The sequence below is a fragment of the Hyperolius riggenbachi genome, chromosome 9 (assembly GCF_040937935.1).
Source record: "Hyperolius riggenbachi isolate aHypRig1 chromosome 9, aHypRig1.pri, whole genome shotgun sequence".
NCBI classification, from domain to species: Eukaryota; Metazoa; Chordata; class Amphibia; order Anura; family Hyperoliidae; genus Hyperolius; species Hyperolius riggenbachi.
In genome coordinates this window covers 92415763-92487851 of record NC_090654.1, presented here as the reverse complement: position 1 = coordinate 92487851, position 72089 = coordinate 92415763, and the positions used below count along the sequence as shown (strand labels likewise).

Sequence of the window (72089 nt, the reverse complement as noted above, 5' to 3'; positions counted from 1 at the left end):
GTTTGATCGTGTTCCTTTAATTGTGATTCATTAATAGTTGTTGTGATAGTATGCTCAATGGGATCAATAACAGTTAGGGTGCTGTGTTGTGTAGTGTGGTGTGTTAGGAAGTTGTGTAATCATTGTGTGCCGAGTGTTCCAAATAAGCACCCCATCTGTTGGGACTGGCCATGCCTGCTACTGAATGCTTTTTCTCTGTATTGATACCCCAGAATTGTCAAAAATCTGTGTAAAATGTGGGATGAGAAAACAATGGTTAGTAGACAACTTAGCTATTGTAATACCAGAACTGGACTGTTTCCAGTATACAAGACATGGCTGTGTGGAGCTTGGTCTAATCTACAGAGAATCCACTTCCCTGGGGACTTCTAAAGCCTTTAGACTTTTCTGTCAAAGGTTGTTTTAAGGATAGCCATCATGATCCCTGTCTGACTTTCTAATAACACCTTGATTGATCTCCTTCAGTCTGGCTTCTACCCCCGCCACTTTACTGAAACCGTTCTTACTAAAATCACTAATGCCCTCTAGGTGGCAAAATACTAAGGCCATTCCGCATACCCATATTTCCTCTGCCTTTGACAGTGTAAAACATGCTCTGCTTCTCTAGGTGTTCTCTTTAGGAATCTAAGGCCAAGCACACTCTTGGATGCCCTCTTATCTGTCTTGACTTTCTTTCACTATTTTCTACAGCAATAACTACTAATAATAACGTCTCTCCATGCCAGCTGTCTGCTGGTGTGCAAAAAGTTCTCTTCTATTTTCCATTCATGACCCAAGAAAATTACTATGGTCTTCTGGTTTTCATTAGCACCTCTATGCTGATGACACCAAAGTCAAATTTTCTCAGGACAACCTGTTTCCTCCAACTTAATATGAGTTGACAGGAAATTACTGATGGAGTACACAAGCTGCTTTTACAACTGCTATGGCGTTATTAGGAATCAATTGTAATGATTCTATGATTGACCATTGTTCATAGGAAACTCTGGACACTGAGGAAGTAGTAAAGAAAGTAGAGATGGGGCAGAATGTGTCTAGCAGTCTTTTGAGAATTTCCTTAAACTTTGGATGGTTCTGCAAATGTTTGACAAGACTGTTCTTGCAAAATTGCATTAAAGTTAATGGGCCAACTTAAATGGACAACTTATTTATTTTATTTATTTATTGTATTTATAAAGTGCCAACATATTACACAGGACATTAGTTTAGGTTACAGACAATATTTAGGGGTGGCATGCTGCAATACGACAACACAGGAAAACAAGAAAAAACAGATAACACAGCACAGTATGAGTACACAGTAATGTTTAGTCAGTCACTGGATGGGAGCATGGAGATTAGGCAAGTGGAGTTCACTCAAATGCATAGCATGGGTGCACAGTAATGCAGGTGCATGATCAGGTAGGACACAAAAGGAGGAGGACCCTGCCCGAAGGCTTACAATCTAGAGGGAGAGGTAGGGACACGACAGGTAGGGACCAGAGTTCAGCTGCGGGTTTAGAGCACTTGTGAGGGGTGGTAGCAGTGATGAGCAGAAACTACACCAGTGCGAATTTATGCATCGTAGTTCGCATCTATGCATCGTAGTTCGTAGGTGAAGTTTCAAAACTACGCTTACGAACTTACGCATAGTGAAGTACCGCTACGCGTAGCTTACGCCCACTATGCGTAGTTAACATGTGTATCGCATAGTGAACTACGAATGCGTTATTCGCATATAATTTTCCGCGTGCAATTGTATGCTTATAAATTTACCCATTGGAAAAGGGAATGTACGCATACAAGAGTTCCCGGTATAAGCATTTAGAAAGAGGAATTACTGAGTAAAATTTTCTGCATGCGGGCATAAGCATCCGCATGCACTATGCTTCGCACTACGCGTAATTGCGTATTTTAACATAGTCTACGAAATGCATACAAAGCGAATATTTGATTTCGAAGCTGTAGTTTGGCGAAGCGTAATTGCGTAAAACTACATGTATTTCCAGCGTAGCGAAGTTGGCTGACTACGACCATCCCTGGGTGGTAGGCCAGAGTGGAAAGGTGAGTTTTGAGGGCCTTCCTGAAGATGTTGAAGGAGGGGACTGCCCTAATGGGGGGAAGTAGTAAATTCTATAGTGTTGGAGCAGCTCTTGAGAAGTGCTGGAGGCGTGCATGTGACTGGGTGATTCGGGGGGCAGTCAGGGGAAGTTCATTGGAGGAGTGGAGTGAGCGGCTAGGTGTGTACCTCTGAGTGAGATCGGAAATGTAGGTTGGACAGGTTTTGTGGACAGATTTTTAAGTCAGACACAGTATCTTGAATTCGATTCTGGACTGGATAGGAAGCCAATGAAGGGATACACAGAGGGGATCTGCCATGGTGGAGCGATGGGAGGAGTGGATAATTCTGGCTGCCACATTCATGATGGACTGCAGCGGGGCAATTCGGGTCGTAGGGAGACCAGACAGAAGGGCATTGCAGTAGTCAAGGCGGGAAATTATGAGGACATGGATGAGGAGTTTGGTGGTGGCAGAGGTCAGGAAAGGGCGGATCTTGCAGATGTTATGGAGGTGAAAGTTGCAGGACTTTGTGAGGTTTTGGATGTGGGGAGTGAAGGAGAGTGCAGAGTCCAGGGTGACACCCAGACAGCGGGTTTGAGAGGTAGGGCGAATGGTAGTGTGGTTAACAGTGACATACACATCTGGGAGGTTTAGGCATGGCCAGGGTGGGAAGATCATAAATTCTGTTTTGTCTAGATTTAGTTTCAGGAACCTAGCGGACATCCAGGAGGAGATGGCTGATAGGCAGAAGAAGACCTTGTCCATGGTAGTGGTGGATATGTCAGGGGTGTGGAGGTAGATCTGGGTGTCATCTGCATACAGATGATAATTAAAACCCATAGAGGAGATAACCTTGGCAATGGAGGCTGTGTATAGGGAGAACAGTAGGGGGCCAAGGACCAAGCCTTGGGGGACTCCCACCAAGAGGTGGTTAGGGGTGGATGAGGACTCGTTGAAGGAGGTTGTGAAGGAGCGGTTGGAGAGGTAGGATGAAAGTCAGGTCAGGACGAGGTCGGGAATGCCCATGGACTGGAGGGACTGGAGGAGTAGGGAATGGTCTACTGTGTCAAAAGCTGCTGAGAAGTCAAGGAGGACTTAAACGGTTAATGCAAATCCTCCATACATGCTCTGTAATCACCAAATTTGCTTGGTGTGTTAAGGAAAATAGTGGAAACAAGAGAAAAAAAAATCAAAAAGACTATAATGTTTTTGACAAAATACTGCTGTATAAGGATCCATGGTAAACATATCTCTGATTTGCATTAAAATAAATACATTTAAAAGAATGAAGTGGGGTGCCCCCAACTAGTGTTGGGCGAACACCTAGATGTTCGGGTTTGCGAACGTTCGCCGAACATCGCCGCGATGTTCGGGTGTTTGCGCCGAACTCCGAACATAATGGAAGTCAATGGGGACCCGAACTTTCGTGCTTTGTAAAGCTTCCTTACATGCTACATACCCCAAATTTGCAGGGTATGTGCACCTTGGGAGTGGGTACAAGAGGAAAAAAAATATTTGAAAAAGAGCTTATAGTTTTTGAGAAAATTGATTGTAAAGTTTCAAAGGAAAAACTGTCTTTTAAATGCGGAAAATGTCATGTTTCTTTGCACAGGTAACATGCTTTTTGTCGCCATGAAGTCATAAATGTAATACAGATAAGAGGTTCCAGGAAAAGGGACCGGTAACCGTAACGCTAACCCAGCAGCAGCACACGTGATGGAACAGGAGGAGGGCGGCGCAGGAGGAGAAGGCCACGCTTTGAGACACAACCCAGGCCTTGCATGAGGACAAGAAGCGTGCGGATAGCAATGCATTTTGCCGCCATGCAGTCATAAATGTAATAAAGATGAGAGGTTCAATAAACAGGGACCGGAAACGCTAACCCAGCAGCAGCAGCACACGTGATGGAACAGGAGGAGGTGCAGGAGGAGAAGGCCATGCTTTTTGAGACACAGCATCCCAGGCCTTGCATGAGGACAAATAGCGTGCGGATATAGCAATGCTTTTTGCCGCCATGCAGTCATAAATGTAATAAAGATGAGAGGTTCAATAAACAGGGACCGGAAACGCTAACCCAGCAGCAGCAGCAGCAGCAGCACACGTGAGGGAACAGGAGGAGCCGCAGGAGGAGAAGGCCACGCTTTTTGAGACACAACATCCCAGGCCTTGCATGAGGACAAATAGCGTGCGGATATAGCAATGCTTTTTGCCGCCATGCAGTCATAAATGTAATAAAGATGAGAGGTTCAATAAACAGGGACCGGAAACGCTAACCCAGCAGCAGCAGCACACGTGATGGAACAGGAGGAGGCGCAGGAGGAGAATGCCACGCTTTTTGAGACACAGCATCCCAGGCCTTGCATGAGGACAAATAGCGTGCGGATATAGCAATGCTTTTTGCCGCCATGCAGTCATAAATGTAATAAAGATGAGAGGTTCAATAAACAGGGACCGGAAACGCTAACCCAGCAGCAGCAGCAGCAGCACACGTGAGGGAACAGGAGGAGCCGCAGGAGGAGAAGGCCACGCTTTTTGATACACAACATCCCAGGCCTTGAATGAGGACAAATAGCGTGCGGATATAGCAATGCTTTTTGCCGCCATGCAGTCATAAATGTAATAAAGATGAGAGGTTCAATAAACAGGGACCGGAAACGCTAACCCATCACAGATGGTCATTGTTCATGTTACTTGGTTGGGGTCCAGGAGTGTTGCGTAGTCGTTTCCAATCCAGGATTGATTCATTTTAATTTGAGTCAGACGGTCTGCATTTTCTGTGGAGAGGCGGATACGCCGATCTGTGACGATGCCTCCGGCAGCACTGAAACAGCGTTCCGACATAACGCTGGCTGCCGGGCAAGCCAGCACCTCTATTGCGTACATTGCCAGTTCGTGCCAGGTGTCTAGCTTCGATACCCAATAGTTGAAGGGTGCAGATGGATTGTTCAACACAGCTACGCCATCTGACATGTAGTCCTTGACCATCTTCTCCAGGCGATCGGTGTTGGAGGTGGATCTGCACGCTTGCTGTTCTGTGGGCTGCTGCTGCATGGGTGTCATAACATTTTCCCACTCCAAGGACACTGCCGATACCATTCCCTTTTGGGCACTAGCTGCGGCTTGTGTTGTTTGCTGCCCTCCTGGTCGTCCTGGGTTTGCGGAAGTCAGTCTGTCGGCGTACAACTGGCTAGAGGAGGGGGAGGATGTCAATCTCCTCTCTAAAGTCTCCACAAGGGCCTGCTGGTATTCTTCCATTTTGACCTGTCTGACTCTTTCTTCAAGCAGTTTTGGAACATTGTGTTTGTACCGTGGATCCAGAAGGGTATAAACCCAGTAATTGGTGCTGTCCAGAATGCGCACAATGCGTGGGTCGCGTTTAATGCAGTCTAGCATGAATTGAGCCATGTGTGCCAGAGTCCTGCCAGAATCCTCATCATCCTCTTGTGAGCGTTGTGATAGTTGTTGTGATGCATCATAGTCGTCACCTTCTTCCTGGTCTGCTTCTGCTGACCATTCGCGCTGAATTGTGGAAGTCCAACGTGCACCGCTCTGGCCCTCGTCAGTGGTGGCAGGAAATTCCTGCTCCAACTCCAGCTGTTCCTCCTCCTCTTCTTCGTCATAGCTGCTGGGGCCAGCGTTTCCTGATGCGGATGGCCTGATGTTGGTACCATCACGCTGATCGTTTTCTCCTTCAGATTCCCCCAGTTGCATCATGACAGCTGTTTCCTTGATTTTCAACATTGACCTCTTCAGTAAACACAGCAGTGGTATGGTAATGCTGACTGAAGAGTTGTCACTGCTCACAAGCAACGTGGATTGCTCAAAATTTTGGAGGACTTGGCAGAGGTCCAACATGTTGGCCCAATCGGATCCACAGAAGCTTGGCAGCTGTCCGGATGCGCCTCGGTACTGCGCCGTCATGTACTGGACCACTGCACTCTTCTGCTCGCAAAAGCGGGCTAGCATGTGCAGCGTAGAATTCCAGCGCGTAGGGACATCACACAGCAAGCGATGGTGGGGGAGATTGAAGCGCTCCTGCATCTTGGCGAGTGAACCCGAAGCAGTACTGGAATTTCTGCAATGTTTGGCCACTCGTCGCACCTTCAATAGAAGATCGGCCACGCCTGGGTATGTCCTCAGGAACCGCTGAACTACTAGGTTCATCACGTGCGCCAGGCAAGGGATGTGTGTCAGCTTAGCCAACCTTAAAGCGCGAATGAGATTACTCCCATTATCACACACAACCATGCCCGGTTTTAGGTCCAGCGGTGCCAGCCACAAATCCGTCTGTTCCTTTATTCCCCTCCAAATTTCCTCCCCTGTGTGCTGCTTATCCCCAAGGCAGATCAGCTTCAGCAACGCTTGCTGACGCATGCCAACAGCTGTGCTGCACTGCTTCCACGATCCTACTGCTGCTGGGTTAGCGTTTCCGGATGAGGTACAGCTTTGAGATGCGTTGGAGGAGAAGGAGTCAGAGAGGTAGGTGCTGCTGTTGTTATCCAGTGGGAGGGACGGCGGTGCAGCTGTTTGCGGCGTGGGCAACACCCGCGCCGTAGCAGGTGAGGATTCGCTGCCAGGCTCCACAAGGTTCACCCAGTGCGCGGTAAGGGAGATGTATCGACCCTGGCCGAACGCACTCGTCCAGGTGTCAGTGGTGAGGTGAACCTTGCAGGCAACGGCATTCTTCAAGCTTCAGGTTATTTTACTGACCACGTGCTCATGCAACTCAGGCACTGCAGAGCGCGCAAAGTGGTAGCGGCTGGGAACCACGTAACGTGGGATGGCCACTGACATCATGCCCTTGAAGCTGTTTGTCTCCACCACTCGATATGGCAGCATTTCACAGGCCAGAAGCTTGGCTATGCTGGCTGTTACTGCCACGGCCCGGGGGTCATTTGCTGGCAATTTCCTCTTGCGATCAAACATCTCCGAGACAGACAACTGAATCGTAGGGCTACACACTGAAGGGCTGTTGGTTGTTGTGTTTGATGAACACTGGGAGACCTCAAGAGCACTAGTCCGGAAAGTGACAGTGTCAGCGTCGTCTGATGTTTGTGAATGTTGTGAACCACGCAATGGCTGGGCTACTGCTGCTGCTGAGGCGGGTCTGGTGGTGAGTCTGGTGACCCCAAGGGAGGCAGTGTTGCTGGTACCCTGTCCTGCCGCGTTTGCCCACAGAGTGGGGTGTTTGGATAGCATGTGGCGGCTCATGCTGGTGGTGGAGAGGTTGTTAATACTTTTCCCCCTGCTCAGGCGGGTCTTGCACACCTTGCAAATCGCCATAGTACCATCCTCAGTGCAGTCTTCAAAGAAAGCCCAGACTTTGGAGCACCTGCCTTGCTGGCGATTTCTGTTTGCGCCTCTTTTGCCTCTCACTTGAACTTCCACGCTTGTGGTGCCTGAAATTGCGCGCCGCCTACCTTGTGGCACAAGGCGAACTCGTGCAGCAGTGGGTTCTTCAACAGACTCATCTGTGCTGCTGCTACGACGGCGATGTTCTCGTTCACAAACAAAATCTGGGTCTCTGTCCACATTGTCCATACCCTCCTCTTCCATCTCCTGAAACTCGTCATATGTCATTGTGGGGGGCCGCCGCCGTGGAGTAGAGCTCCCCAGAACAACTTCTGCGCAGCTCACTCCAACGTCGTCTTCCAGATCTTGTCGGCCGACCTCCTGCAATTGCAACCCCTCCTGCCCAACTTGCTCTGGGATTTGGGTTTCCGAGTCCTCCTCGTATTTCAGTGCGCGGTGCATTTCCCACAGTTAATGGTTGTGAATCCGGGCACAACATTTCTGGCTGTTCCTCCATTGACCTTTGAAAGGTGGAAGTTTGTTGGGCTGGGAATAGCTCCTGCGAATACCCCATTGTGTCCTGAGGTAATTCATCGGACTGGTTATCTGGCAGTTGTGTGCGTGGTGTCGCTGCCGGTTGTGTCAGCTTTGTGCCCACTGGCTCCTTGTAACTGGCTGAGGACTCGGACCTCGTGCGTGATGTGCTGGTGCTGCTTAACCCACTGCTGGACGCTTGAGAGGTCATCCAAGTAATTATCTGGTCCTGTTCTTTTGGATTTGTGAGGGTTGTTGTCCTGGACAACATGGGCGGTATTGAGTGGGTTTTCTTGGGTGCTCCCCTGTGGCCTGTACGTGAACCGTCAGGGGAAACACCTCTTCCCTTGCCCCTCCCTCTTTCACCGGATTTCTTCCTCATTTCACTTATCCTTAAAGTACAGGCTGACTGGCAGCAGTACAGTGGCAGTACAGAAATGCTATACAGTGGTGGGTGAGCGGTGTACCACTATTCCCAGCAGCGACACAGAGCACAATGCTATACAGTGGCGGGTGAGCGGTGTACCACTATTCCCAGCAGCGACACAGATCACAATGCTATACAGTGGCGGGTGAGCGGTGTACTACTGTTCCCAGCAGACACAGAGTGGCAGTAAACAAAATGCTATATAGTGTGGCTGAGCGAGGTACACAGAGTGGCAGTAAACAGAATGCTATATAGTGTGGCTGAGCAAGCGGTGTACTACTATTCCCAGCAGACACAGAACAGTAAACAGAATGCTATATAGTGTGGCTGAGCGGTGTACCACTATTCCCAGCAGCGACACAGAGCACAATGCTATACAGTGGCGGGTGAGCGGTGTACCACTATTCCCAGCAGCGACACAGAGCACAATGCTATACAGGGGCGGGTGAATGGTGTACTACTATTCCCAGCAGACACAGAGTGGCAGTAAACAGAATGCTATAGAGTGTGGCTGAGCAAGCGGTGTACTACTATTCCCAGCAGACACAGAACAGTAAACAGAATGCTATATAGTGTGGCTGAGCGGTGTACCACTATTCCCAGCAGCGACCCAGAGCACAATGCTATACAGTGGCGGGTGAGCGGTGTACCACTATTCCCAGCAGCGACACAGAGCACAATGCTATACAGGGGCGGGTGAGCGGTGTACTACTATTCCCAGCAGACACAGAGTGGCAGTAAACAGAATGCTATAGAGTGTGGCTGAGCGAGCGGTGTACTACTATTCCCAGCAGACACAGAACAGTAAACAGAATGCTATATAGTGTGGCTGAGCGGTGTACCACTATTCCCAGCAGCGACCCAGAGCACAATGCTATACAGTGGCGGGTGAGCGGTGTACCACTATTCCCAGCAGCGACACAGAGCACAATGCTATACAGGGGCGGGTGAGCGGTGTACTACTATTCCCAGCAGACACAGAGTGGCAGTAAACAGAATGCTATAGAGTGTGGCTGAGCGAGCGGTGTACTACTATTCCCAGCAGACACAGAACAGTAAACAGAATGCTATATAGTGTGGCTGAGCGGTGTACCACTATTCCCAGCAGCGACACAGAGCACAATGCTATACAGTGGCGGGTGAGCGGTGTACTACTATTCCCAGCAGACACAGAGTGGCAGTAAACAGAATGCTATATAGTGTGGCTGAGCGAGGTACACAGAGTGGCAGTAAACAGAATGCTATATAGTGTGGCTGAGCAAGCGGTGTACTACTATTCCCAGCAGACACAGAACAGTAAACAGAATGCTATATAGTGTGGCTGAGCGGTGTACCACTATTCCCAGCAGCGACACAGAGCACAATGCTATACAGTGGCGGGTGAGCGGTGTACCACTATTCCCAGCAGCGACACAGAGCACAATGCTATACAGGGGCGGGTGAGCGGTGTACTACTATTCCCAGCAGACACAGAGTGGCAGTAAACAGAATGCTATAGAGTGTGGCTGAGCGAGCGGTGTACTACTATTCCCAGCAGACACAGAACAGTAAACAGAATGCTATATAGTGTGGCTGAGCGGTGTACCACTATTCCCAGCAGCGACACAGAGCACAATGCTATACAGTGGTGGGTGAGCGGTGTACCACTATTCCCAGCAGCGACACAGAGCACAATGCTATACAGTGGCGGGTGAGCGGTGTACTACTATTCCCAGCAGACACAGAGTGGCAGTAAACAGAATGCTATATAGTGTGGCTGTGCGAGGTACACAGAGTGGCAGTAAACAGAATGCTATATAGTGTGGCTGAGCGAGCGGTGTACTACTATTCCCAGCAGACACAGAACAGTAAACAGAATGCTATAAAGTGTGGCTGAGCGGTGTACCACTATTCCCAGCAGCGACACAGAGCACAATGCTATACAGTGGCGGGTGAGCGGTGTACCACTATTCCCAGCAGCGACACAGAGCACAATGCTATACAGTGGCGGGTGAGCGGTGTACTACTATTCCCAGCAGACACAGAGTGGCAGTAAACAGAATGCTATATAGTGTGGCTGTGCGAGGTACACAGAGTGGCAGTAAACAGAATGCTATATAGTGTGGCTGAGCGAGCGGTGTACTACTATTCCCAGCAGACACAGAACAGTAAACAGAATGCTATATAGTGTGGCTGAGCGGTGTACCACTATTCCCAGCAGCGACACAGAGCACAATGCTATACAGTGGCGGGTGAGCGGTGTACCACTATTCCCAGCAGCGACACAGAGCACAATGCTATACAGTGGCGGGTGAGCGGTGTACCACTATTCCCAGCAGCGACACAGAGCACAATGCTATACAGTGGCTGGTGAGCGGTGTACTACTATTCCCAGCAGACACAGAGTGGCAGTAAACAGAATGCTATATAGTGTGGCTGAGCGAGGTACACAGAGTGGCAGTAAACAGAATGCTATATAGTGTGGCTGAGCGAGCGGTGTACTACTATTCCCAGCAGCGACACAATGACTGGGGGGACCCTGGCTAGCGTGGCTGGAGCGCGAACTACCCTGCCTGCCTACCCAAAGCTAAACCCACAGACAAATGGCGGAGATATGACGTGGTTCGGGTATTTATTTACCCGAACCACGTGACAGTTCGGCCAATCAGAGCGCGTTCGGGTCCGAACCACGTGACCCGTTCGGCCAATCACAGCGCTAGCCGAACGTTCGGGGAACGTTCGGCCATGCGCTCTTAGTTCGGCCATGTGGCCAAACGGTTTGGCCGAACACCATCAGGTGTTCGGCCGAACTCGAACATCACCCGAACAGGGTGATGTTCTGCAGAACCCGAACAGTGGCGAACACTGTTCGCCCAACACTACCCCCAACCCACTTAACACTTTTTCTCCTTTTAGTCTGGTATACCCAGAAATCAGAGCCTGGAGAGCATGAGCCTATGCACCCTGAGCTATACCAGCCTGCATGGTCCATGATATGGAGGGCTCTGGGAGACAGGGATTGCAAAGCCTCCCCCACTTCCCCCAAACCCCTTTTTCATATTATGGACAATGAGCACCAGTGCTCAGGGTTCATGGTGGCACCTGCTGGTTCATTTCAACAAGGGGACCACTAGATGTTTGCTCACCCCGTTGAAATTGGTATACGGTTACTTTTGTACCCCTTACTTATTACCACACAGAGTTAAACTAGAGACCAAACAAAAATATATTTTAATAATCTCAATTATCCACTTAACCCCACAGACTACTTTACCCTTCCTGCCAAGAGCTATTTTCACCTTTTGGCACTCCACACATTGATTAGGCCATAACTTTATCTCTGCTTTTCACACCTAAATGATCTATATCTTTTTTTTACTTCACCAAAAATTAGGCTTCTTGCGGATTATACATTTTCTCGGTAATTAATGTATTTTCTGTGCATATTAAATGAAAAAAAAATACTATTTTACCAATTTCTTCCCATATTGTTTTAAAATAAACAATGCTACTGTAGATAAAACCCACACATTTTATTTGGCCATTAGTCTTGGCTATCACAGCATTTAAATTATGTCCCTAGTACAATGTATGGTGACAATATACTATTTGAAAATAAAGGTGTATTTTTTTATGTTTTGTGTTTTTGTAGCCTATCAATGATTACAAGCCCTTGTTTGCTAAAATAACAGTAATATAACCCGATGACATACATATTAAAATAGTTGAGTCCCAAAAATAACCTGTTTATGTATTTTTTTAAATGCTGTCACATTGCTTTTCCCCCCAAGTGTTATATTTTGGTAATTATGGGGGGAGGGGGAGGGGAAGAAACAGGGGGAAAATGGGTTAATAAATATAGGGAGGATGTATTCTGTAATGTATCTTTATTTAATTTTTTATTTTCTTGTCCACTAGATAACCCCAATTTATTATCCTGTGCTACCAGAAAGTGTGTGAATGTTTTTTACATGTACTTTCTACTTTCATTTATATGATTGAACATTCTAATTGTTTATTCATTGAAAAGCACTTTGATTGGCTTTGGAAACACATGTTCCCATTCACCAATCTCTGCCAAGTTATTCCTGCCATGAACGAACTGCTGATTGACAGGATTAATTGCTATAGCATTGCTCAAATTGGATGCGTATATATACGTCCAGTTTAACCACTTGAGGACTGCAGTGCTAAACCCCCCTAGTGACCAGGCCATTTTTAGAAAAATAGCCCACTGCAGCTTTAAGGCTAAGCTGCAGGGCTGCACAACACATCACACAAGTGATCCCCCCCCTTTTCTCCCCACCAACAGAGCTCTCTGTTGGTGGGGTCTGATCGCTCCCCCCATGTTAATTTTTTTAATAATAAATATTGTTGTTGTCTGTGTTTTTTTTTTTTTAAAAACCCTGTTTCTTTAAATTTCTTCCCTCCCTCCCTCCCCACAGCCAGCCAATTATGGCGAATGCGATCGGCTGTCATAGGCTTCTGCCTATGAGAGCCGATCGCTCTCTTGTCCCCCAGGGGGACAGCCGTGTCACACGGCTGTCCCCAGTGCAGCTCTGCTGCCGATCGCAGCGCTGCACTAAGTAAATAGACGGCGATCACACCGTCTAACAGTCTCCCGAGCGGCAATAGCTGCTCGGAGACTGAAGGTGGGGCGGAGCTCCGCCCTCAAGCAGGAGATGCACACGCAGCGTGCGCGCGATCTCCTGCAAAACAGAGCCCCAGGACTTTACGCCAATCGGCGTTAGGCGGTCCTGGGGCTGCCGCCGCGGCCACGCCCATTGGCGTGACGCGGTCGGCAGAAGGTTAAGTTAACAGGTTAACAATCAAAACTTACCTTTAATGAATGATCACATGCCAATATACTCTTAGATGTTGATTGAAGAACCCCACCGCACATGTTGCTCCCCATGGCCGGCATTCACTGTACAAATGTATCGTAAGCCCTGGCAAAAAGCATCATTAAATATGACACTGAAACTCCCAATTGGTCATTTATCCAACCAATGAGAATCCTAACTGAGGAGAATTTCTATTGGTCTGTAAAGGAACCAATGTAGAGCCCTGTCGGTATATTTAAAGATGCTCTTAATGCCAGAGCTCACTATACATTAGTATTGCAAGCCCTAACACAATCATACTGCTTATGGTATCCAAAACACCACCAGTTAACAGCTGCTACTCACCACCCACACTCACCCCTCACCTAATGGAACACCCCCCTTATTTTAAGGGATTTCATTGTTCAGTTTAATTACTAGTAGCAAACTCCAGTGGCGAATACTCAACACCGATTGGCTCCGCCTTCAGTCTTCCAGTGCCGTCTAATAACTATGTACAGCGCTGTGATCTAAGGCAGGGCTTTACTGAGGACAACAGTGTGACAGGGCTGTCCCCCTGGGGGACACAGGAGTGATAGCTGTGATAGGCTGTCGGGGGGAGGGAGGGAAAGTACAAAAATAAGCAAATTTATATAAATATAAAAGAAAAATATTTATAAGAAAAAATAAACATTGGAGGAATGATCAGACCCCACCAACAGAGGGCTCTGTTGGTGGGGAGAAAAGGGTGGGGGGAGAAATCACTTGTGTGCTGAGTTGTGCGGCCCTTTAGAGAGGCCTTAAAGCTGCAGTGGCCCATTTAGTATAAATTGGCCTGGTCACTAGAGGGATTTAACACCGCAGTCCTCAAGTGGTTAAAGATGCTTTTGCTGTGGGTTTGGCTGCAGTAAGCGTGGTCAGGGCTTGCTATACTAATGTAACTCTGGCATTAAGCATATTTAAATATGTTGTTTGGGCTCCCCATTGGTCCCTTAATAGACTTTTGACTTTTAAAATCAATTTATTTTTTAAAAGTGTGGGCGAAGGTGCCAATAACACATACAAAATAAACGTTTGAAAACTGGACTTACTTGGAATCATGAGTACACCATTAATGGGCAACACATTTATTTTGCGTGCCTATAATGCTTTCTTCATCAGATGAAAAAAATGAGTCTAATGGTGCTAAAAGAGAAAGTCCATTTGTTTTTCCTCTACAGTTTTTTTTTATTGTTTTATGTTTGATTGTCATCTCTTCTTTTATTATCATCTGCCCACCTTAAGTAGCAATGTTGGGTTTATCCATGTGTGAGTGTGACATACTCTTGAAGGTCCTGCAGACCCTAGTATGATCAGGCTAATTCTCCCCACCTGTCTTGTGGTTGGTTGCCTTCTTTCAGGTTACCCATGTCTGTAAGAACCTGCCTTTACATCCTCCACAACAATTGCTTTCAAACAATAACAGACCAGATTGGCTCTCAATCTTTTGTACTTGATTTTTGAAATTTGCAATCAAGAATGTCTTCAGCATTGTCTTCCATGTAGTTAAACTGCTTTTCAGCCTAGAGAGAAAAAGCTTCAGCCTGGAGAGTGTACTTTTAGCTGCATTTTGATGTACCTGATGTTATGTCTCAGACATGCCCATGTGGAATCGAGTAAAGTGTGATGATGCCTCCTTATCTCCTCCCCCAGAGTTTTTGGAAAATACAGGTTTTTTTTCTTTTAAACCCGCAGACCTAAAGTTTTGACTTAAACTCTTTATTAAATAGGAACGCTAGCGACATATAGTTAAATGCAGTAATGTATTCAGGTTACCCCCTTTTATGTTCCTTATAATAGTTTCAGCCTTAGAAACACTTCCAATATCCATATTGTATATTGCTGTATATCGATATGTTATCCTACCATCCCAGTGATGTCACAGCCTAGGCTGTTTATAATGCTGCATTTGTCTCCCAGTGCACTCTGAGAAACCCTACTGACCATAAAGGGGCACTACACCGAAAAACTGTGAAATATAAAACATGTGCAAACATATACAAATAAGAAGTACATTTTTTTCCAGAGTAAAATGAGCCATAAATTACTTTTCTCCTATGTTGCTGTCACTTACAGTAGGTAGTAGAAATCTGACAGAAGTAACAGGTTTTGGACTAGTCCATCTCTTTATAGGGCAGTCTCAGGGATATATTTATTTTCAAAAGCACTTAGTGAATGGCAGTTGCTCTGTCCAACTGCCAAAAAACTGTGTAGCGAGCAGGGAAGCTGGCCAGCATCATTGTTTAAATCCTTTTTCGGGAATATCTTAATAAAGAATAAAAGCCTTGCTGAGAATCCCCTATGAACAGAAGGACTAGTCCAAAACCTGTCACTTCTGTCAGATTTCTACTGCCTACTGTAAGTGACAGCATTATAGGAGCAAAGTAATTTATGGCTGAATTTACACTGGAAAAAATGTACTTCTTATTTTTATACGTTTGCACATATTTTACATTTTACAGTTTTTCACTGTAGTGCCCCTTAATGAATGTACCTTCATGCCTAATGAAAACAATGTAAAACAATGTAAAGAGGTATTTTAACCCAGGATTGAACTTAATCCCAGTCAGTAGCTGATATCTTTTTCCCATGAGAAATCTTTAACTTTTCCAAAAAGATCATCAGGGACTAGAGATGGCCCGAACGGTTCCAGGCGAACTTTGGGTGGTTCACGATTGCATGCGAACTTTCCCGAAAGTTTGGTTAGCCCCCTTAGTGCACCATTAGGGTCAACTTTGACCCTCTACATCACAGTCAGCAGGCCCATTGTAGCCAATTAGGCTGCACTATCTCCTGGAGCCACCCCATCCCTTATATAAGGCAGGCAGCACCGGCCATTACAGTCGTCCGTGTCCCTACAGTAATTAGTGAAGGGCAAGCTGCTGGCAGACTCTCATAGGGAAAGATTAGTTAGGCTCTTGTAAGCTTGTTAGCTTGATCCTGGCTGATTCTTATTCCTAAAATAGCACCCCACAACAGCTCTTTTGAGAGCTAATCTTGTTCTTGTGCTTTTTTTTCTCCTCCCTTCTTCCTCCTCCTCCTCTCTTGTCTTCCAGGGATCTTGTCTTCCAGGGATATGCAGGATGTCAAAAGCCAGCTCACATACATTGGCCAGGAATCAAACCCAGGCCAGCTGCTTGGAAGGCAGCTATGCTCACCACTATACCACCAACACTACATGCTGAAACTTCTTGGAGCAGACTTACTTCCTCCCTCCAAAAGACACACATACAACCCCATAAAATAATTCAACAGCAACTGCATGCACAGTCGGTTAGTGCATTCATCTGTTAACCGAAAGGTTGGTGGTTCAAGCCCACCCAGGGACAGCCTTGCCTTTTGCATTCAACAGTTGTACAAAGAAAACCCCAGATAGCCATGTAGAATCATCTCTTTCTCTCTCTGGGCTTGAACCACCAACTTTTCGGTTAACAGCCAAACACACTAACTGATTGCACCACAGAGACTGTGCACACAGTTGTTGCTAAACGATTTTATGTGGATGCATGTGTGTCTTGTAGAGGGAGGAAAAAAGTCTGCTCCAAGAAGTTTAACACCACTTTAAACAAAACCTGTATATATAAAATTTCTACATATATTTCTATGATCCTTTCATGATGACAAAGGCCAGAAAGAAGTAGGCAAAGGAGTGCCCATTTTTCCGTAAGGCTAAGTGGTCTCACTCACTTTTTCCTACAACAAAGCATCTGCTGCACAACAGCAGAGTGGCGCAGCGGAAGCGTGCAGAGCCCATAACCCAGAGGTCAATGGATCGAAACCATCCTCTGCTAGGTGTACTTTGGTTTTTACACCTTGCTTTACCACATGGGCCAATTGGTGGCCATAGCCCCATAAGAGAAAGTGTCATTAGGGCCTTGCTCTAACATAGATAATAGTGTAACTATTTCAACTAATGTACCCTTCTTAAACTTGAAGGTTATATAGAAACGTAAGCAGAGTGGTGCTGCGGAAGCGTGCTGGACCCATAACCCAGAGGTTGATGGATCCTCTGCTAGGCATGATTTCACTTTTGTACCTCGCTTTATCACATGGGCAAAACGGTTTCCATAGCCCTGGAAGAGAAAGTGTAATAAGGGCCCTGCGGTAACATAGATATTACAGAAGCTAAGACTATTCCTGGGCCTTACATGTAGTTGAAGAGATGAGTGAACTGTGACACCACACTTAAAAAAACAAACAAAACAGAGAAGCTTCCCCATATTGGAGCATTGGATTTGGTAAAGTCTTAAAGGGACTCCGAGCAGTGCAGAAACTATGGAAAGATGCATATCATTTTAAAGCTCTCTTTCTCCTCTTTCCAATGATATATAAACCGCCACCCTACGCCTTTTAGTTTTCGCTATTTTCGCGATTGAAATTGCCGCGGCCGCGATTTCGATCGCGAAAATAGAGAAAACTGAAAGGCGTAGGGCGACGATTTAGGGGTCGTCAGAAAGAGGAGAAAGAGAGCTTTAAAATGATATCCATCTTTCCATAGTTACATTGTATTACACAGGGCGACTTTTTCTCAAAGTCAGCAGCTCCATTCAGCAGAAAAAGTCGCCCTGTGTAATACAATGTAACTATGGAAAGATGGGTATCATTTTAAAGTTCTCTTTCTCCTCTTTCTGACGACCCCTAAATCGTCACCCTACGCCTTTTAGTTTTCTCTATTTTCGCGATCGAATTTGCGGCCACGGCAATTTCAATCGTGAAAATAGCGAAAACTAAAAGGCGTAGGGCGGCGGTTTATATATCATTGGAAAGAGGAGAAAGAGAGCTTTAAAATGATATGCATCTTTCCATAGTTTCTGTACTGCTCGGAGTCCCTTTAAAGGGATACTGTAGGGGGGTCGGGGGAAAATGAGTTGAAGTTACCCGGGGCTTCTAATGGCCCCCCACAGACATCCTGTGCCCGCGCAGCCACTCACCGATGCTCCGGCCCCGCCTCCGGTTCACTTCTTGAATTTCTGACTTTAAAGTCAGAAAACCACTGCGCCTGCATTGCCGTGTCCTCGCTCCCGCTGATGGCACCAGGAGCATACTGCGCAGACCAAAGACCATACTGGGCTTGTGCAATACACTCCTGGTGACATCAGCAGGAGCGAGGATGCAGCTGCGCAGGCGCAGTGGTTTTCAGACTTTAAAGTCTGAAATTCCAGAAGTGAACCGGAGGCGGGGCCGGAGCATCGGTGAGTGGCTACGCGGACACAGGATGTCTGCGGGGGGACATTAGAAGCCCTAGGTAAGTTCAACTCATTTTCCCTCGACCCCCCTACAGTATCCCTTTAAGCCAATGTGTTGTAAGACACAAGTAAGCTTTAGGGTAGCAGGAATGGTTGCATGGCCACCTAGCTTTTCATCCTTCCCACCTTTGCCCTGGAATCTTCCAGACTTCAAATTGCTGTCCTTTGCTGTGTGTGTTACACCAGCATCATCCAGGGGGATATCACGATCTTTATGAAGTCTTGAATTGAAGCCTGTAAGCAGTATCACCATGTGTCCCACTGATTTGATCTAGCAAAATAGGCAAATAAGCAAGATCATTTTTCTCTTGGGTATATCACAATGGTGCATGCTAGGCTGGCTTCAGCATGTAGCGTTGGTGGTACAGTGGTGAGCATAGCTGCCTTCCAAGCAGTTGACCTGGGTTCGATTCCTGGCCAATGTACATGAGGTTGCTTTTGACATCCTACAAATTCCTAAGCAAGCTCATTCTTCTCTTGGGTATATCAGGATGGTATATGCTAGGCTGGCTTCAGCATGTAGTGTTGGTGGTATAGTGGTGAGCATAGCTGCTTTCCAAGCAGTTGATCTGGGTTTGATTCCCGGCCAATGTATGTAAGCTGGCTTTTGACATTCTACAAATCCCTGGAAGACAAGACAAGACAAGGGAGGAGGGAAGGGAGGGATAGGGATTACACTCCCTGATTGATGTATACATATGCAAGATGTTATAAAGCAGTTTAGGCCTGCAATTTAGCATTCAATGTGATTTCTGCCCTAAAAAAACTGCATTGTGTCAAATCCAGATTTTTTTCCCGGACTTTTGACATCTATCCCACTTAACCATGTCTCCCTCCAGGTGTTAGACCCCTTGAAACATCTTTTCGATCACTTTTGTGGCCAGCATAATTTTTTCTAGTTTTCCAAGTTCGCCTCCCCATTGAAGTCTATTGCGGTTCGCGAAAGTTCGCGCGAACCAAACCTTTTGCGGAAGTTCGCGAATCTAAAATCGGAGTTTCAGGCCATCTCTATCAGGGACATCTATATGGCTGATAACGTGGAAAGATCCCTCCCACAGTGTGATGTCAGAGCTGTTGCATTGTGGTAAATAACGGCTTTTTCCAACTGCTAAGCACTCTCACTCTCACTACCTGTAATAAATTTAAGAATGTAGAGCAGGGAGAGGAAAGATTTTATACTGGGCAAACACTGACTAAATAATTTACAAAGCCAGTGCTGGGCCGTAATTACGCATTAGCGTAATTACGCATCGTAATTCACTACAAATGCACCGTAAGCGTTACGTGTAAGGTTACGGTATTACGCGTAATTAATTACGCGTAGACCGTGGGTTACGTTTTACGCGTAACAAATTACGCGTAAGACAGTAAACTCCCATTGAAATTACACAGTCTGCCGTAATCGCGTAATATTACGCTCCCGTATAATATAAAAAAGCCGCCGACTTTAAGGGTTAATAGCAAAGCCCCCTTAAGTGCTAAGAGCCTCAAATTTGGAGAATATATTAAGGAGATCAGAAGGAATAAGAGGAAAAAAAAATTTTCAAAAAGACTTTATAGTTTTTGAGAAAATCGATGTTAAAGTTTCAAAGGAAAAATAGATACATTTAAAAACCCGCCGACTTTAACGGTTAATAGCAAAGCCTGCTTAAAATTTAGAAACACCAAATTTACAGGGTATATTAAGGGGATCAGTGGGAATAAGAGGAAAAAAATTTTTTTCAAAAAGACCTTATAGTTTTTGAGAAAATCCATTTTTAAGTTTCAAGGGCAAAAATGTCTTTTAAATGCGGAAAATGTCAGGTTTTTTTGCACAGGTAACAATAGTGTTTTATTTTCATAGATTCCCCCAAGTGGGAAGAGTTTTACTTACTTCGTTCTGAGTGTGGGAAATATTAAAAAAAAAACGACGTGGGGTCCCCCCTCCCAGACCTCTTTAACCCCTTGTCCCCCATGCAGACTGGGATAGCCAGAATGCGGAGCACCGGCCGCGTGGGGCTCCGCACCCTGACTATACCAGCCCGCATGGTCCATGGATTGGGGGGTCTCGGAAGGGGAGGGGCAGCCAAGCTTTCCCCTCCCCCTCCGAGCCCTTGTCCAATCCAAGGACAAGGGGCTCTTCTCCACCTCCGATGGGCGGTGGAGGTGGAGGCCGCGATTTCCTGGGGGGGAGGTTCATGGTGGCATCTGGGAGTCCCCTTTAAAAAGGGGTCCCCCAGATGCCCACCCCCCCTCCCAGGAGAAATGAGTATAGAGGTACTTGTACCCCTTACCCATTTCCTTTAAGAGTTAAAAGTAAATAAACACACAGACACTTTGAAAAAGTATTTTAATTGAACAAAAAACATAACCACGAAAAAAGTCCTTTAATATTCTTAATTAACCATTAATACTTACCTGTCCCTTTAAAAGCCAGTTCCCACGCAATATCCTCGGAAATATACTAATCAGTTACAATGTAACAAAGTTATTACAATGTAACAACTTTGTTACTTTGTAACACCACCGCACCCGACGTCACTCGCCGCCACCGCCGCGTCTGCGCTGACCCGACAGAGCTCTGAGCTATATAGCTCAGAGCTCCCTAAGCATCTTTGTATTTGGGCTCCAAGGAGCCCCATTGGTCCTTAGCAGACCAATGGGGTTCCTTTAAATCAGAAGGAACCCCATTGGTCTGCTAAGGACCAATGGGGCTCCTTGGAGCCCAAATACAAAGATGCTAAGAGAGCTCTGAGCTATATAGCTCAGAGCTCTGTCGGGTCAGTGCGGGACGCTAAGTCCCCGCCGCCTCCCGCTGTCAGCCCCGCCCACATCTGTCACCCACATGTCACCCACATGTGGGTGACATGTGGGTGACATGTGGAAGAGGCGGGGAGGACAGCGGGACGCCCACATCTGTCACCCACATGTCACCCACATGTGGGTGACATGTGGGTGACATGTGGAAGAGGCGGGGAGGACAGCGGGAGGCGGCGGGGACTTAGCGTCTCGCACGGACCCGACAGAGCTCTGAGCTATATAGCTCAGAGCTCTCTTAGCATCTTTGTATTTGGGCTCCAAGGAGCCCCATTGGTCCTTAGCAGACCAATGGGGTTCCTTCTGATTTAAAGGAACCCCATTGGTCTGCTAAGGACCAATGGGGCTCCTTGGAGCCCAAATACAAAGATGCTTAGGGAGCTCTGAGCTATATAGCTCAGAGCTCTGTCGGGTCAGCGCAGACGCGGCGGTGGCGGCGAGTGACGTCGGGTGCGGTGGTGTTACAAAGTAACAAAGTTGTTACATTGTAATAGCTTTGTTACATTGTAACTGATTAGTATATTTCCGAGGATATTGCGTGGGAACTGGCTTTTAAAGGGACAGGTAAGTATTAATGGTTAATTAAGAATATTAAAGGACTTTTTTCGTGGTTATGTTTTTTGTTCAATTAAAATACTTTTTCAAAGTGTCTGTGTGTTTATTTACTTTTAACTCTTAAAGGAAATGGGTAAGGGGTACAAGTACCTCTATACTCATTTCTCCTGGGAGGGGGGGTGGGCATCTGGGGGACCCCTTTTTAAAGGGGACTCCCAGATGCCACCATGAACCTCCCCCCCAGGAAATCGCGGCCTCCACCTCCACCGCCCATCGGAGGTGGAGAAGAGCCCCTTGTCCTTGGATTGGACAAGGGCTCGGAGGGGGAGGGGAAAGCTTGGCTGCCCCTCCCCTTCCGAGACCCCCCAATCCATGGACCATGCGGGCTGGTATAGTCAGGGTGCGGAGCCCCACGCGGCCGGTGCTCCGCATTCTGGCTATCCCAGTCTGCATGGGGGACAAGGGGTTAAAGAGGTCTGGGAGGGGGGACCCCACGTCGTTTTTTTTTTAAGATTTCCCACACTCAGAACGAAGTAAGTAAAACTCTTCCCACTTGGGGGAATCTATGAAAATAAAACACTATTGTTACCTGTGCAAAAAAACCTGACATTTTCCGCATTTAAAAGACATTTTTGCCCTTGAAACTTAAAAATCGATTTTCTCAAAAACTATAAGGTCTTTTTGAAAAAAAATTTTTTCCTCTTATTCCCACTGATCCCCTTAATATACCCTGTAAATTTGGTGTTTCTAAATTTTAAGCAGGCTTTGCTATTAACCGTTAAAGTCGGCGGGTTTTTAAATGTATCTATTTTTCCTTTGAAACTTTAACATCGATTTTCTCAAAAACTATAAGGTCTTTTTGAAAAAAAAAATTTCCCTCTTATTCCTTCTGATCTCCTTAATATATTCTCCAAATTTGAGGCTCTTAGCACTTAAGGGGGCTTTGCTATTAACCCTTAAAGTCGGCGGCTACCTAACATTGATCCATGCGTCAACTTTTCCGCTTGGCAGCATGACCTTACGCATTAATTGCTAGTAAGAATTTACGCGTAAGCCTATAACGTAACAACTTGAATTACGGTATTCTTACACGTAATTGCGTAAGGGCAATGCGTAATTACAGACATGTACCGAAATTGAATGTCTATGCCGTAAGCGTAATTTCGTAATGCGTAATAGCGTAAAATTACGCGTAATGATCCGTAAGCGTAGCTTTTTCCATTACGATCAGCACTGTACAAAGCAATATTGTAAAAAATAAGCAATTTTATTCAATACATTATATTCAGCAAGGTTCCTCTTTGAGCTCATATTGTCATAAATGTTGTGAATATTAGATACTCACAGTTGTAGTTAATAAACCAGCGATGCAGCAGCAGTTCAAAAAATTTCCACCATGTGCTGTGTATGATTTCAGCATTGCCCATCAGAGAGAGGGAGGCGTTTGACAAGAGGAGTGGTTTCTGGGAAATAGGATTGATTGTACACCGTAAGCTAGCTTGTAGTACACCACAAACTACATCACTGACAAATGGCCATGAAGCTCATCAGCTTACTCCTGCTCTATGAAGGTAAGAAACATATATTTCAAAGCGTTAATTATAATTACATGAGAAGATACTTATACCAACATTAAACAAACAAAAAAAACAAACAAACAAACAAAAAAACAGCCTCTGACACATGATATAAATGAAAAGTGTATGTAAGTGTGAGTGGCTGTGCTTGAGATTGGTAGGCACCAGGCATGATTTATTCGGTAGCAGTTTACTAAGGCATGTAATGGGACAAGAACATATCAATTGTATAAATTATGGAAGAAATTTTACAAGTAACATTGTAAATGTGAAAAAAACAAGATAAAAAACCTTTTTACATTTTTTGTTCTTTTGAGTTGATTTATAAATAAACAGCAAACTATGATGCAATTGTCTGCCCAACACTGGGAATGAGCTGATAAAGCCTATTAATTAGCCCAGCTATCAGCACCTAGTGCAGCTGATGTTTGTGAAAAAAAAAAGATATACCAAAAATACCAGGGCAAATTTATAAACTCTTTAAATTACAAAATAAATAACACTGCACAAATAAAAAAAAAACCAACAATTAAAATAATGATTAATAAAAATAATTACAAATTTGAAGAATGAAAAGTACTGCATATAGAACATTGCCTTACGCTAACAGAAAACAGTTTGTCTTCTGCTGAATACCCTCTGTTGATGTTTTATTGCAATAATGTTAGGAACAATAACATGAAGTACCATAGTATTGCAGATTATGAATGCCTATAAATTCTTTCTTGGATAGTCAACAAATGTTCAAAAACAAAAAACAAAAAACAAAAAACCAAGAGTTTTGTATGATAAGATCAAGCTTATAATATTTCCTTACACTGACAATTTTTAGCGAATACTTCATTCGCTTTATATTCTTTTATTTCCAAGCAGTAATATTAGCAATTATCCACTTTTATTTGTCTTTAAAATAAATACAAATTTAGAACGTTGGCTTAAACTATTTACTCTTCAATTAATCATCCATATTGCTGTTGTAAAGTTCTGTGCCATCCTTTTCAAGTTTTTTTTATCAATGGTCCTGTCTTCCATGTAACCTTAACCTGTAACTTTGATGATCTTGGGCAACAATTCATGTCTTTCCAATTGTCCAGTGTTGCTGCAGCATCTGCATGGGGACACATTGGAACTTTTTGGCCTATTGCTGTTCTCTACCACAAGTGCTCACATGAAGAGGCCTCCTGCTTCTCCACCTCATTCTCTTTCAACAGAAAATTATAGGTTGTATAACGTAAGGATGGCTAACAGGATCTTCAGCCGCCCTGCACTTTACTGTGCGGGACCGAAGTGAACAATAGATAAGCAGAAAGTGCTTTCCTATGGGCCCTTTCATACAAGTTGATTGCAGTGTTGTTTATTGCGTACTACTGCATAAAAATCCCACCTATATGCATTTTTCTGGACAGAGGATTGTGCTGCAATTCATTATTATTATTATTATCATTGTGTATTTTTATAACCCTGGCATCTCCTGCAGCGCTTTTCAGACTGCATAGTCATGTCACTAACTGTCCTTCAGAGGAGCTCACAATCTAATCTCCACCATAGTCAGAGTCTAATGTCTTTAACATTATTGTCAGTTTTTTAGGGAAGCAAGTTAACTTATTATTATGTTTCAAGGATGTGGAAGAAAACAAGAGTGCTCAGAGGAAACCCACACAGGTTGAACATACAAACTCCATGCTGATAGTGTCCTGGCCCAGATTTGATCCAAGAACCACAGTGCTGCAAGGTTAGAGAGCTGTTCACTATGCTACCATAATGCTCATTCAATGAAAGGTGTGCATCTTCTGTGGAGAGCAAGCAGACCCTTCAATAGACTCTGCTGACAGTACAGCACATCTATCTATTCAGACACTGCATGCCGTTGGTGTCGTGTAAACCCAACCTTAATTAGAACAATTACTGTCACAGGGATTGGGCAACAATTTGGGAACTAATTCTGTGCAGATCTGTCCCTATCCTAGGGGCACATGACACTGCCTGAGGGGTAAGGAGGAGAACAATGGGCTGGCCTGTGCATGGTGGAGATGATAAAACATTTCAGATTTCCCAGCATTGCATCAATAACACCAATTTCTTGTCAGCGGTGATCTCGACCATACCTTGGGCAAGAGCCATGTTGCATGTGTACGAGGCTTGAGTGTTAAGAAAGCAGATTATAGTCTTATCATGTACTGTATAACTATTATACTTGAAGGAACCCTGAACAGACACTAAAAACAGAATTTGAACTTACCTGGTGCTTGCTCCAATCCCCCATAGCTCACGAGTTCCCTCAGTGCCCTCTGGGTCTCCTATGTTCTCTGCTGGCATCTCCGGTAGAATGCCACTTAGCACAGAGTGGAATGCTACTGTACATGCACGGTACATCCGCGCATCCAGCTCAATCACGCGCCTGTTGCAGTAAGTGTTCTGCGCATGCGTGGTTATCAAAGAACCATGCTTGCACAGAACACTCATGGCGACAGGCACGTGATCGAGCCTGCCATGTAGACCGCCAAGCATGTGCACTTGCGCATGTCTCCCAGCCAAGTTGTGCGCTACCGGAGCTGCCAGCAGGAGAATGGAGAGAGCCAGAGTATGCTGAGGGACCTCTCAGGCTATTGGGGCTGGAGGACGCCCCGGGTAAGTTCAGATTCCATTTTTATTGTCGGTTCAGGTTCCCTTTAAGTATTATATTTATACAGTACATGATACGACTATAATCTGCTTTAACACTCAAGTCTCTACTTAGCTTAAGAAGTTAGAAAAAGTATTTGTAAATTGTTTCCCCTCCATACTTGTCCAAATATTTACAACTTTCCCAAAAGTTTATAAAGCCCAGGTAACAATTTCCTATCCTAAAGTATAACATTACATAAATATTAACAGATACAAACACATTTTAGGATTTGTAAACTTTGTACTTTGTCAAAGTATAAGGAAGACTTCTTTGCTTACTGGTCATATAAACAAAATGCTTGCAGATTATATATAGCCGAGACTAAGTATGGCACATTATTATGTATAATTGCAGATACTTGATACAAGGCACTGATCTGTCTCTCCTTTAGCAGTGATAGATGCACAGATGAGTCTGTATCAGCCTCAGGACAGTGTGACAGCGGATATTGGAGACACTGCAGTTATCACATGTGTATCCAGTGTGGATCTGGAAACTGGAAAAACTGTTTCCTGGTATAAAAAGAGTTTTAATGTCACAGAAATCCCAGAGACTGTGAAGAGCTGTTCCTCAGATAAAGATGGGCATAAATATGGATGTGAGAATAGAGACAACAAGGCAAACCTGAGGATTTATAATGTACAAAGTGATGATGCTGGAGTTTATTACTGCTCATTCCATTATGTTACTGTCCGGAAGTTTGGCAATGGGACAACACTAATTACAAGAGGTAAGAAATAATTTTCACAACAGCATAAAATGCCACAAAAGAAAGCTTGAAGACCAATAAACATCCACAAATAGTTTATAAACCAAGATAGTTTCCGTCAGCTTTTTAGCAACTAGCCATATCTGGAGTATTTTGCTTTTTCTTTTCATAACTATGCCTCTTGTATTGTTTACATGAATGAATATGATGTCTAGGCAGTAGATGAGGGACACATAAAGGGCCTAATCCAATTCACTTTTTCCTAAGTTTTTTTCCTAGGAGATCATTTTATCTTCTGTTTGAAATAATGTTTAGCACTCTGCTATTAAAAAAAAAAGTCTAAAAAGTTGGCAATTAATATCCAAATTATTCTGAGTATTTTCTTGCTTGCTGGTGGCTTCCAAGTCATTTTATTGATAAGGTGTGATAATATCACCTAGGAGAAAGCACAGGAGAAAAAGGGAATTGGATCAGGCCCACAGAGTAGTAAATACCTGAGATAAAGTCTAACCTCTGTTGTATTTTATTGTCATCTAAATCACAGTGTGCCCAGCCACTAGTACAGAAAGTGAGGGAAAATCTAACGGTGATACTGACTGACAGCAAAAATACCTATAATAATGTGAAGATCCATTCCTTCTTCCCTCACCTAAAAGGTGTTTTTTTTGTTATCTGGCTGGCGATGACTGCGATAGAGAAACTGGATTATGAAGTCCTTTAAAAGAGAGGGATTGATAGAGTTTAAACAGTGAACTCTGCAAAGCAGAATCTAAAATGTTAGCACCGAGAGAATTCTAGTAACCTGTTATTGGGACAGAGATTAACCTCCTTGCCGGTTATCCCGAGCTCAGCTCGGGGTAACCTGTGCAGGAGGATTTCTCAGGCCCCGCTGGGCCGATTTGCATAATTTTTTTCCCCTACACGCAGCTAGCACTTTGCTAGCTGCGTGTGGTAGTGTTGGGCGAACAGTGTTCGCCACTGTTCGGGTGATGTTCGAGTTCGGCCGAACACCTGATGGTGTTCGGCCAAACTGTTCGGCCACATGGCCGAACTAAGAGCGCATGGCCGAATGTTCCCCGAACGTTCGGCTAGCGCTGTGATTGGCCGAACGGGTCACGTGGTTCGGACCCGAACGCGCTCTGATTGGCCGAACTGTCACGTGGTTCGGGTAAATAAATACCCGAACCACGTCATATCTCCGCCATTTGTCTGTGGGTTTAGCTTTGGGTAGGCAGGCAGGGTAGTTCGCGCTCCAGCCACACTAGCCAGGGTCCCCCCAGTCATTGTGTCGCTGCTGGGAATAGTAGTACACCGCTCGCTCAGCCACACTATATAGCATTCTGTTTACTGCTACTCTGTGTACCTCGCTCAGCCACACTATATAGCATTCTGTTTACTGCCACTCTGTGTCTGCTGGGAATAGTAGTACACCGCTCGCTCAGCCACACTATATAGCATTCTGTTTACTGCCACTCTGTGTACCTCGCTCAGCCACACTATATAGCATTCTGTTTACTGCCACTCTGTGTCTGCTGGGAATAGTAGTACACCGCTCGCTCAGCCACACTATATAGCATTGTGTTTACTGCCACTCTGTGTACCTTGCTCAGCCACACTATATAGCATTCGGTTTACTGCCACTCTGTGTCTGCTGGGAATAGTAGTACACCGCTTGCTCAGCCACACTATATAGCATTCTGTTTACTGCCACTCTGTGTACCTCGCTCAGCCACACTATATAGCATTCTGTGGCCTTCTCCTCTTGCGCCTCCTCCTGTTCCATCGCGTCTGCTGCTGCTGGGTTAGCGTTGCCGGTCCCTGTTTATAGAACCTCTCATCTTTATTACATTTATGACTGCATGGCGGTAAAAAGCATGCTATCCGCACGCTTCTTGTCCTCATGCAAGGCCTGGGTTGTTGTGTCTCAAGGCGTGGCCTTCTCCTCCTGCGCCTCCTCCTGTTCCATCACGTGTGCTGCTGCTGCTGCTGGGTTAGCGTTGCCGGTCCCTGTTTATGGAACCTCTCATCTTTATTACATTTATGACTGCATGGCGGTAAAAAGCATGCTATCCGCACGCTTCTTGTCCTCCTGCAAGGCCTGGGTTGTTGTGTCTCAAAGCGTGGCCTTCTCCTCCTGCGCCTCCTCCTGTTCCATCACGTCTGCTGCTGCTGGGTTAGCGTTGCCGGTCCCTGTTTATGGAACCTCTCATCTTTATTACATTTATGACTGCATGGCGGTAAAAAGCATGCTATCCGCACGCTTCTTGTCCTCATGCAAGGCCTGGGTTGTTGTGTCTCAAAGCGTGGCCTTCTCCTCCTGCGCCTCCTCCTGTTCCATCATGTCTGCTGCTGCTGGGTTAGCGTTTCCGGTCCCTGTTTATGGAACCTCTTATCTTTATTACATTTATGACTGCATGGCGGTACAAAGCACGCTATCCGCACGCTTCTTGTCCTCATGCAAGGCCTGGGTTGTTGTGTCTCAAAAAGCGTGGCCTTCTCCTCCTGCGCCTCCTCCTGTTCCATCACGTGTGCTGCTGCTGGTGCTGGGTTAGCGTTACCGGTCCCTTTTCCTGGAACCTCTTCTCTGTATTACATTTATGACTGCATGGCGACAAAAAGCATGTTACCTGTGCAAAGAAACATGACATTTTCCACATTTAAAAGACAGTTTTTCCTTTGAAACTTTACAATCAATTTTCTCAAAAACTATAAGCTCTTTTTCAAATATTTTCTTTCCTCTTGTACCCACTCCCAAGGTGCACATACCCTGCAAATTTGGGGTATGTAACATGTAAGGAAGCTTTACAAAGCACGAAAGTTCGGGTCCCCATTGACTTCCATTATGTTCGGAGTTCGGCGCGAACACCCGAACATCGCGGCGATGTTCGGCGAACGTTCGCGAACCCGAACATCTAGGTGTTCGCCCAACACTAGCGTGTGGTACTCGATCGCCACTGCCACCCGCCGATTCACCGCTACCCGCCGCGCCGAGCCGTCCCCCCGCCCCAGACCCCTGCGCAGCCTGGTCAATCAGTGCCAGGCAGCGCTGAGGGGTGGATCGGGATTTCCTGTGATGTCCCGACGTCCATGACGTCGGTGACCTCATCCCGCCCCGTCGCCATGGCCACCAGGGAAGCCCTGCAAGAAATCTCGTTCTGAACGGGATTTCCTGCTTACTCTGATCGCCGGAGGCGATCGGAGTGGGTGAAGGGATGCCGCTGCTCAGCGGCTATCATGTAGCGATCCCTGGGCTCGCTACATGATTTAAAAAAAATTAAATTAAAAAAAAGTTCTGCGCTGCCTCCTTGCCGGCGGGAATTAGACCGGCAAGGAGGTTAAGTCAAGATTCATCAATAAGATCATTGTTAATGAGTAGCACAGAAAACCATTTAGCACTCATTCATAAATAGAATTTAAATATCAAAGACATGCTAAAAGGGTTTTCACTGTAATCAGAGAGAGTGCTTTACAGCTCACTATTTTATGACTCACTAGAAATGTATAATTTTGACTTACCGGGTATGTAAACATTTTGATTCCAAAATATATTCAGAAAAAATTACAAAACTGCAATATTGTATTGCAGTACATGTTTCAATAGTTTATCCAACAACGTTGAAAAACACAGTTAGGGGCAATACCCTTTTGGTGGAGTAGGTTAATATAGAACAATATGCTATTAAGGGGCATGTGTATTGTGTATGATATCTGCTGTTTTATTTGTTTTTATGTAACCTGCTGATATGCTGGATCAAGGATTGTCCTGCAGAAAAACCAAAATACTATAACTTGCTATTGAGCTACTTGGCCAAAATGACTGTCCTGGGGCTCTCGCAAGGAGACACAAGATATAAGTAGAAATGTGTAGTAAATATGAATGCCTGAGATGTTCTCCAGTGTGTGCTTTAAATACATCTTGTGTCTATCCAATCAATGGGTTCTGCACAGGGTGAAGGTGGGATGGCGTAGCTAAGCAGTTGTAGGCCCCGATGCAAGTTTTACAATGGGGCCCCCAAGCAATCTATACATAGCAATTGATATGGCGCACCAAATCCTGTCAATGGCAACTACAGTGTCAGAGGTGCAAGAAGGGGATGGGGAACAGTCTGTTAATGATTACCACTATTCAAAGTATCTATAGAAGTGATTATTATGAGCACAGGACCTATACAGAGCTAATACTGCAGTTGAGGGAGGGCCCTTCGGGGCCCCTCTGGCCCAAGGGCCCCGATGCGGTGGCTACCTCTGCAACCCCTATTGCTACGCCCCTGGGTGGGAACCTACAGCACACGGTAGGGAGAGAATTCATTCTCAGATAAGATATCTTCGTAAGTACATATTTCAGGTACAAAAATGTCAACTTATCATGCACAAATGTATAAATAGAAAAAAGATAGTGAGGGTCTTGCTTTATTGCTGTAGTAAATAAATCCTATTAAACCCTGACTGTTCACTATTAAAGGACCTCTGTCGTAAAAATCTTAAAATGTAAAATACATGTAAACACATACAAATAAGAAGTATGTTAGTTTCAGAGTAAAATGAGCCATACATTTATTTTCTCTTATATTGCTGTCACTTACGGTAAGTAGTAGAAATCTGACATTACCGACAGGTTTTGGGCTAGTCCATCTCTCTATAGGGGAGTCTCAGCATGGCCTTTATTCTTAATAAAGACACTCCCTGATTTATACAAAGATGCTGTACAGCCTCCCTGCTCACCATAAACTTTTTTGGCAGTTGGACGGAGCAACTACCATTCACATAGTGCTTTGAAAATAAAGAAAACCCTGAGAGCCTCCCATGAGGAGATGGGCTAGTCCAAACCTGTCGGTTCTGACAGATTTCTACTACTTACTGTAACTGACAGAAACATTGGAGAAAATTAATTTATGGCTCAATTTACTGTGGAAGAAATGTTCTTCTTATTTGTATGTGTTTACATATATTTTACATTTGAAGATTTCCGCGATAGTGGTCCTTACTGTTACTATGCATCAGTTAAACAGAATGCTTTCTAGATCAAAACATTTGCCAGTCAATACAGGACATGGAGCTCTAATTAAATTAAAAACGTTATTTGAAATACTTCATATGTTTCAGTTAAAAAAAATAACAAAAAAACTATATGGTTTACACATAATAAATCTGCAAACAAACATATAAGGAGTTCTGTTTAATAATGCAAACAATGGATTATGGTTCATATTGAAAAATCCATCTGGCATTCTGCAGCCACATCAATGGAAGAGGGAGCAGTTATAAAGGCACCAGGTTCTTTATGTGTATTTGCCAATTAATAATAACGCATACGGAGATAAAACAGAGAAACCGAGAGCCCAATATAGTGTAGTATGTATTGGATCAGGGAGAATTAGTGTGGAGTAAGTATTATACTTACAAACATGGGTTACCGTTAAGGCAACCACTATATAGGCAGGTGGGGAGATTAGACCTGTCCCCACTCAGGAATAAGATGTCGCTCTCTGAAGAAGGAAAGGAGGGTTTGTCACCCTTCCAACCACCAAGGGTGGATATCTTGACAAGTAGATGTACAGAGGCGCCAAAAGGATAAAATATGCTAAAATGTTTAAAATATTCAGGTGGCAGCGGTGGACCGGCCACTCAGGAATAGACTCGATGCTGTCGCTTAAGATAAAGACAATTTATTCACATAATCCATGAACAGAACCGCAACGCGTTTCACGGGTATATTCCCGCTTCCTCAGGCAATAAACAGATAGGAGTACACAGTACAGTCTCAAGGTCACGAATAGCGCCTCTGTGCGCTATTCGCGACCTTGAGACTGTACTGTGTACTCCTATCTGTTTATTGCCTGAGGAAGCGGGAATATACCCGTGAAACGCATAAGGAGATGGTCCTGTTTTTTGAAGCCATTGACAATTGGTTTAGGGCTAATTCTCTGGGTATGCTGTCATAGTGTCATTTTCCTGTGATTATTATTATTTATTGTATTTATAAAGTGCCAACATATTATGCAGCACTGCACAATAGATAATTGGGTTAACAAGGTGGGACATACAGGAAACTCACAACAAAAACAAGTTCATGCAAATGATTTGATAACAGTACAGTGTCAGGTCAAAATAGAGACTGTTCTAGTCCACAAGAGGAGTGACTGACAGTAAGATTGCATAATCAAGCTGGAAACACTAGGGAGGAGGGCCCTGCCAGAGGCTTACAATCTAAAGGGTGGGGGTGGATAAAGGGTGGGAGTGTGAATAACCAACCTTATATTATGAAATGCACATGAGGGGGCCTATACAGATGAAGTTGTTGCACACACAGGATGTACTTGTGATTTTGAATGTCATTATACGTATTAACCTCCCTGATGGTATGATTATTTCCAGATTTTAGGGTCTAAAAGCAGTGCAATTTCATTACAATAAGACCCTAAAACCAGGAAAAAATCATGCTGCTAGAGAGCCTACAGCAGCCCCTGCACTTATTCACCTCCCTGGGATCCAGCAATGCATTTCTCCCCCCGCCCTCCGGGTGACACTGTAACCCTGTAGTGAGATCACTAGCTGTCATTATGACGACAGATGGCGATCTCACCAGAGGGATGCAGAGCCTCCGAGGACAGGAAGGAGAATGGTTGCCGGCGACTGGATCATGGGGTAGGTGAGTTAAGAGGCCTGTTGTGCGCTAGGCTCTGCACAAGCTTCCTGGCAGCTACCCCGAGTCAGGGTCAGGATTACCGCTCCTGGCTTCTTTTTTCCACCCCAAGCCTGACCCGGGATATAACCAGGGAGCTTAAAAAGACACATTAAAAGTACCGCGGGCGAAAACCGCATTTCATGTTCCGAATTTTTGTGTTCCGAGTGCATTTCTATTGAATTAAATATCGCCAACTTCTGTGGTTAATTGTAAAGCCCCCATACATGCTATCATCACCAAATTAGCCACGCATGTTAAGCAGATGAGTAGGAACATGGTAAAACATTTTGTGAAAAGATCTTATAGTTTTTGATAAAATTGATGTCAAAGTTTCATAGGAAAGATGGTTTTTAAACTGTGTAAAATGACACTTTGCTGCACGACAGAGTATGGCATTCCGAGTTCTGTATACATATTGTATACATTTCATGAAAACCGACAGCATGGGGCCCCTTCTCACGAGCCTCCTTAACCCCTTGTCCCCATGCAGGCTGGGATAGCCAGAATGCAGAGTCCCTGCCACTTAGGAGGCCGGGAGAGGCCAAGCCTGAGGGAGGAGAGAAGTAGCCAAGCCTTCCCCTCCCCCCCGGAGCCCTTGTCCAATCCATGGACAAGGGGCTCTTCCCTACCTTCGCTGCCCCAGGATGAGGTGGGGTGATGACTCCCTGGGGAGGTTCATGGTGGCATCTGGGAGTCCCCTCTAAAAAGGGGACCCCAAATGCCTGCCCCCCTCTCAGGAGAAATTAGTATATGGGTACAAAGTACCCTCCCCTCCAGAGCCCTTGTCCACACCAGTATCCTCAGGAGTGGTCCCATGCCAGTATCCTCTAAGACATCCCACCACCCTCCCACACTGGCAAACTCCCGCCACTGAATGGTCACAGTCAGCCTCTGCATCTGTATAGCAGAGGCTGTGAAAAAGAAAAGTTTGTGGCAAAACAAGCCGTTTTTCACATAGATGGTGGGTCCAGGTGACCAGAGCAGGAGGTGCTGTGGTCCCCTGGACCCACCCATTCATGTGAAATAACGCTCATTCTGACACTCTGACGTGGTCTCCAGGGAACAGGCATTCCGCAGCAGCCATTTTGTTTGTGACACTGTTTGCCATAAATTATTGTTTCATAAAACTATTTTCGTGTTTGTAGCATATCAGCCATTAAGCCTTGGGAGTCGGGCGGGATCGGCAGGTGCATGGGACCTCCTAAGAGGATACTGGCGTGGGATCACTTCTGAGGATACTGGCGTGGGATCACTTCTGAGGATACTGGCGTGGAATTTTCATCAGGTAAGTATCCATGGTTAATTTAGAACAATAATTACGAAACCTGATTTCAACATACACTAAAAATGTTACCTCAAATATAGATCAATTAAAACGTAACTTTTAATAGCTTTACATTTATAAAATATAAGAACGTAGGATAGACTGACTGTCAATTATAAAATCTCCTTACTAATAAACTCGAGGTGTCTAGTAAGTATTAATCGAGTATATAACTTCCTCTGAGTTCATTACTGTTACTGATCAATTACACATAACACCCACCAAAACAATAACCCGACATGTTTCACTTCCTTGCTGAAGCTTTTTCAAGGGAACAAACGTGAAGTGCAATAGTACATAGTGCTAGGGTGCAATTACATTGAAACAAACAAAAAACAGAGAGTCAAGGAGCGTGTCCGCTCATGACAGCAGTCAGATTCTGACTGCTGACTTCTGACTGCTGTCATGAGCGGACACGCTCCTTGACTCTCTGTTTTTTGTTTGTTTCAATGTAATTGCACCCCAGCACTATGTACTATTGCACTTCACTTTTGTTCCCTTAAAAAAGCTTCCGCAAGGAAGTGAAACATGTCGGGTTATTGTTTTGGTGGGGGTTATGTGTCAGTCTATCCTACATTGTTACATTTTATAAATGTAAAGCTATTAAAAGTTATGTTTTAATTGATCTATATTTCAGGTAAAATTGTTCAGTGTTAATTTAGAACAATAAACACTTTGGTGATAAAGGTATGTATGGGGGCTTTACAATTAACCGTGGAAGTTGGCACTATTAACTGCAATGGAAAACCAAATGTTGATGCCAAACTCGAAATTCGGATTCCGAGGGCTCAGCCCTACTCTTCTCCTTTACAAAACAAAGTAATGTTAAATGTACAATGTAATACTTATTTAAAGTAAAATTCCACCTTTGTTGAAAGAAAAAAATGTATCAGTGATACATGTGTCATTTTGTATTGAACACTATTATCATTATGTTTGCATAGCTTTGTGGCTTGCTGTACATGACTTAACGGCCATGGATTCTCAAGTAGCACTTTTCCAAAGCATTCAATCTTAACTTTTAAGCTTTTTCTTTGAAATCACCTCTCCCTGTATATATAAATAGCTGCACAAAGCTGAATGCATTGTAACTCTGCCATATACCTGTACTAATCATAAAACTGACACACCCAATAGTCACTTTGCTAGCAGGGTGGCTGACCTACTCATGTGGCCGTCTATGCAGTTAAAACTAAGATAACACATCTGTAATAATGTTGATTCTTATCTCGATACGGGGGGGGGGGGTGATTTATTTTTTATTTTTTTTAATCAAAAGAGTTATTCTGCCTTTTTAACCTGCCTGGCGTTCTGATTCCCGCGGCCGCAGGAACGTTTTTTGCAATTTTTTTTAAAATATATCATGTAGCTAGCCTAGCGCTAGCTACATGATTCCCCCCTCCCTGCGGCGTCCCTCCCACCCCTCCGATCCCCGCCGGCGCAATCACCCATCCGGAAATCCTGTTCTGAACGGGATTTCCATGAGGGCTTCCCCCGTCGCCATGACGACGCACGTCGTGACGTCATCGACGTCGGCGACGTCCTGCTGTCACAGGGAGACCCGATCCACCCCTCAGCGCTGCCTGGCACTGATTGGCCAGGCAGCGCACGGGGTTTCGCCTGGGGGGGCCTGCATCGCGGCGGGTAGCGGCGGATCTGCGGCGGGCGGCGGCGATCAGACACAACACGCAGCAAGCAAAGTGCTTGCTGCGTGTTTTAAAAAAAAAATATTCAAATCAGCCCAGCGGGGCCTGAGCAGTGACCTCCGGCGTCTCTGGACGAGCCTAGCTCGTCCAGAACGCTAGGGAGGTTAAGGGTAGAATATCACTTCAAATTTGTTAATGTAACCACTTAGTTAGGTCTAACTTCTACAAACTTGTCTATTATCTTCAGCAATTACCTGTCTAGGGTGCAACTTACACCAAGATCAAGCACCTTGCACTATGTGGATGATGCTACAGCAAGGCCATATTGTGATAGTGAGTAGTGACAATGGATGAGGGCAATGAATATGGTCATTGCTAGCAGACATTGTATGGCATTTGAATGACCATTGCACTCAAATTATTGTTATTATATAGAACTGACATGATCTCCAGCGCTTTTTAATATCACTCAGAGGAGTTCCCAATCCAATCCCTACCATAGTCATAGTCTTATGTCCTTATCGTAGACTAAGTTAGAGCATGCTGGCTGGCTGCTTCTATACTGCACCGTGGGGGAGATAGTGACAGATGACGGCCCTGATGCACTAAATGTATGTCATGAGCATTGTCACAATATCCATTTCTCCTCTGATTTATTGACCAACTTTTCAGCACATTGCAAGCAAAAAATGTATGTCAAAATAAGCTGTTCTGATTCACTAAAGATCAATTCTCCTTTTTTTCCACCTTGCTATTTATTTCAGTTTCCTCTATACAACTAGGTACTGGAAAGGGAATATACAAACAAGGTGAGAAAATAATAAGGTCTTAAAGTGTACCCGAGGCGACATGTGACATGATGAGATAAATGTACAGAGCAAAACATATTAATAACATGCTTTATTTTGCTGCCTGAATTAAAGAGTTAATTTTTAGGCATGCACGTGACAGCTTCTGTCTTGTCGGGAATATAGTAAACATCACTGATAAGCAAACGACAGCCCTAAAAGTATTCCTGGTAGAATACAACTTCAGAGATCAGAGGGAAATAGAAAAAGGTCAATAGTTTATGTATTTTTACTCAGGGACACTTAATGGACTGCCACTGAGCAGAGACAACAAAACATTCAATCTACTTTGTAAATGTTTAAATTTAAAATAAAACCATTACATTTCTAAAAAAAAAAAAAGTAGGAGGATTAATACAATTGTTTGCCTCATCAGTTTATTTTCACCTCAAGTTCACTTTAAGAAGAGATTACTTAGGTGAACAGATTAATGCATCAGGGTCAATATGTATTGCTTCTTCCACAATAATTTAGTATGCTGAGTAGTAGCACTGCGATATGCTAGTGGTTACCGCATGTTCAGTTCAGCTATAAAGAAAATAAAACTACATCAGGACTTGCCTGGAAAGTTAGCTCGGGTTGGGACTGCAGAGCCCAATATCTGGAACTGGAGTATACGGTTACCACCCAAGAACCACATGAAAAGCCAAACATAAATATCAGACCTATATGGGCAGGTATTACAAAATAAACCCTGTGAAGCCACGTACATAGTTAAAAAAAGAATGAAAGAAAAAGAAAGGCATAAGATAAGAGTGACCTATTTTCAATATGGAAATATGGTTTGTGGTCAGATGTGAGCAGTTTAGTTTTTGGACTGAAGATCCAATATTATATGTGTTTATACTTTAAGTGTATTGGCAACAGTTGGCAGGGGAATGGTGTGTGGAGATTTATGGTACTCTGTGGAGGGAGATCCGCAGAGGCTGTCACTGCTGGCATTGCAATTTGCAATTACGCTTAGTAATCATAATGTGAAATTTTAGAAAAAGTCATAATTCATTTTGTATGTAATAGCAGTATTTCAAAATTTCGAGTAATTTTTCACATAGTTTTAGCAACATTTCGCATAATTTTGTGCCGAATTTAGAGGTTAATAGCAAAGCCCCCATACATGCTATTGCTACCAAAATTGCTACATATGTTAACCACTTGAGGACTGCAGGGCTAAACCCCCCTAGTGACCAGGCCATTTTTAGTAAAATTGGCCACTGCAGCTTTAAGGATAAGCTGCAGGGTCGCACAACACAGCACACAAGTGATCCCCCCCCTTTTCTCCCCACCAACAGAGCTCTCTGTTGGTGGGGTCTGATCGCTCCCCCATGTTTATTTTTTTTAAATAAATATTATTGTCAGTGATTTAAAAAAAAAAGTGTTTCTTTAAATATGTACCCTCCCTCCCTCCCTCCCTCCCTCTCCACAGCCAGCCAATTACGGCCTATGAGAGCCGATCCCTCTCTTGTCCCCCAGGGGGGCAGCCGTGTCACACGGCTGTCCCCAGTGTAGCGCTGCTGCTAATCGCAGCGCTGCACAGTGTAAATAGACGGCGATCACGCTGTCTAACAGTCTCCCGAGCGGCAACAGCCGCTCGGAGACTGAAGGCGGGGCGGAGCTCCGCCCTCCGAGCACGAGATGCGCGCGCAGCGTGCGTGCGATCTCATGCAAATTACAGCCTCAGGACTTTACGCCAATCGGCGTTAGGCGGTCCTGGGGCTGCTGCCGCGGCCACGCCCATTGGCGCGGGCGGCAGAAGGTTAAGAATACTGGGTATAAGTCACAAAAATAATTTTTCAAAAAGACCTTGTAGTTTTTCAGAAACTCGATTTTAAAAAATGCAAGGAAAAAGGGTTTTTAAGCTGTATTTTTTTTAAGTTTAAAAACCATTTATTACTTGCATTTTTAAAATCGAGTTTCTCAAAAACTATAAGGTCTTTTTGCAAAATTATTTTTTTGACTTGTACCCATGGTTCTCCTTAACATATGTAGCGATATTTGGTGTCAATAGCATGCATGGGGGCTTTCCTATTCACTGCTAAAGTCGTCAAGAAATTACACAAAATTTCGCAAAAATGTATGCGAAATTATGAATGACTACATTAAATCAATTGAATTTGGAAATCGCAATTACATACAAGTGTAATTGCGAAAATGTACACAAAATTTAGCGAAATCGTAATTTGTTGGTTACGATCATCACTAAGTTCACCAAGCCACTGTTCTGACGTGGGCTTGCCTGAAGCTTGGTCACCAAGCAGATTGTTACACTTCACCATGAGAAGAAGAATATCACTGACTGTAAGAACAATTAGATTTTTACTTTATACATTTTATTATCATTTAGGTGTTGTTCTTAAAAACAGGGTCTGATCAGTAATGAATTATAATTGCTTTATGAATTTTAGCTCTGTCTTAAAAAAGAAGATAGTTCCTCCCAAATTTTACAGATCAGATTGGGCATGAGTCACAAAGCGTTTTCACCTGTTTCCCTCTGTTTTCACTTTATCTATGTAACTTTTTTTAAGCTCCTAAAGAGCAAAAATACAATATAATTAAGGTAAGGAAAGCAATATTGAAATAAAGTTAATCAGCAACAACGTGATTATTTTGCTTGTAAATGTGCTGAAAGGTTATTCTTATCAATTACCGTATTTTCCGGACTATAAGACGCACTTTTTCTTCCCCAAAAGTGGAGGGGAGAAGTCAGTGCGTCTTATAGTCCGAAGGTGCCCGTTTGTCTCTGTCTTCCGTCTGTCCTTCAGAGTCTTACTGGCCCCCATGTCCCTTCTGTCACATCTGCCATCATGCCCGGTGTCCACCTGTACCTCACCGGCCCCTCTGTCCCATCAGTCCTCCTAGTAAGTTAATTGCCGCTTACCGCTAATAAAATGATGTCCCGGGTGTAGAGACCCGGGACCTCCGTGCAGCCATTCAGCGCCTCGCTCGATCATGCAGCCCCTATACATCGCCAGCCCCCTCTGTCTCATCAGTCCTCCGAGAAAGTTACGAGTCCGACGTCCCCGGTGTAGAGACCCGAGATCTCCGTGCAGTCATTCAGCCGTTCACTCGCTGAAGCCTCCAGACACTGTGCAGCCAATCAGTGGGAGCGCTGCTGGTCATTCACGGCAGCCTGGCATTCTGACTGGAGCCGCTGGTCTCGGAGGCGGGACAGTGGCTCCGTCAATGGGCCAATCACGATCAGCGGTTTCCTTGCAGCGCTCCCACTGATTGGCTGCACAGTGTCTGGAGGCTTCAGCGAGCGAACGGCTGAATGACTGCACAGAGATCTCGGGTCTCTACACCGGGGACGTCGGACTCGTAACTTTCTCAGAGGACTGATGGGACAGAGGGGGCTGGCGATGTATAGGGGCTGCATGATCAAGCGAGGCGCTGAATGGCTGCACGGAGGTCCCGGGTCTCTACACCCGGGACATCATTTTATTAGCGGTAAGCGGCAATTAACTTACTAGGAGGACTGATGGGACAGAGGGGGCTGGCGAAGTATAGGGGCTGCACGATGCCTGAAGGATCCAGCGAGTGAGGCTGCATGGAGGTCCCTACACCCGGGGCATTGTTTTATTGTTTTAGCAGTGGTAAGAAAATTAATTTATTAAGAGGACACAGGTGGCTGAAGGGACAGAAAGGGCCGGTGAGGTACAGGGGGACACAGGGCACAGCTTCAAATAGAGATCATTGATCACAGGTCTGATCACACTGAACACACATAGGGGGCAGATGGGACGGAGGGGGTCAGTGAGGCACAGGGGGACATAAGACACAGGGGAGCAGATGGGGATAGACTGATCTCAGAGGTACACATGAGGTCAAAGCGGACACATTAGGGCGCAGGGGACCAGTAAGACATGGGACACTGACCAGAGGGGAGACGGGGGCAGATGGGACACCGGAGGACACTGGGGACACGGGGGCAGATAGGACACTGGAGACACAAAGGGGCAGATGGGACAGAGGGACACCGGTGAGACCCAATAATTGGGGGGGGGGAAACTTCTACAAGACGCTCCTGGACCATAGACTCACCAGGTTTAGTATATATATTTTTTTCTCTGGTTCTTGCCCTCTAAACCTAGGTGCGTCTTATAGTCCGGAGCGTCTTATAGTCCGAAAAATACGGTAGGTGATAAATACGTAATTTATGAGAAGTTTTGTGAATAGAGCCCATTGTCTCCTAACTAGCCTTACAAACTGGATTGAATTTGGCTATGGCAGCTAATAAAGACTGCCGCGGTCAGGAATGTAGAGTAAATCCAGCATGTGTATAGTGGCTGCAGACCTCCCCTGAGGGTAAATCACTAGATACCAGGGAACTGTAAAGGAGAGGGAGGGGTGGCACTAGACACCAGAGAACTGTATAGGGGAAGGAGAGCACCACTAGCCACCAGGAAACTTTATATGGAAGGGATGGAGTGCCATTAAACACCAACGAACTGAATAGATAAGGAAGGGAGGACCACCAAACATCAGTTAACTGTATAGGGGAAGGAGGAGGGCCACTAGACACCAGACAAACATATAGGGGAAGGAGGGGAGCACTAGACACCAGGGAACTGTAGCGGGAATGGAGAGGGATATTAGACATCAGGGACATTTATAAGGGATAGAGGTGCTCCAGTGGAAAAAATGGGAATTGAGTCAAGAGGACGTGTCATACAAAATTTTGCTGGACAGGCCCAATGTCTTCCACTACTGCTGGGTTCATGTACATCTGGCTCCGCCCATCATGATCACACAGATTTTTTGGCACCCCAGTACACTGTTGCCTTCTTGGTAACAAGTGGTGCTCTGGATCTTCCAGGTTACTTGCTACACACCAGTCTCAAAGCAACCTCTAGCTGTGACATTAGCTGGTACAGGACAAATTCAGCAACCACACCTAGAATATCCACTCTTTGGCCCTCTATCAGTCCCAGTAAATCTTGCCATACATCTTCCTATCAGGTTACCTTGTGATGTTGAAAATGTACAAATATCTAGAAAAAGTAGTGGAGATGCCTTGAGAATAATAATTGCTGCTAATGACAAATATAATTGTAAATAAGAGATGATGTGCTCTACCTCTCTTGAAGAACAAACCAATAGGGATGACAATGCTTAGGAGAACTCATGGAGAAGAACATGATCAGTTTGATCAGCTTATAGATTTGTAAGAAGTTGATTTGCTAGTCATGTTCGTGAGTTAAACCAGCAAGTCATCACAGCAAATCAGAACCTTCTAAATGTATCAGTTGATTAAACTGGTCACATGCTTCACATGCTTCTCCATTAGTTCTCCTAGGCATCACCATCCCTACCTAAGATATTTTCCAGTGTCAACTCTACCAGCCTCTATTTATGGATTCAGAACTTACTGTTGGTGTCATTTATCTCTCACTGAACCAGTCAGCTGACAGGGAATCTTGCACCCTGGTGAGGAAAGACAGGGAGGAGTAATGAAGGCCGGTTCAGGAGTCCATGTTTAAAGACTAAGCTGATCACACTGTATTTACTTGTACTTTTCAGGAAGCTCCGCAGCCAACAGCTCAATCTATATCCTGGAACCTCCTTCATCTGATGGCACCAAGCAGCTGGCTTGTGTAGTGACTTCAGCTCCTTCAAGCATCTATGTGACCTGGAGCCTCTCTGGGACACATCACAAGGGCAAGATGGTCTACAGCAAACAATTACTAAACAACTGGACTGTTCTGAACTTACTCTCACTTAGCTTACACAGCTGGGACTATGGAGAAAATATCACTTGTAATGCCTGGTTCACTGACCCTGCTGTTCAGACCCAATGGGCAATACAAAATAGAGGTAATGATTTGTTTACTTAAAATGGGCTTTCCAAATTATTTTTAATGAACAAAGCTTAATCTGGTACATTTCAATAGTACAGGAAAACTTAATAGGAAACTGCAATATATTGCTAGCACAAAGCATATTTTTGGTCCTGTATCTACACACAGTATACTAGCCAATACCATTTTTATAAAAATAATATATATATATATATATATATATATATATATATATATATATATATATAAAGACCTGCCATTGCCCGGGTATGAGTTTGGTTGTTGTTGACTCCACCCTTTTTTTTTAACCTTGACACACAGTCGCCCAATAACCAAATTTGTTAGGTTTGGTGTCATTGGCATCAATAATTTATAATTTGCCATTGAAATAATACCAATCTGATTAGCTAAAATTTGATCCGATTTCTCGAACGAATGGGAAAAAAAAGCTTTTGTTTTTTGGGACAACCGATCGTATTTCTCAAATTGGAGTAAAATTTGATCTTTTAATTGTATGGTGTGTGGCCACCTTAAGAATGGCAGCAAAACTAAATATTCCCCTTGCTAATCAGTAGGTGAATTTTTCTGAATATCAATCCTAGTCACCCGGTGACTAAGTGTGCCAAGTTTGAAAGTGTAGTGTAGTGTAAGAATGGCTGCAGTTTACATTTTCCTTGTGAAAATGTAGGGTGTTTGGCTCTGCCCACTTTTTGTAACCTTGACACACAGTCACTCAACGAGCAACTTTGTGAGCTTTCGGTTCCTGGCACCAAAAATGTGTGAATGGAAGCGTTTATCTAGCAAATAAATCTGATTGGCTTGTTGTGGCTCCGCCCCCTTTAGTGAATTTGAACCCCAGTCACCCAGTGACCGACTATAGCAGGTCTACCCGGGGGGGGGGGGGGGGGAGCAGCAACAATTACAGAGGAGAGATGAGGCATGCAGCAGGAGCGGTTACATTACACACTCCCAGGGGACACAGGTGCCAGACACAGAGCAGGCATGGGGAGCACACAAGGGAGGTGGCACACTATACAATCGTGGGGGGACACAGGCAGAGACATGGCATGGGGGACACAGGCGGAGGCATACAGGGAGGGCCAGGCACACTATACACACTCAGAGGACACAGGCAGAGACATGGCATGGGGACAGAGCAGACATTGGGGACACAGGCGGACACATGGGGGATGCATGAGGGATAGAGAGGACACATGGGGCAGGCATAAGGGATACAGAGGACACAAGGGGCATTCGTGAGGGACACATGGGGCATGCATGGAGGACACATGGGGCAGGCATGGGAACACAGAACACATGGGGCATGCATGAGGTGCACAGAGGACACTTAGGGCAGACATGGAAGACACAATGGTGGAGACATGGGGACACAGGAGGACACCATTTGAGGGAGAACATGTACAGGACGCTCCTGAAACATGGGCACACCAGGTTTAGTATATATATTTTTGGGTTTTTGCCTTCTAAACCTGGGTACGTCTTATATTCCGGAGTGTCTTATACAGGGTAAATACGGTAGTCTAAGTATATAATCATAACTTTTCACTTTACAATGTATTCATTTATTTTTCCCCCTATTCGCTAAAGTTCCTCTTTAACCACTTCACCCCCTAGGGGTTTGTACCCTAACGGACAAGAGCAATTTTCACCTGTGAGTGCTCCTCCCTTTTATTCGTCGATACCTTTATTACTACTTATCAAAATTAGCTATACCTTGTTTCTTTCGCCGCCAATTAGGCTTTCTGTGAATAGTACATTTTGCTAAGAATTTTTTTTTATTCTAAATGCATTTTAACAGGAAAAATAAGAAAAAAGGGAAAAAAATGCATTATTTCTCAGATTTTGGCCATTATAGTTTTAAAATAAAACATTCATCTATGGATAAAACCCACACATTTTATTTGCCCATTTGCCCTGGTTATTAAACTGTTTAAATTATGTCCCTATCATAATGTATGGCGACAATATATTTTTTTAAAATGTAGGTGTAATTTTTATGTTGTAAAATATGTAGTAAAATATGTAGTAAAATAATAGTAATATAGCCTCGTAAAATACAAATTAAAAAAGCTGAGTCCCTAAGGCAACTATTTATGTATTCTTTTTTTAAACTGATTTTTTTTTATTTCTTTACAAGTGTATTTTTTTTTTTTTGGGGGGGGGGGTGTAAATGAAAGGGATTCGTTTTATTATTTTTAAGTATAAAAGTATGTGTACAGTATGTATGTGTATATATAATTTTACTTTTTGCCCACTAGGTGTCGGTGTGAACACCCTCCTGTTTCACAGGAAGGGTTCACTTTTTTAACAGTTTACTTTATTCTAAATACTTACTGTTTTATGAATGGACATGGCCCCTGATTGGGGGTCATGTCCATTCATTCCAGACATTGCAATTGGGTAGAGGAACGCTAATTCTCCTTCCCTAATCATGGATCGTGGTGTCCTGGCGCATAACAGCTGAATGGGGCACGCTCGTGCACAGTCCTGGAGCCGTTAACAGACTCCAACAGGACATTCAAATGCTGTGGCTTGTCCATAAGTGGTTAAAGTGAACCTGAGATGAATGGATACAAGAAATGTATATATAGTCCCACATCACCCTCTTCTGACTTCTGGATCCTCTGTTGCGGCTCCCAGTTATCCGTCCAGTTGGGGCGTAGTGCGGATGCGTGGCCTGGCGCCACTCGCACCCCGTCAAGCTCCCGTCACCGGGAGCATTCTGCCCTTGCACAGTAGTACGGGGAGCGTGTGCAGCCGGACTGGCCGAATTTCCGGGAGCCGTATTTCCGGGAGCCGTATCCAGGAGGTGGAATAGGACGGCATATCCATGAATCTTAGGTACCCTTTAAGGTGGTCATGCATCTAGTGATTTTGTGGCTCAATCAATAATCCGAATCCAAATCAATAATTTTATTGAATCTTTTGAAAATCGGTGCGACTATAAGCATGCCTGATCATCAAAATCAACCGATTTCATGGCAGTAACGTTGGGCAATATCGCTATGACCAAAAAAATGTGACGGACCCCGGCCCCTGTCCCCCCAAATGTAAAAGTGTCCCTCCCCCATTTCCGTAAATTCAATTATCACAGCTCCAGCTGCCGCAACTGTCCAGAGGCTCCTCCATTCACTGCTCCTGCCAAACACCGCCAGGTGTGTGCGTGACACACACACGTCACATTCTATATGCAGAACTTGGTGGGTGCATGTGACAGTAGCACTCATGGGGAAACTGCGGGCGAAACTGGGAACAGCCAGAAAGTTGTGGCAGCTAGAGCAAGTGAGATTTGAATGTCCTGGTGGGCACTGGGGTGGCACATTAACATTTGCATTGACAGCAGCTAGGTAGCAGAAGGAGTGTCAATCAGAAATCAGTCTGCAGTGTATGGGCAGCCATTAGTTCTTTCTCTGAACAGATTCAATCATAGAGAGATCTCTCTTGGTCGATCTGCCCAAACATCGCTAGGTGTATGGGCACCTTAAATGATTAGGAACCAAAGGCTCTGGTCCCTTTAAAGAGGAACTGTCGCAAAAATCTTAACATTTCTAAACATACAAATAAGAAGTACATTTCCTCCAGAGTAAAATAAATCATACATTACTTTTCTCCTATGTTGCTGTCACTCACAGTAGGTAGTAGAAATCTGACATTACCGTCAGGTTTTGGGTTAGTCCGTCTCTTCATGGGGGATTCTCAGCACGGCCTTTATTCTTTATTAAGACATTCCCTGAAAAATATTTAAACACTGATGCTGGTCAGCCTCCCTGCCTGTAATGTTTCTACTACTTACTGTAAGTGACAGCAACATAGGAGAAAAGTAATTTATGGCTCATTTTACTTTGGAAGAAATGTACTTCTTATTTGTATGTGTTTACAGGTATTTTAAACTTTAAGATTTTGCGACAGAGGTCCTTTAAGGACCGGAGCCTTTTTTTTTAACTTTTTCACTTCCTGTTTACTGTGATTGGCTCACAGTGACTATGCAGTCAGGAGCTTATGAAAACTGTGACCAATGCACAGAACTCCGCTGTTTTTAGACAGCAGTGATCTGTGCCGGCGGGGTCGCCCAATTGTGTCCCATGTTCCGGAGCTGCCGGTGTTAATACTACACCGCCTCAGGCTTAGGCAGCCACAAGTGTGGCATAGTTTTAACTCGGTGGTCCTGAAGCAGTTAAGGCCAATATTTAGGGAGAAGCCAATTAACTTATTTGTATGTTTTTGGGATGTGGAAAGTAACCATAGTTTTCAAGACATGGGGAGGACATACAAACTATGTTCAGATAGTGCCCTGGCTAAGATTCATCCCACCACTGCAAGTCAAGACAGAGTGCCACTACATCACCGAGTCTTGAAACAATATATTATTGCTTTGCTTTGTGGCAGTGATATCAAATCCTTTTTTGTTTTCCTAATGCAATACTGCACTTTCCATTTTTCAGTTGGTTTCATGAGGTAATATCATGTGATCATTTTACAGATCAATCTCAAACAGAATGTCAGTACTTCCTGGGTGCTGCAGTGTTTGGAGACCTTCTGCTGCTTCTGAGTCTGACAGGTCATCTCATTTCTACATACAAGCTAAGAGGTAAGTTATTATTTAGTTTCTGGGAATTATACATCTAGGTAATAATAGGAATAAACTACCGTTTATGAAACGTGTCACCCTGCTCTGCAATGTAATTTTACTTCATATGGCATTTTCCCGAAGAACAGTTTTTGTGGAAACTGGGTTCTGTAGGTGTTCATTCAGCTCTGCAGAAATTTTAGGAGCCATGGTCTTGCAAGCTTTTCTAACAATTCGATTTAGAGTCCGATGGTCTCTCTTAGACAACTTCGACTTTCGGCCGCAACTGTGCTTTGCTGTGGGCGTTTTTCCTTCTCTTTCAAAGGCAGTCATTACTTTTGAGACAGTACCTCTTGAAATGCCAAGCATTCGGGCAGTTTCTGTTACAGCAGCGCCTGCCATACGAGCAGCAACAATTTGGCCTCTTTGACAGTCTGAGAGATCTGCCATTTTTATAAATTATAACTAACTTTGGTTTAAATATGTGTAAAATAACAATTATTTTAATTAAACATATCAAATAACAAAAATAATAAACAAAAAAATTAATATATGTCAAGTTTTTATTGTTTAAAACATGTTCAAAGATTATGATGCCAAAATGTTAGGTGTTTCCATTATTTTGTCCAACCCCTGTAAGTACCTACAGGGGCTCTTTTTTTCCTATGGTTCAACTTTAAAGATAATAAAAAAAAAACTCTGCTTGGGATATACTATTTATAATTGTGAACAACGCAGGGAAGGGGTTTGGGTGCACAAAGCTTCAAACTCATGCCTTTATTCATAGGGCCTGATTCAATTCACTTTGGTCCTTACTGTATACAATTCACTTTTTCTCCTAGGAGATAATTTTTCATCTTCTATTTAAAATAACTTTCAAGCACTTTTCAATCAAAAAAGTATAAAAAAATAAGTGAAAAAGACCTATCAAAATTATTTTGAGTATATTATCAGTTTCTGGTGGCTTAACCACCCTGGCGTTCTGATTAAATCGCCAGGGTGGCTGCGGGAGGGTTTTTTTTAAATAAAAAAAAAACTATTTCATGCAGCCAACTGAAAGTTGGTTGCATGAAAGCCCACTAGAGGGCGCTCCGGAGGCGATCTTCCGATCGCCTCCGGCGCCCAGAATAAACAAGGAAGGCCGCAATGAGCGGCCTTCCTTGTTTTGCTTATATCGTCGCCATAGCGACGAGCGGAGTGACGTCATCGACGTCAGCCGACGTCCTGACGTCAGCCGCCTCCGATCCAGCCCTTAGCGCTGGCCGGAACTTTTTGTTCCGGCTACGCTGGGCTCAGGCGGCTGGGGGGACCCTCTTTCGCCGCTGCTCGCGGCGGATCGCCGCAGAGCGGCGGCGATCAGGCAGCACACGCGGCTGGCAAAGTGCCGGCTGCGTGTGCTGCTTTTTATTTGACTAAAATCGGCCCAGCAGGGCCTGAGCGGCAGCCTCTGGCAGTGTTGGATGAGCTGAGCTCGTCCAGACCGCTCAGCAGGTTAAAAGGCATTTTAACGACAAGCTTAAAAATATCACATAGGAGAAAACAGAGGAGAAAAAGTTAATTGCATATGGACAAATGGGCCTTTGGCCCACATGCAATTAAGTTTTTCTCCTGGGTTTTCTCCTAGGTGATATTGTCACACCTTATGATAAAAATTCCTTTTAAACCACCAGCAAGCAATACAATATTCAAAATAATTTTGATGGTACTTTTTCACCAACTTTTGGGTACTTTTGCAATTGTAAAATGCTGAAAAGTTATTTTAAAGAGAAGATGAAAATGATCTCCTAGGAGAAAACTTCTTTCAAATTATAATTAAAATTATTTTCAAGCCAACAGCAAGCAAGAAAAGACTGAGTAATTTTCATATAACTTTTTCACCTACTTTTTGGTACTTTTTTTAATTGCAGAGTGCAAATGTTGTTTTAAGCAGAAGATGAAAAATTATCTCCTAGGAGAACACTTAGGAGAAAACATGAATTGGATTGGGCCCCCTAGTGTTTTAGTAGCAGTAATACTGTTATCATCAGTATTTCAAAACATATGCAAATAAAAAGTGTACTAAAAAATCAGTTGCAATAACTGATATAACTAGAGGGATACATTTATCTTGGTCTTGGCCTTTAAGCATGTAACTCTTACAATGTGATCTTGTTTGTCTATATTTTAGGTAAAAAAGCTGAAGATGCCAGGCACCAGGACTCAGACTCTCTGGTAATGTTCTATTTATAGATACACTTAAAATTCTAAATAATGTAGACATCTTTCCACTGTGAAAGCTACAGCTGGATAGTGTACTGGTGAGGCTTTTGCCTTTGAGTGAGATTCGAGCCTTTGGCCAGGGTTCAAGATTTGGCACTAGTACATTATTTCAATTAACCAGAAGTGAGTGCATATAGGTTAGATTTACTTATAGTTACATTTACTAGTGGTTTACTATCTAATCCACTCAATTACTGAACTGGTAATGGAACCTTGTATCCCTGGATGTGGAGAATCTAGTCCATACTTCTACACCTGGCCCCTGCCAATAACAGCGCCATCAGGGTCCAAACCATTGATCTTCTGCTGCTATGAGTTAAAGTTGTAAAGAGGCAATTCGTGTTCATTTTGGGAATGCTTGAAACAAAGATCAACAAAATTTGTTGCCTTGGGCAATAGCATGCAAACATGTAATTGTAATCCTATGTGGGGAAATGCATATTTATGGGAACAGTTTCCTAGCCATGGCTTCCATCTCATGTGCCACAGAGTAAGTGTGCTTTCTGCTGGTATTTTGTGCCTCCATTGCAGAGTAGCTCATGATCAAAACATGCTGCGCTATCTTACTGGCTTTTTTAGCCTTCTGAGCTCCAGGCTCGCTTTGCCCTTACCTCTTCTTGTTGTGTGGTGTCTTGTTGCTTCAGGTTATATTTCCTCTTAGTTCCTTCTCCTTGAGGGTTTGGTGTGACCATCCGGTGTGGGCATCCTTTTGTTATTGTGCATGTACAATTAGCATCTCATAAAACATTCATGTGAAGTGAAGAGATAATGGTCAGTACAGGATTTGGATGAAAAGATAATGGAGCCATGAGAACACATAATACTATAGACTCAAAATCAGCAAAATAAATGCTACCGGAAGCTCCATAGTGCATTGTTCTACAAGCTGGCTCTGTTCTGGTGGCAAAGATTTCAAGAAATATGCATACCACAACCACACCCACAAGAACTAGAAGAGATTGCTCCTTCTTTTTTTTCTACCACCCCTGTTTTAGTACTTCAGCCACCTCTAACGTTCCTGTGCCAATTTTTTATGTACCGCAAAGAAGTATTTTTAAGCTGCTAGTGTAGAACGTTTTCTCTGATGGCTGCAGGACATCTTTTGCAGCTCCATCCTCCATGATAGTCATAGGGTTTTTTCCCCTTTTGGTGATTCTTGTAAGATTGCTTTTTGAATAAAAACGTTTTTTTCCAGTTGAACTGGTTTCTATATCTTCTGGAGAGGTAAGCAATTACCTCTCTTTTTATTATATAATCTCCTATTTGCATTTCAAAATACCAAAATAGAACATGGGTGCCTCCACCCTACCCACTCCATGATAGTCAAGTAGGAGGCAGCAGTAGCACTGCAACTATCAGAGGATACCTAACAGAGGCATTGCAAAATATTTTCACATCACATTAGCCAAGGCTAGCTCGAAGTGCCACTAAAACACACTACTTTTCCATGATGGTCAACCTCCATGTCAGCTCCAGCTACCTGCAACCTCAGAATTGTACACCCCATTGATTCCAGAGTGTTAAAGATGGATCAGTGGCGTAATCTTCCAGAACAGACATTAGAGATGCTTATATGCCCTGCTGCATTATCTTAAAGGGTGTTAAGCACAGTTCAGGGTTGGTGACCAACAGATGTATTTATCTGTGCACAGAGGGTGTAGATTGCATGACCTTTCAGAAAATAAGCCAGGCTTGGTTCTTAAATGTCTTCCACTATCCATAGGCAAATGCAGGGGGGGGGGGTTACAGCTGCCCAGAATCCCCCCTCAGACCAGGGCTGGTGCAGGCAAACATTGAGACACCATAATATCTGCAGGTATCCTACAGCTCACAGCACTGCCCTCTTTCTTTCAATGCTACAGCTGACTTTGGATGGAGCAGCAGTGTGTGTATAGAACATGGAGCAGCAGTGTGTGTACAGAGCATGGAGCAGCAGTGTGTGTACAGAGCATGGAGCAGCTCTGGCGAACTTAATAGAGTCAGGTATAAACACAGCCCTGTGCCCTGCTGTGTGAATGCTTCACTTTCCCCTTCATTACCAATGTTGGCTGTCCTCATTATTATCTGTATCCAAACTGCTCCTGTTCGATCCCATTGTTGATTGGAGGCAGATTGAACACTTAGGAAATAATCATCGGATCCTGTCAGTCAGATGGTAAATTGTATTATGTGTACCCAGCATGATGTCCTACCATATTATTATACTGTATTGTGCGTGGCTGAGGGAGACCTTTCAGGAATCCCCTCCTTGAAAATCCTGGGTTTGCACCTGCTATCCCTTGTTGGATTCCACTGATTAGGTTCAGCAAATGCATAAAAAAATAAAGTGCATATATAACTGTCGCTGCTATCACTTCTGTCTGTCTATCTATCAGATTCTCAGAACAGCTCATCTGTAGTAACTATTATTAATAAATGAATGGTGATGGACTTGCCAGTGGCATAAGTTCTTTTCCACCTTCAATACTTTCATCCTCTCCCCAAGCTTACCTCTTCCCCATAAAAATGAAAGGAAGAAAAAACGTCAAAGAGCCTTTTTTTCATGAAGGCCTCAACAAGGACCTTCTTTATCTGCTTGGATAATTTTTGTTGAAGATTACAGATGAGCGTCCAAATTCATAATGGCATTCTGAATGCTTCGAATCAGAACCTAAATGTTTACCTGTGCAAACCACTGCAAGGGGGGGTTAACTCATCCTTGTCACTGCCTCTGCCCACTGCAGTCCACATCACATGCCAACTTTTCGACACTTCCTCCTTCTGGCTGTGAAAGAGAAAGTATTGCAGAGCTTGAATGACGTGGAACGCTGAAGCCAATGGTGGTAACAAGGTTGTGTTACCCCCCCCTCCTGCGGTCCACATATGCACCAAATCAGGTTCTGACCCAAACCATTCAGAACGCTGTTCCAAATTTGACCACTCGGCCCTAATGAAGATACTTCCAATGGTATTCTTCCTGACTTTTTGGGTTTATTGGTGCTATCACAAAACCCCAAATTACAGGTCTAGGCCATCATACATTAACATTATGGTTGAATGTGGAATATAACTGGGAGCTTAGCACTGTAGAGAGGTCAAATTAGCAAAAACAAAAAAATACCAGAAAGTTTCTGCTCCATTAACCAACATCATTATTAGAAAAAAATTGACAATTTAGTTAGGAAGAGAGTAAAAAAAAACGAATATTTTCTACACATTAAGACAATGTTATTTTCACCTGCTGAACTTTGTTCTTTTATATGTAGGTTGAAGCTTCTGTTATACGTTTCTATACACAAGTACAGTACATAAAACAAAAAAATGCTGCTGCTCAAAAACAAAGTAACACATTAATCATGAAAACAAAACACAACAGAAAGCAGATCACTTGTACATTAACCATTTTTTTTATGTGTTCTCAAGGATGGAATTGTGTATGCACATCTGGATATGAGTCGTCTGAATCAGAGAAGAAAATAACAAGATTCAGCTGATGGAAAATACTCACCTAGGCAATCAAAGAAAAATGCTGAAGAAAATATGCTCAAGAAAAGTCAGTTTATGTGAAATGGACACAAACATTAAATATTTCATTTGCTCAAAGCTCATATTTGGGGAAAGATCTAAACACATTTTGACAAAGACAGCAATATCCCCAAATCAGGGGAGTAACAATAGCCCCTGCAAGGGATGTAGGCGCAGTGGGGCCCATGGGGGGTGAAGCCTGGTAGGGGGTCCGACCAGGGCCGTTTTTGGCGGCAGGAGGGGGGCACAGCACAGGGGAGGGGGCAGTGGGCACACAGCGGCAGGGACGGCAGCCCAACTCCCCCCTTCTCTCACCTCAGGCCCCTTCTTCAGTGCTCCTGGCTCCCCCCTCCAGAAATGGGGGGAGAGGGTGGGGGCCCCCTCCAAAGTTTTGCAGGGGGGCCCAGTGATTACTAGTTATGCCCGTGCCCCAAATGCTACCTTTCCATGTCAAACAGCTAAACTTTAGCTCAAAATCTTTTTTTTCAAGTGTGATCACCTGGCTGCTTATCCGCGACTACATCACAAAATAGTCCCATGACAAAGTGGACTCTTTTCTTTTTTGTCACCAAAATGGGAATGTCCAACAAATGGAGATAGATTCCTAACCACTGAGAATCTAATTAGAAATTTTAAAATAAGTTTGATAGTTCTGGTTTCAACTGGAATTTTCTTAAAGCAAACATTTAGGCTCCTTCACATCTACGCCATTGCATTGTGTCGCACAAACCGACGCAGAAGCAAAGATAGCCTTATGGGCACATTGCAGCTTCCTTCAAGAGATACTCTTGCGATACAGCATAGAGAGCATTACTTTCATGGTAATGTATGCCTCTCTGTACGCTCATGCTGCACACATGCCACTTTTTGTCACTGTTGCAGTACAATTGAAGAACAATCACATCACAACAGAATGCAAGAAATGTGAAAGGACCCATACAGCTAGACCAGGCATGGGCAAACTTGGCCCTCCAGCTGTTAAAGAACTACAAGCCCCACAATGCACTGCAAGAGTCTGACAGCCACAGTCATGACTCATAAAGGCAAATGCATTGTGGGACTTGTAGTTCCGTAACAGCTGGAGGGCCAAGTTTGCCCATGCCTGAGCTAGACACTGACTTGTCTGTTTTTGTGACACTGGCCAGTGGACTCACTTTTAGAGATTCTCATTTGGATTCCGCAGATTTGACATTTCGGCATTTTCAATCGCAAATCCACATTTCCAATCAGAACATGGTAATCGTAATTCAGCGGAAATCTGATTTACCGCAACTTGGTAATTTTAGCCAATCACAGAGCTCAGTAGCATTGGACCAATCAGAGAACGCAGATTTTTTTTTTTTTTACTGATTTCAATTTTTCCGATTTTTTTTAAACATTTTTTTGCATTCTCTGATGCAAAAAATTAGTAATAAAATACTCCTCAGAAATCTGAAAAATGGAAAAACAGAAAATTGGAAAAACGAGAAATTGAAAAATCGGAAAATCAGAAATCGAATTTCCACGGAATCAGAAATGGACATTTCCAACCATCCCTGCTCACTTTATGATCACCTATTCCATACTTTTCATTAATATGGGAATTCCCAATATGTTCTGTATTTCCCAACCCCTTCCCCCCATTCACTGTCCCAAATTCTCTATAGGGCATAATATGACAATGGGGGACTGATGTGTCCCGCCTTATTAGACAACATAATTGTTCTATTCTAAGTTATGCTTGACACATTTAACACAGTAATTTTCTGGGTTACATTTCTCTCATATTTCAGTTTTGATTTTTTTGTGATTGCTGTTTAAAAAAAAAAATATATATATATATATATATATATTAATAAAGCTTTTGAAATAAAAACAAAAGTGTGGCCTTATGATCTGCAGTAACTGAAATAAAGGACATAATACTAACTATTGTTGCTCTTACATTACTTTAACCTTCATCAGTAGTAGCAGGTTAGACGGCAAAGACACAAACTGATATTTCTATTGTTCTAGAAGTTTCTGCTTTTGATAGTAGCTGGTATGGGAGTTCCTGATCAGGTCTTTGAGTTAGTCTGTATGCTTTGATAGGATATTTACAGTAATTATTGCAACTGGAACAAGTGATGGTTGAATATACGAGTTCATGAACACGCCTGTGAACGATCACAAACTGATCGCGAACTTGCGAGCCCCATTGACTTTAGCTGTATCCAAACCTGAGCATGGCAGAGGGAGGTCTAGGCATGATGCAGAGGGATCAAAGGCAAAATTATGTATTTTGCGCAGAGGCTTTTTTCATGCGTAAATCCCACAAAATTAGTAGGAATAAGTTACATACTGTGATACTGACTGGTGTGTGCTAGGTGACTTCGATTGTCTAATAGAGTGGGGCCGAACCTCCGATTTTAGGTTCGCGAACCGGGTTCGCGAACTTACGCGTAAGGTTCGGTTTGCGTAAAAGTTCGCGAACCGCAATAGACTTCAATGGGGATGCGAACTTTGAAAAAAAAAAATTATGCTGGCCACAAAAGTGATGGAAAAGATGTTTCAAGGGGTCTAACACCTGGACCCCCAGGTGGAGGAGTGGGATACATGCCAAAAGTCCCCGGGAAAAATCTGGATTTGACGCAAAGCAGCGTTTTAAGGGCAGAAATCACATTGAATGCTAAATGACAGGCCTAAAGTGCTTTAAAACATCTTGCATGTGTATACATCAATCAGGTAGTGTAATTAAGGTACTGCTTCACACTGACACACCAAACTGAACAGGTATGCAGTGGTGGGTTCACAGAACAGGTATGCAGTGGCAGATTCACTGAACAGGTATGCAGTGGTGGGTTCACTGAACAGAACAGGTATACAGTGGCAGGTTCACTGAACTGAACAGGTATGCAGTGGCGGGTTCACTGAACAGTACAGGTATGCAGTGGCGGGTTCACAGAACAGGTATGCAGTGGCAGGTTCACTGAACAGGTATACAGTGGCGGGTTCACTGAACAGAACAGGTATGCAGTGGCAGGTTCACTGAACAGGTATGCAGTGGTGGGTTCACTGAACAGAACAGGTATACAGTGGCAGGTTCACTGAACAGAACAGGTATGCAGTGGCGGGTTCACTGAACAGTACAGGTATGCAGTGGCGGGTTCACAGAACAGGTATGCAGTGGCAGGTTCACTGAACAGGTATACAGTGGCGGGTTCACTGAACAGAACAGGTATGCAGTGGTGGGTTCACTGAACAGAACAGGTATGCAGTGGCGGGTTCACTGAACAGTACAGGTATGCAGTGGCGGGTTCACAGAACAGGTATGCAGTGGCAGGTTCACTGAACAGGTATACAGTGGCGGGTTCACTGAACACAACAGGTATGCAGTGGCGGGTTCACTGAACAGGGATACAGTGGCGGGTTCACTGAACAGAACAGGTATGCAGTGGCGGGTTCACTGAACAGTACAAGTATGCAGTGGCAGGTTCACTGAACAGGTATGCAGTGGTGGGTTCACTGAACAGGTATGCAGTGGTGGGTTCACTGAACAGGTATGCAGTGGTGGGTTCACAGAACAGGTATGCAGTGGTGGATTCACAGAACAGGTATGCAGTGGCAGGTTCACTGAACAGGTATGTAGTGGTGGGTTCACTGAACAGGTATGCAGTGGTGGGTTCACTGAACAGGTATGCAGTGGTGGGTTCACAGTACAGGTATGCAGTGGTGAGTTCACAGAACAGGTATGCAGTGGCAGGTTCACTGAACAGGTATGCAGGTATCCAGTGGGCTCACTGAACAGAACAGGTATGGTGGGCTCACTGAACAGAACAGGTATGCAGCCAGGAACAAGCTAAGCCTAACTAATCTTTCCCTATGAGAGACAGTCTGCAGCAGCTCGCCCTACTCTCACTAACGCAGGCACACGAGTGAGCATAATGGCCGCCGCTGCCTGCCTTTTATTAGGGGGGGAGTGGCTCCAGGGGCTACACTGGGCCTGCTGACTGTGATGTAGAGGGTCAAAGTTGACCCTCATGGTGCATTATGGGGCGAACCGAACTTCCGCAAAAGTTCGCCTGCGGGACCCGAACGCGAACCACTGAAGTTCGCATGGAACCGTTCGCAGGCGAACCGTTCGGCCCAACTCTATTGTCTAACTAGTTAGGCTAACCAGTTATGTGAACATTCAGACATGCAAAATCGAGCAATGAAAAGTGGCAATGAGAGGTCTGTGATGCCCTTGGCCTTAGATGTGTGGGCCCACACTGAACGGACCAGTGCAGTGATAGTCTATCCTTTGGCCACCGGTGTGGGTAACCTTTTGGACCTAGCTGAAAGCCCCCCTGCAGACTGTGCATAATGAAACAGTGCTTTTACCCACTATTTTTAGTGTTTTTTTTCTTGTTCTGAACTCCCCCATGCTAACTAGTTATGTGACCGTTCAGCCATGCAGAATCAAGCAGTGAGCAATGGCACTAAAAGGTCTGTGATGCCCTTGGCCCCTTGCCATTAGATGTGCACTACACTAAATGGACCTATGCAGCATGTGTCTACCGTTTGGTGATTTGTACGGGTACGCTGAAATCTGTTGGTGGTAGGGATTAGGGATTGGTATTATTTTAATTCCCAGTAAGTCCTTCATTCCCCACTGTCACTACCATGTTTACTCATTGGACAGTTAAGGTTATCTACCTTCCCTACTTGGGTTTTGAAGATGAGTAGTCTCATTCTGTGGTCAGCTGGCCCTTAGCACCAACACTGTGCAGTGCCAGAGATTGGTTGACCTGCCGACCTGGTGTAACAGGCCAAGCTTTTAAATGTTATTAAATGAATGACAATTCAACATTTTTCCAATTTCTGGTAGGTACCAGGCACACATGATGTGGTACATTCCAATCATAGTAAGAACAGATGACATTCTAAGTGTTAAAGGAGGGTTGCAGGATAGCTGTCCCAGTGGTCAAGGTGGGGATGTGGCAGGCTCAGGCGTACATGATGTGGTGCACTCCAATCATAGTAAGAAGAGATGACATACTGAGTGGCGAAGGAGGGTTGCAGAATAACTATCCCAGTAGCCAAGGTGGACATGAAGCCTGGTGTAAAAGGCCAAGCTTTTACACTTTTATTTAATTCAATTTAATTGAACATGTTTTTGTCTATTACTACTAGTACTGCTATGCAGATGTGGAATGCTGAGTGAGGCAATCAAGCATCTCTTCTGCATTGTGATAGCTTTTTTCAGCAGAAAAGCACATATGCCACGGCCAATGGATAATGCACCACCATGACCCTGGGAACCTCTTAGCAGCCACACTAGTAGAGGCAAAACATTGTGCAGTTTACCTGCCTAGAAATTGGAAGAAGATGCCACACTAGGTGAGGCCTAAAAAATGGTGCAATTACCTGCCTAAAAAGTAGAAGGAGCGGTGGAGAAGGCAGAAATGGAGGAGCCAGAAAGGGGAACACCAGGAGGCTGGCTTCTTGCGCTTTGAGTGCATCTCTCCTTCAGGGCTTCATGACCAGGGGTGCTCGGATACCCCTTTTTCAAAATCCGAATTGATCCGGATCCGAATACTCAGATATCCGGATCGGATATCCGAATCCGAACTTTCAGATATCCGCGTTCATGCATATATCCGAACGCATTATCCGGGCTATCTGGGCGGATTCGGATATCCAAATAGAAAAAACGGAAGTGGGCTTTAAATTGCTTTAAAAAGGGTTTTTAGGGTAAATGAGACCTGTATCATCATTACTTTTTAATGGGAAACACTAATTGATGGTGTGGGGACTTAACCACTTCAGGATCACAGTTTTTTTTCCCTTAAAAACCAAAACAACTTTCACATTTCAGCGCTCCTCCCATTCATTCAGCGATAACTTTATTGTCACTTATCACACTGAAATGATCTATATATAGTTTTTTTTCGCCACAAATTATGCTTTCTTTGGGTGGTAGTTTTTGCTATGAATTATTTTATTTTATATGCATTGCAAAAGGAATAATAAGGAAAAAAATAAAAAAAATGATGATTTCTCAGTTTTCAGCCATTATAGTTTTAAAATAAAATGTGCTTTGGTACATAAAACGCACACATTTTATTTGCCCATTTGTCTGGTTTATTACAACATTTAAATTGTGTCCCTAGTACAATGTATGGTATTAATATTTTATCTGGAAATAAAGGAGCATGTTTCCATTTAGGGATTTTTAATACTTTTTCACTTATTACAAGAACCTTTTTTGCAAAATTAACAGTGATATACTCTCATGACATCCGTATTAGAAAGGTCCCTAAGGTAACTATTTATGTAAAAAAAAATAAAATGATGTAATTTTTTAATTTTTTTTTAGCAAGGTGTAACAAACATGGAAGAGGCAGCCGCGTGGAACAGCGCTACCTCCGCGGCTGCCTCCAGCTCCCTGTCTAGCAGTATATCCATGCCTCAGGCGTCTAGCACGCCGAGGACGGGTCTGTCAGTTGCACATAGGGTTGCTTTGTCGTGTGCGCGCGCGCACAGACAGGACCTTTATGCGGGGAGGAGGCGCGTCAGCTGACCCGCCAGTCGGCTGAGGTCAGAGGGGATGCTCGCCGTTCCTCATTGGCTGATTGGAGGGGGCGTGCCAGGAGGGTCTCCTCTGCTTCATAAGCCTAGCTGAATCCCTCGCAACTTGTCTGCTGTTGCAAATACTTTGTGTTAGCGCTCAGACCCTTAGATAGTTCCGGTGTGCTTTGATCCGGGAGGAAACCGGGGATTTCACACAAGATAGGAATTGTTTGATAGTCTTAAAGATTACCCATATTCATTACTGTGTTATTATTTGTGTATGACTCTGGCTCGTTCTGACTACTCTTCTGCTCAGTGAATCTGTACCGTTGCCCATCTGATCTTGCTGCCGACTCTGCCTGTTTAAACCTTCCTGTCTCTGCCTTCTGATTTTGTACTACATCTGTGCTCCTCTGGTGGGGTACAACTCACTACTCTCACCAGAGGGCCCTTGACTCTGGTGAGGGATTCTGCACTGTTAGTACACACCAGCTCCTCTGGTGAGGTATTGCTAAACCTAACAGTACTACTGTTGCACCAATCACTATACTTGCTATTTAACTATCACATCAGCTTCTGTTATACCAGTATTATTGGTGATTCTGCAGATCACCATATAATCAGGTATACATCTGCATTATAGGTGATACTGCAGATCACCTAATAATCAGAATTCTGTTCTTTGCTGACACATATCGTTACAGAACAGCAGACCAAAATGTCTATGGACGCACTGTGTAACCAGGTTGGGGCCTTGACCACAGCGGTGGACAATTTAACCGTATTGGTCAATACTCAACAGACTCAGATCACCCAGCTGTCTGGGGTGGTTCGCACCCTCCAGACTGCAACTATACCAGTGCAGTCCCCTCCAGTTATAGAGCCTAGAATGCCCATGCCGGGAAAATTTTCAGGGCACAAATATGATTTTCAGAATTTCAGAAACCGCTGCCTCTCTTACTTTAAGATGAGACCTATCTCATCAGGGACTGAGAGTCAGAAGGTAACATTCATTAAAACACTTCTATCAGGGGATTCACAGACATGGGCTTACAGTCTTCCTAGTGGTCATGAGGCATTAACTTAAGTTCAGAATTTTTTCAAATCAATGGCTATCATATACGACGATCCAGATATCGCAGTCACTGCTGAGAGGAAACTTAACATTCTCAGGCAGGGACATAACACCGCTGAGACCTATGCTGCGGAGTTTAGACGGTGGGCAGTATCAGCTAGGTGGGGACAGTTTGCCTTGTTAGACTGTTTCTTATCAGGTTTATCTGACTCTGTTGTAGATGTAATGCTAAGTCATCCTGAACCCAAGACTGTTGATGATGCGATCTCATTAGCAGTAAGAATAGATCGCCGTATTCGTTATCAAAGGCAAGGCCGTGGTAGACACTCAGTGAGGTCTGTTCCCGTCATCTCTCCTACTCCGTCTCTTCCTCAGGATGAGCCGATGTAGATCGGACATTCAAAATTGTCAGAGGTCGAGAAAAATCGGAGATGGTCTGAGGGGCTCTGTCTATATAGCGCAGAAAAAGGCCATATAGTACAGAACTGTCCTAAGAAGGCGGAAAACTCTGCCGCCTAGGAGTAGCTAGAGGTACTACCCTAGGCGAGCAAGTGTTACCTCTACTTGATAATCGGTTACTACTCCCTTGTTCTATTTCCTGGGAAGATCAAGTCCAGTCTACCCAGGCATTTATAGACTCGAGTTCAGCCGCTAATTTTATAGATTATGATTTTGTTAAGAAATTGGGGATTCCCCTGCTCCCCTTAGACAGACAGATTGTCCTCACGGCAGTGGATGACTCTCCACTTCAAGGGAGTCAGCTCCTGTCTCAAACTCTGGATTTGTTATGTCATGTAGGAGTACTGCATAGGGAACAAATACAATTTTTTGTGCTTAAAATGGCCACTTCCACTGTAATCCTTGGGATGCCGTGGCTGCAAAAGCATTCTCCTCAGATTGGAGCTCCGGCCAGTTGCTTAGCTGGTCCTCCTTTTGCCATCATCATTGTATGGAGAAAGTTGCTGTTTGCACCACCAAGATTCAGGTGGAAGGGTTACCTGCACAATATGCAGAATTCACTGATATATTTTGTCCTAAATCGGCGGACAAACTTCCCCCGCACATAAGTTTTGACTGCCCCATTGAATTAAGGCCTGGTTGTATGCCTCCTAGAGGCCATTTGTATAACTTGTCTGCTCCTGAAAAACTCGCTATGCAGGACTACATTAAGGAAAACCTTGCAAAAGGTTTTATCCGTCCTTCTAAGTCTCCGGCCGGAGCAGGGTTCATTTTTGTGCAGAAAAAGGACGGTGGGCTTCGCCCCTGCATAGATTATCGAGAATTAAATAAAATTACTATAAAGAATCGTTACCCACTACCGTTAATTGATGACTTGTTCTCTCAGGTTACTGATGCATGTGTCTTTTCTAAACTCAATTTGAGAGGGGCATACAACCTGGTACGCATAAGGGAGGGTGGCGAATGGAAGACGACATTTAACACACCTGACGGGCACTACGAGTACCTTGTTATGCCTTTCGGGTTGTGTAACGCTCCTACCGTCTTCCAGGAGTCGGTCAATGAGATTTTCCGAGAGGTCCTGGGACGATTCATCTTGGTATATCTGGACGACATACTGATTTACTCACCCAGTCTAGCTAAACATAAGGAACATGTGAGGTTTGTCCTAGAAAAACTGAGACAGAACTCTTTATATGCAAAAATGGAGAAATGTCTTTTTGAGGTGTCAGAAGTTCCTTTCTTCGGGTACATCATTTCTACCTCAGGACTCTCCATGGAACCCAAAAAAGTATCTGCTGTTTTGGAGTGGCCTCAACCCATGGGGCTGAAGGCACTCAAGATTTCTTGGCTTTGCCAATTATTATAGAAAATGTATCAAGGGATTTTCTTCTGTGGTGTCACCTTTCACTAACCTCACCAAAAAAGGAGCTGACACTTATAATTGGTCACCTGAAGCACATTCTGCTTTTTCCTCTTTGAAGAACTTGTTTTGCTCTGCCCCTATTTTGCGGCATGTTGATGTCACTTGTCCCTTTATAGTTGAGGTGGATGCATCAGAGATTGGAGTTGGGGCTGTGCTGTCTCAACACTCGGGTTTCCAGGGCAGATTGCATCCATGTGCCTTCTTCTCGCGTAAACTCTCTCCCGCAGAGAGAAATTACGATATCGGTAAATGAGAGTTGTTGGCCATAAAACTCGCATTTGAGGAATGGCGTCAATGGCTCAAAGGGGCAGAACATATGATTACAGTCTATACTGATCACAAAAACTTGGAATATATCGAAGAGGCTTAGACCTCGACAGGCTCGCTGGTCATTATTCTTTTCAAGATTCATATTTATCATCACGTATAAGTCAGGGAGTGAAAACGTTAAGGCAGACGCCCTGTCTAGATGTTTTGAGCCCGAGACAGTACAGCTGCCAGCTCCCGAGAACATACTGCCCGAGAAAGTTGTCATAGCAGCCACCGAGACCTGGGAGGATTGGTTGCTTACTTTGGGGCCTTATTAACAGGATGTTCCCGAGGGGAAACCTGACGGAGTTGTATTTGTGCCACTTCAATTTCGTTTACAAGTTTTGCAGTTGTTTCATGCACATAAGAATGCAGGGCATCCTGGTGTGCCCAGAACGCAGGATCTATTGTCTAGGTGTGTGTGGTGGCCATCACTGGTCCTAGATTGTAGAAAGTTTGTCAGAAACTGTACAGTTTGTGCCAGGAATAAGCCTTCCAGATAGGCTCCTGTGGGCACCCTTCAGTCTTTGCCAGTAACTAAGGAACCATGGACCCATTTGTCCATGGACTTTGTGGGCGAACTCCCCAGGTCTGAGGGGAAAACAGTCATATGGGTGGTAGTCGACAGGTTCAGCAAAATGGCTCACTTTATTCCACTGGACGGACTCCCCTCGGCTCAGGAACTGGCAGATCTCTTCATTCAACACATTTTCCGCTTACATGGCATACCAGAAAATGTGGTGTCAGATAGGGGAGTTCAGTTTGTGTCTAAATTCTGGAGAGCATTTTGTCATCATGTTGGAATGAACCTGTCATTTTCCTCCAGCTACCACCCACAGATTAATGGGCAGACTAAGAGGGTTAATCAGTCTCTAGAACAGTTCCTTAGATGCTATGTGGATGATGCGCAGTTAGAACGGGCAAAGTTTCTGCCATTCACAGAATTTGCGCATAACAACCTGAAAAGCTCCTCTTCAGGTTTTTCCCCCTTTCAGGTGGTGACAGGGAGATCTCCCAAATTCTCCCCATTGCCAGTGGTATATTCTCCTTTTCCTGCTTTGGAAGAGTGGCAGGGATCTTTTAAGGAGATTTGGACTATGGTCAGAAGGAACTTGGAAAGGGCCTTCCAGACTCAGAAGAAGCAGGCGGATAAAAAGTGGTCTGTAGAGTGGGACTTTGTACCCGGAGACATGGTGTGGGTTTCTACCCAACATCTGGCGCTGAAGCAGCCATCAGCAAAATTGGGCCCCAGATTTATAGATAGGAATTGTTTGATAGTCTTGAAGACTATTCATTACTGTGTTATTATTTGTGTATGACTCTGGCTCGTTCTGATCAGTGAATCTGTACCGTTGCCCATCTGATCTTGCTGCCGACTCTGTTCCGTCTGTTGCCAACTCGATTTGTCTGACCACTCTACTCTCATCAGAGGGTCCTTGACTCTGGTGAGAGGCTCTTTTCTGTTAGTACCCACCAGCTCCTCTGGTGGGGTACAACTCACTACTCTCACCAGAGGGCCCTTGACTCTGGTGAGGGGTTCTGCACTGTTAGTACCCACCAGCTCCTCTGGTGAGGTATTGCTGAACCTAACAGTACTACTGTTGCACCAATCACTATATTTGCTACTTAACTATCACATCAGCTTCTGTTATACCAGTATTATTGGTGATTCTGCAGATCACCATATAATCAGGTATACATCTACATTATAGGTGATACTGCAGATCACCTAATAATCAGAATTCTGTTCTTTCCTGACACATATCGTTACACACGGTTTTTATTTCTATAACTGTGGGTCAGGGTTGGAAGGGGTTAAAAGTAATAAAAAAAAAAAAATAATAATAAACTTTCTACGTAAAACAGTATATTGGCATAAATAGGTGTATTTTACTTTTTGGCCACAAGATGGTGCTACTGAAACCGTATTTCTATTAATAGAACACAGCGGAACACGGAAGTGTCGGGTCTGAGAGCTTGTGTGACATTTACAAGCTCTCCAAGACACGGGAACAGTGATCGGGATTGAGAATCAAAAGATTCTCACATCCTGATCACAGATGGAGGGGACTGCGATGGTGGATCGACAGTACACAGCGCAGAGATCGTGAACGTGACGGTAAGGCAGCAGTACGCATATCTACCCCCCTGATCGGCATGTGTAGTTTAAAGGGGCATGGATATGCATACCAAGGATCCTAAAGTGGTTAAACCCCCCCCCCCCCCCCCAAAAAAAAATGGCTGTCAATTAACATCAGGCCTAGGTTCCAGACAGCGGTCGTGCAGCCCACATTGTGTCGAAAGTCCAACCGCACAACTGGGACATAACAGTTTTAAGCCCAGACACCTCCAAAAAATTACGCAGCAATTGTGTTTTGGGTTAAATATAGGTGGTGTCAGCACAGCAGCAGTGGCCTGTGGCACCCTGGCGGTGTGAGCAGCACAGGCAGCAGGAGCAGGGCAATGCAGCAGCAGCAGGTGCAACGTGTGACAGGAGCATGCCGGACGTGGCACATGGCACTTGGCACATGTCATGTGGCACTTGGCACGTACCACATGGCACTTGGCACGTGGCACATGCCAAGTGCCACGTGGCACATGACAAGTGCCACGTGACACGTGCCAAGTGCCACGTACCAAGTGTCACGTGACACGTGCCATATGCCACGTACCAAGTGCCACGTGCCAAGTGACACGTGCCAAGTGCCACGTGACACGTGCCAAGTGCCAAGTGACACGTGCCAAGTGCCGAGTAACAGTCAGACAGCAGAGGAGAAGACACTAGTGCACACTAACTGTCACACTAGCACTGCTCACAGCACAGCAGTTCTGTAGAAAGCTAACACAGTAGTACTACTACTCTAACAATAACTAGCTAGCACTGACTGCAGTACTACAGTACTATCTACACAATAACACAGTAATCCTCCTATTCCCTAATCCCTAACCTAACCTAAACTGTAGCTAGCTACGGCTAATAGCTGGCCAGCAGGCAGCAGCTGGCCTGATCTGTGCACAGCACACACACAGACACATAGCAGCTGCAGCAGCCCTGAGCACACACTCTGACTGTCACACAATGAAATCAAGCTAATTAACAATACAACAATAGTGTAGTGATAGTGAAGGGGTTAATCACTGAACAGCTTTAGGATTATCACTGTAAAGGCCCATACACACATCAGATTTTTTTAAACGATGGGATGTCCAAACGATCCGTCGTTTAAAAAAATCCGACGTGTGTATGCGCCTTAAGCACTTGCTGCTAAGCCAGCCCAGCAGCACTGGAGCAAACACTCTGACTGTCTATCACACAATGAAATCAAGCTAATTAACGATTTAACAATAGTGTAGTGATAGTGAAGAAGGGGTTAATCACTGAACAGCTTTAGGTGGTTTATCACTGTGTAAACACTTGCTAGGCCAGCAGCACTGGAGCATGTCTCTCAGTGAGCATTCACAAGCAAGGGACAATATGTCTCATCATGGCAGCCCTCATTATTATACAGGGGGCTGGCCAGTGTTCCTTTCTGTGATTGGGTGCCAGGGCTTAGGCTGGGAGCCCTCTGATTGGCTCAGTGAGGTCAGGTGGAGCTGGCCAGGGTTCCCCTCTGTGATTCGTTGCTAGGGCTTCTGCTGGGAGCCCTCTGAATGGCTCCAGGACGTCATCTCCTTAGTTACAGTATTTTGAATCCGGATATTTGCAATATCCATGGATATCCACCTTATGCGGCCAAATACCCGCAAATAGCTATCCGGATTTCTACAGAAATCCGATATTTTGAATCCGAATCAGATAGCTGAAAAAAGTTCGGATATCCGGGTTACCCGGATATCCGGAATCCGGATGAGCACCACTGTTCATGACACAGGACCTTGTGATGGGACTCTATATGCCTTCTCACCGTTGTTGTTCTTACATGCTTGCTGCACTTCCCACAACTAAATTTTTCTTGACACACCATGCAAATGGCTTTGGTTCTGTCAGCAGCACACACACTGAAATATTTATACACTGTTGAGCTGGTCTAGTACTGCTAGAAGTGACCTTGTGCAGTGGCTGGCTGAACTCTGGTGACATTGTAACACCCTGCTGTTTGTCTCTTGTTCCCTGTGACCTCTCACTACTTCCTACCCTTTTCTTTCCTCTCCAAGGCTTTGTCTGTCCCTCTGAACTCTGCTCCTTCTGTTCCTCTCTTGTGGGGAACTATAAACATCCATCATCCCCGCATCATCATCATCATCACTTACAGCTTGAGGTTCACAGTAGGCCGCAGCAGCACGGATGTTACACCCTGTGATGACCTGGGGACTTCTGTTTGAGTGTCTGCCTTGCTCCTCTTCCTTATGCTATGACAAGAAGATCACTTGTGCATCACTCTGGTCTGGCAATGCCTGGGGTAATAGTTTCTTCTCTGAGCAATTCAATGTTGGCCTGCCTCTGCCTTCTTTGTTAGAGTGAGTGTTCAGCATAGGAGTATTTGTCAGAAATGATATGACACAAAGTAACGCACAGCACAGTAAGGTTTGTTGTAAATAACGTGCTAATCAACAATCGCATCCATCGCAAAATGGATGTTATATGACACAAAGTACCACAAGAACGCAGTACTGTGTGCAACATATTCTAGTACAATCAGTAACATTCAGTAAGAAGAATTTGTGGTAAGCTGTGTCAATGAACTCTGAATTTTTTGTAACACTAAATAGTTGTTATATGACACAAAGTAACCCAGATCACAGTACGCTGTGCAACATATTCTAGAGCAGGGGTCTCAAACTCAATTTACCTGGGGGCCGCAGGAGGCAAAGTCAGGATGAGGCTGGGCCGCATAAGGAATTTCACAATCGCGGCGCATCGCCGCCTCTGCCCGCCCCTTCACTCTTCCTTCACAGAGAGGGGCGGGGAGAGGCGGCAATCCGTGCGGCGATTGACGTCAGGAGGGGCAGAGCTGAAGCTGAAAGCTCTTCCCCTTCCAGGAAATGCCAGCAGATTGCCCCACGGGCAATTTGGGGGCTCTGCAGCCCTCGTTTAGCGGCGGGATGCGACGGATTACTTGGGAGCACTGAAGCGAACTATAAGGAAGCTTTTGCCAGCGAGGGCCACAAAATATTGTATCGAGGGCCGCAAATGGCCTGTGGGCCGCGAGTTTGAGACCCCTGTTCTAGAGCAATCAGTCACAATGAGTGAGCAAGATTTGAACAAAGTAATTTTACCACTAGGGGCTTGATTCACAAAGCCGTGATAACTCTTATCACCGTCGCGCTAACGGTTTTCACACACAAACGTGAATTTGCGAGCAAATTCGTGTCCATTTTGGCATGAAAATTTGCATTTTTGCTCGAAAACGGCCACGATTTCGCGCACAAATTCGCGTTTGTACACGAAAAACATTATGCGTGTTATAGTGCGCTTAAAAATGCTAGCGCAACCGTGATAACAGTTATCACGGCTTTGTGAATCAAATCCTACATATGCCGAGTACGTAGTGTGCATTGTGCAATAAGCACAACTCGTGTTACCTAGCTATTACAAGTGTTACGAGGGTAGCATGCACTACACACAAGGGAAGTAAAGTTTAAAAAATAGACACCTAACTATAGAGACGTTTTATTGATTCTCCTATAACCCACAGCACTGATCTCTCTAGGAATAGGGATAGCCAAAAATTGTGATTTTGCGGCCACACAGGTGTTCATAAATTTTACAGCAAAAATTTGCAAACTGTAAACTCGCGGTGAGCCTCATTGACTTAAATGACAGGCAAACTTCTAAAACCTTCCTTTTAAAAAGGTGTACAAAACCCCAGACAGTGACATGGCAGAGGGGGAATAGGATGATGTTTCGCCAAAAACCCAAGAGGCTTTTTTTAATGCGTAAATGCCAAAGGCTTTTTTTTATGTGTACAGTAAATGCCAAATATAACATATAGTTTCTAGATTTTTCAAATTAAGGTCTTTAGAATGGCCAGAGTATTTACCTGCCTAAAAATTGTTATGTGCGGCCACTGTCTAAGTCTAACATCTGAAAAATGTTGTATTTATCTGCCTAAACATTTTAAATTGCAGCCACAGTATGCGAGGCCTGAAAAATTGGCCAAATACCTGCCTAAAACATTGTTCTTGCAGCCACACTGTAAGCCAGAAAAATTGGGCTCTTACTTGCCAAATAAATATTTGAATCTTACCCTCTATATAAAACAGAGGCCATGAACATTGGGCAATTACCATATTTTTTGGACTATAATACACACTTTTTCTTCCCCAAAATTGTGTGTGTGTGTGTGGGAGGTCTGTGCGTCTTAAAGTGTGAATATACGGTTGCAGACTGCACTTACCAATCCACCCAGTGCACTCCTCTCATCCTTCTTTTCTGTCTGTAGCTGCTGTTAAAAATCCTGCTGCTCTACCCGCTCACACAGGCATCAACAACCAGGGAACTGGCGGCAGTACCAGTGGGAGATTAGCAAGGGGCGGTATGAGTAGTAGCGAAGCAGCCATCCGCCTGCAGGCATATGCTGCTTCTCATCTAGCCCTTCAGAAGCACAAAGCATTATAGTCACCATTGCAACCACCAGATGCCATCACCTTATTGGGCCACTGGACGGCTTCTACACTCCCAGCTTCACCTTCAGGATGCCTGCTTCTGGAAGTTGTCTGCCCACTCAGAGATCAGCGACCTGAGAACTGGTGGTGTTACAAGTGGGGGATCAGCAAGGGGCGGTATGAGCAGGGGGGAAGCAGTCACCCACCCACAGGCATAACACATGCTGCAGACCAGCCTGCAGCCCATGCAATGCTCTCCTCTGTCTCCGTCTGCCTCCATCTACAGCTGCTTTCAAAAATCCTGCAGCTCTAATAGCTCACAATTTCTCCGTACTTCTTGGTTAATGGTGTCCTGTCACTGCATGACCTAAAAGCGCACATGCGCCGCTGGGATCACGTAATGACAGGACATCATTAACCAGGAAGTACAAAGGAACAGTGAGAAATTAGAGCTGCAGGGTTTTTAAAAGCAGCTTCAGATGGAGGCAGATGGGGATAGAGAGGAGCAACGCACAGGCTGCAGGCTGGTCTGCAGCATGGGTTATGCCCACTGGTGGATGGCTGCTTTGCTCCTGCTCATACCGCCCCTCACTGATCTCCGACGCATGCCACCACCAGTTCTCAGGTTGCTGATCTCTGCGTGGGCAAACAACTCCCAAAGGCAGGCATTATGAAAGCAAAGCTGGGAGTGTAGAAGCCGTCCAGTGGCTCAATAAGGTGACGGCGTTTGGTGGTTGCTATGGTCGCAATAATGCTTTGTGCATCTGGAGGGCTGGATGAGAAGCAGCACAAGGCAATGCATGCTTACATTGCATGCTGGGAGGGCAGTGGGGTTCATTATGAATCTGAGAGAGCCTAAGCGCTTTGAGTCCTATGGGAGAAAAGCGCTATAGAAATGTTATTGTATTGTATTGTATTGTATTCTGGGTCAGCTGTGCCACACATACAGATGCCTGCTTGTCCATAACTCTATTCTAGACTCTGCTGGAGCTCATATGCTGAACAGCTGCATAGTTCTCAGCTTTTCACCATCATTGGAAAAACCTCAAATAGAAACAGTTTGGGGGGGAAATTGCACCATAAACCACCAGGTTTTGTATTTTTTTTCCCCTGATACTTGCCCTCTAGACCTAAGTGCGTCTTATGGTCCAGAGCTTTTTAAAATCCAAAAAATACGGTACCTGCCAAATAACTATTTTCATTTCAGCCTCTGTATGAGACATAGGCCTGAAAAACTGGGCAATTACCTGCAGAATAAATGTTTGTCAAGTAATTAACACTGCTGTGTTTAAGGAAACTTTGCATATCTGTCATGATCCTTCCAGCTGCACGGAACGTATATTCAGATAGAACACTCAATGCGAGGCAAGGCAAAAGCTCCATGGAAAATTGTGCCAGCTCTGGCCACAGGTCAAGCCTGCACACCCAGAAGTCCAGAGGTTCCTCCCTCCTCACAGTGTCCGCAGTGATTGTAAATGCAAGGTTGTCCAATTGTAAAATCTGTAACTATTGAGTTCTCTGGAACTCTGCAGTAAGGCATATGTCTCCATGTGTCTTCATGCCACAACCCCCCATATTATACAGTCTTGATAGCTAAAATCTGAATAGTCATAGTGCATCTATGTAGAATAGAAACCAACAAATGGAACATGCTTTGAATAGATTGTTTAGGCAAATTATTATACTGCATGAAGGTGGTAAGATTGGATGGGACTCTACAATGAGGACTGAAACATGGATGGCCAGCTTGAGGCTCCTCCCCTGAAACTGTTAGACACTGCATCTCAGAAGGCTCATTTCCATATCATTTTCCATATCATTACAATAGGGAATTATTAAAAATAATAATACAAATAAATAAGCTAACATGAAAAACTAAAATACAGATGGTGCCTAAGCACGGTTTGATTAATAACCTAAATGTGTCTGTTTTGAAACTTCCTAAAATGTATCGTATACTTAATTCTTCTTACTTTATTTCAACAGTAACAGTTACAAATCAGTGATGCTGCAGTAGCTTAGTGACTTCCCAGAAATAGGGAGGGGTCTGAGGGTAGGAGTGGTTTCTGAGAAATAAGACGTATAGAAACACCTTTAGCAAGCATAGCGTACTACAGTACAGCACAGAGAACCATCACTGACATTACTGGCATACTGACATATGAACATGAACCTCCTCTGCTTACTCCTGCTTTCTGAAGGTAAGAAACTTACTTATGTCATAGCAGTATTTCTTATAGGAAAGAATATAGAACAGGCAAAAGTATCAAAAAATTCAAGGACAAAGTGTAAACTCTAGAAAAATCACATCAATAAAAATCAAACAAAACAAAACAAAAAAAAAAAACTGCGTCATTAAAGTTTGTGATAACATAACATTCAATTAAACTTAAACTTGTAAAACAAATACACTAAAACATACATGATTTT

The 72089-nt window shown here is 44.4% G+C and overlaps 1 protein-coding gene across 5 annotated transcripts; it reads left to right on the top strand.

The window, feature by feature from the left end:
• The first annotated feature begins 15433 nt into the window (after positions 1 to 15433).
• LOC137531667 (immunoglobulin lambda-1 light chain-like) lies at positions 15434 to 53505 on the top strand. Of its 5 annotated transcripts, XM_068251615.1 has the most exons (9): positions 15434 to 15492; positions 23149 to 23302; positions 24929 to 25040; positions 26365 to 26703; positions 37102 to 37146; positions 42703 to 42996; positions 47482 to 47589; positions 49736 to 49779; positions 53230 to 53505. In XM_068251615.1, the coding sequence occupies exons 2-9, from the start codon at positions 23297 to 23299 to the stop codon at positions 53284 to 53286; spliced, it is 1005 nt and encodes a 334-aa protein (XP_068107716.1). In that variant the 5' UTR covers positions 15434 to 15492; positions 23149 to 23296; the 3' UTR covers positions 53287 to 53505. The 5 variants fall into 5 exon arrangements, with proteins under 5 accessions (XP_068107716.1, XP_068107717.1, XP_068107720.1 ...); XM_068251616.1 differs by lacking the exon at positions 15434 to 15492 and having other exon boundaries at positions 23015 to 23302; positions 26368 to 26703; XM_068251619.1 differs by lacking the exons at positions 15434 to 15492; positions 24929 to 25040 and having other exon boundaries at positions 23015 to 23302; positions 26368 to 26703.
• Positions 53506 to 72089: the final 18584 nt, after the last annotated feature.

Bases quoted from the DNA above. Each gene is read 5' to 3' on its own strand.
- LOC137531667 (XM_068251615.1), top strand. The intron at 37,147-42,702 runs GTGAGAAAATAA...TGTACTTTTCAG, and splicing joins AAAGGGAATATACAAACAAG to GAAGCTCCGCAGCCAACAGC. The intron at 47,590-49,735 runs GTAAGTTATTAT...TCTATATTTTAG, and splicing joins TTCTACATACAAGCTAAGAG to GTAAAAAAGCTGAAGATGCC.